This window comes from Lissotriton vulgaris, chromosome 6, assembly GCF_964263255.1.
Source record: "Lissotriton vulgaris chromosome 6, aLisVul1.2, whole genome shotgun sequence".
NCBI lineage: Eukaryota > Metazoa > Chordata > Amphibia > Caudata > Salamandridae > Lissotriton > Lissotriton vulgaris.
The window spans coordinates 1,531,813,935-1,531,886,023 of record NC_141694.1 but is presented as its reverse complement, the minus strand read 5'-3'; positions in this window follow the sequence as shown (position 1 = coordinate 1,531,886,023).

Here is a 72,089-nt window from a genome sequence, read left to right as displayed (position 1 = left end):
CGGGGATGGGGTCGCATTGGGTGGGGGGTTAATTTAAAATTTTAAAAAAGTTAACTTACCTTCGCCAGCCCGGTCCCGCATCGTCTCTGCTCCTCTCCTGCCTCCAGCAGGAACAGGAAGCAGGCATCCTCCAGCCCCTCTCCTAAGCCAATCACAACGCTGGTTGGGAAGCCGACCAGCCAGGCACATATGGGGAGGCGATTTTCTCCGTGTAGGCTGCATGCTGCCTACATGAAGAAAAGGCAGTGTGGGCATAACTGGTTTGGCCGGCCCAGGGGGTCGACCAAACAATGAGCGCCCTCATAAGTGGGCAAGCCACTCCTCTTCTGCCCTAGAGCAGCCCCGTACCACTCAAACACTTCTGCTTTCATGCAGTGCGAAAAGCAAAAACATAAAATGGTAGTTTTACCCTTTTATGTTTCTGCTTATCACACTGCGAGAAAGCAGTGGGGCGACGGACCTTCACCTTAGTGGAGGAGCCACCCCTGGTGGTAACCCCTTGTGGGAATGATCATCTTTTGCATGGTGTCCTCGCAGATTTTTGCCTTCTTTTGCTGAACACGTTTTTGCTTACCATAAGACTCTGCACACTTTACTCCTTCTAACCAGTGGTAAAGTGCTTGTGAGCTCCTCTCAAAACATGCTGGAATTTGCATAACCCTTATAGGCATATTTAGTTTACTAGTAAGTCCCTAGTAAAAGGTCCCATATCTTCCCAGGACCTGTACACTAAATGCTACTAAGTGTGCAGCAGCACTCTTTGTGCTACCACTAAAGTAGCGCTGTAAAACATGTCTCCAGGCCTGCCACTGCAAACTGGGTATTCAATTTCAAAATGCGATTTCAACCTGGCATAATACACTTTTTACAGGCCTAAGCTTTCTTGTTTAATGCTTATAGGTCACCCCTAAGCAATGCTTAAAAAGCCTACAGGACAGTAGTAATGGTATGTTAAATGTAGGATATATATAATTTATGTTTTACATGTCCTGGTAGTGAAAATCCCACCAAGTAATTTTCACTGTGGCAATGCTGGCTCTCCCATAGGTTAACATTAGTCTAAGCTATTACCTTTAACAAGTGCTAAATTCAGTTTAGGAAAATCTAGGGAAACGGTTCACCGTCTCATTTGAATAGAAATTTAACATCCTTGTAGTGAGATGTGTATTGCTTCCAGACAGTGTACAAATCGCTCTAGGTGAGGGAAGTGGGAATCCACCCTTGGCATGATGGTCTGGTGCTGTTTTCTACCCCTTTGGAGCCTCACAGGATGCCCACCTTGTCACTGGTAGATAACGCTCACACCATAACTGGCACTTTCTGGTAGGCAGAGGCGATGCCCTGGCTAGACAGAGCCTACCACTCCTGTCAGGGGTGGGTGATTACACTCACTGTATAACCTGTGCTCACCTTTGGGTAGCTTAGCACTGAGCAGTCAGGCTTATCATAGAGGCAATGTGCAAAGCATTGGCACAGTGCTCTCACACAATAAACACACAGAACATCACAAAAGAGACTTTGCACGTGGTGTATATAAATAAAGTTTGTATTCAACACACACATTAATTAACACAACATGAACATCATATATTTATGGGCATAAAATACATTTGGAAATATCACTAGCAGTAAAAGGAACAATTGTGTTAAAATGAAATCAGCATTATGCTCACTTGGGTAAGATCCTACTTTACCCCTTCCACCCTTCATCAGTATGAAACAAAGCCAGACTAGGCCTAACCTGGCAATTATTACAGTTTAATATCACACAGTTATAGGGTGCACCCCAGATCACAACTAAATCAAAAATGTGTACACTTAGATAATTAAGAGACTTTTAAACAGCACCGTGGGCCAAGGCCACAGAGGTAAAAAACAATGCAGAGCGTAGTAGTCTTTTGGCACGAATACAACGTGTAAATGCAACTCCACCGTGCGGTGTAATAATTAACAAGCAGTCCTCATGCAGTCACTCCAACATGCTCGCTAAGAACTGATACGTGGTGCTAGGGGTATCAGGCAGGTCAGTATGAAGCACACTCGTACGCACATGCACACAGCACCCTAATGCAGTGGCACTGATATCCAGCACATCAAGTTGATAAATCACATAAGGATCCTGTTGCCCAAGCCCTCCTCCACCTTTCAGCTAACACCGACCACCTTACACCCACGGTTTGGAGATAAATACCGATACTAGGCCACTTGCAGCTGGAGTCACACTCTGTTGGGTCCCACAGAAGAAGGTGGGGGTAGGGAGCATGACGAATTAAGAGACAGTCGACACATGGGGGTTTGGCCACCACTCATGAAGTTCACCCACGGGATGCGGGCTAAGGGTGATACTCTTTCTAAGGATTCCAGAATGTGCCTTCTGGCACCAGCACAGTTCTGTGAAGCACAGCTTTTGAATGCTCTTAGAAGTGTTCCTCAGCCCAGTCTATTTCTCTCACCAGCCACACCTGATCCGGGCAATACTACCTGGCAACAGGAAGTCATCAGGCTGGGTGAGGAGAGGGTAGCTGATCCACTGCACTTAAGGCACAAATGGATTAATCAATGAATGGGGTAGCCTCTTGGAAGAAGGAGACACGTCAGGCTCACGTTAATCAAAGTAGCGCCCAGGCACATGAATCCACTCCTCTGCGCCCGGAAATGAGGCACAATGTCTGGTGCGTGTTGATACGAGTGGCACCACACAGTTCCGGTCACACACAATGAAAAATTGTACATTTCGTAACTACCTGGAAATGAGGCACAACGTCTGGTGCATATCAATACGTGTCACACAAGACAATTCGGGTCATACATACATGCACAAGTTCAGCAGTGCCACACGAGGTAGAATGAGGCACTACTTGGGGTACTTCTTCCCTCCAAGAGTCACAATCTGTGACTCGAACACCGCATGCAATGAGTATGTGTTCGGCGTATCGCACAAGAGAGATGCAGCACGATCAATGAAGGAGGACCCGCTGGATCACGCAACCGGTGTAACCGCTCACCACCAAGAAGACGCTTATCCGTGTTGAGGCCCCGTGATGCAGGGGCCACTTGTCTTATATGCGGGCAATGCTTTTGGGGCTCTGCACCAGGCAATCCGGTCTCCAGACATAATACTTAGTTCCACACACACGCCCTGCTACCAGTTAGAATCCAGCAAATGATATGGGGACTTAAGAGGGCACCGATCTCCAGGTGTCACAAGTAGAGGGGGTGGGTCCCTCGGAGAGGTCTTTGATGTCCCTAAGACCTCACAAGATAATTTGAGGCAAACCAACAAGCCCTTGGAGAGCACACTTCAGAGTGCCACACAGCAGCAGGTAGTCAGCCCAGGCCAGACACTATTTAGGAAGGGTGAACTGTCCCTTCCAATGGCAATTATCCTCCTTGTGCACAACAGATTCCTCTGGCAGAGTTCACCACGCAGTTACAAGGTATCCAGCCCTATGTCCCCCCCAAGTGTATCTCTACCCTGCTAAAGAATAGCACCAGTAGTTATACTGCAGTGTGCCTTTGAAGTTGGAGGTTGTTCAGGGGGTTTCCCTTTGTACCACATATGTCTCCGGTACATTTCAGTCATGTCTGCCTAGGGGGGGCATGGAACACAAATATTACTCTTTAGTGTCTCCCCAGAGGCCAAGTGCAAAACCTCTCTCTCTCCAATCTACCCAGCCAGGTCCTTAAATGGCAGAGATCTGTCGTTCCAGTTGCATGCCCAATGATTTATGGCTGTCACAGGGGAATGCACATATGTGCTCCCCCAGTCTCCAGTGTTGACTGGAGTCAAGCTAAAAGGCACACAAAGAGTTTCAGAGCAGAGAAATGCAGAAAGTGGCATTTCTAAGATATTTATGGCAAATCCACCTTTACCACAGGAGAGGGTTTGTCAGTGTGAATCCAATTATAGGAAACATTATGAGGCTGCTTCACTGAAATTCACTAATGCAGACTGAAGTAATTTCAACCATTCCCTCATGTTAACCTATGGGTAGAGCAAACCTTAAAGGTAGTGAAAACACACATGTGTACTCTTCACTATCTGAGCAGAGAACACAGATGTGTACCTGCCCTGCCTTTCACCTACCAATTGTTTTACCCCTCAGGACATATCCTAGGGGTGCCCTAGGGGTAGTGAAAGGTCTCCTCGGGATTTGCTGGTGGTTTAGAAAGGCCAACCTAAGCATAAGTGCAATTGTGCACACACAGGCCTGCAAATGGCAGGCTTGAGACATGTTTTATAACCATCATAAGTGCAAGTGCGCACACACAGGCGTGCAATGACAGGCTTGTGACATGTCGAAAAACATCTAGTAAGCAACACTTCCTAACATGTGTAGGAAGGGCGTGCACACTTTCATACTACATCTACAGTGGGAAAGTGCCCAGCCCTAAGACCACAAACAGAGAATCAGCAAAAACCCATGAGGAAAAAGCTAAACGTTTAGGAAAAAACGACCTCAAGTGTATCAGGTCTAACAATACCTGCCTCTCTTTTGCTTCTCATGTCAGGCTGGCAACAAACCCAGTGGGAGGGGAAGAATTGACCAGAACTGGTTTATGGGGTGGCCAATGACTTGCTCTCCACCCACAGCCTGGCACCAGGCATAAAAGTGGATCCTATAGACCTCTCCTCACAACACTCATTGACCTCTGAGGAATCAGAAGTAGGATTGCTCTGCTGTCTGAAGAACCTGAAGGATGACTGGACCTGGCCTACCTTGAATCCCAGAAGTGTCTCCAATGGTCATTTGGCTAACCTCCTGTTTGACCTACTAGGACAAAACAAGCTTCCAGGTGCCTCTCTCACTGAAACTGCCCACATGACCCGTTCCAACTGGATCTGCCCTGAATCCTTCTGCTAGCACTGTTGGAGTGAGTCCTAATCTTCAAGTAGTGCTCCCCAAATCCTGGACCATTGGCTGTTGTTAGAGTGTACTTCGCTGGTCCCCAAACTGCAAGAAGTAGGACTTAGAAACATTTTGCAGAATTTCTGCCTGGAAAACCGACAGATACCAGGTTCACTGTTGAACCACAACTGCTAATGTCAAAACACCATTAGGCCTCAACGTGCTGAGTAGCTTTAAGGAGATCCGACTTCCAGAAAAGTTTCTAAGTCCGAATGAAGAGGGCTTCAGCAGGACTGATGAGTAGCAGCATTCAATTGACTTTGAGGCCTTCCCAAGCATGGACTTTAGACATTTTACACATTGTCTCTCAGTTAAGCCTGATTGATTTATGCCGAGGATTAAGCGCAGGTTCATTTAGTGACTTTAGGGCCTTGATCTGACAAGGATTGCCTTTAGTAGTTGTGGTTGCTTCTCACCCTCTGAACCAATACTCCAATTTATTACACCCCCATCTCAACACACCTAATTTACCTTCCAGCCACAGTATCCATGCACTTAACAAAGCTAACACTCCTTTGACTAAGAATTCCCCTGATTCTCCTTTGATACACCTTAAACTTCCCTGTCATTTCCTCATTTTTACCTAAAAATTCTGTTTCCTTTTGTCTGTTAACTAGCCACAACAGAACATACCCAATCGCAGTCTTACATCCTCTCAGCAATTCAAATGGGGTTTTCCTAGTGACTGCGTTAGGAGCAGTTCTGTAGTACAACACAGTAGCCTGTTGAGGCTTTTCAAACAAACACTCAATTTGAGTACTAGTTGAAGGGACTCCTTTACTACGCTGTTAAAACTTTCACACTGGCCATTAGCTTCAGGATGTGTTGGGTGCCACTCAAGAATACGTGATCTAATTGGTGATATAATCTTGTTGTCCATCATAATGACCTGTCATCAACTCTTACATAATCTTCCAGCGGAATGCACAATAACCTTTACCATCCCTGTCCTTAGTCCATCCATTTACAAAGTATTCCTTGCTCTTCCCCCAATTTTATGTCCTTCTCAATTACATTCCTCTGTTTTCTCTTAGTAAACACGCTTTCAGCTTCCAGAAATTAAGGGCCCCTGACAAAGTTATAGGGAGCAGGACAGAGGAATAAACTCTCCATAATTCAATTCACCTACTTCTTCAACAATCACGTAAGTAAAGGCAGCATCACGCTCCCCATCTTCTTCATACCTCCCTTGGGGTGGGTGAGCCTCTGAAAGCTTGAGTCTTGTGTCTGGCTTAGCTCGAGGCACTCTGGGAATCTTGAGCCCAAATGAGCAGATCTTTCTTGCACCTTCAGGCAACTTACATCTCACCCAACACCAACCCTTTCCCTACTGTCCACCCCATACAGACAGGCATGTGCTTACACAGTGTGTCCCTCTCCCAAGCAGAGGCTATCTGCTATGCACCACTTCATACCTTCATTCAGGGGCGGCTGGCACGGCTCGTGGGTGGGAAGGGGGTCATGCATGTGGTTGAATGGGACGCAGGCTGCATTGAAAAAATTACAAATAAAACTTGCCATGCCGCCGCTGGGTCCCGCGTCTTCTCTCCTGCTCGCCTGTGTCTGACTCTAGGTTGGAACAGGAAGCAGGCAGTCTGGCTCCAACCCGTAAGCCAATCAAAATGCTGCAATCAGCTTTGTGATTGGTCTGAGCACTGTGACACAGCGCTCAGCCAGGAGTTGTAAGGGTGGGCAAGTGGATAAGGGGGAAAATGTGCATGACTGTTTTTGGCGACCCGAGAGTGCCGACCAAACCGTCATTGAGCACAGGAGTGTTCTACCACCACTCCCCTGCAGCTCCACCCACCCCCTCATGCTCTGCTACAGCAGGAGGACAAAATAAAATGATAATAACTTCCCGTTATTATCATTTTATTTGTTCCGATCTTTTGCTGCTATCTGGAGTGGGGCGACGCTCCTCTGCCTTAGCGGAGGAGCCGCCACTGCTCCCATTCCTCCAGCCTACTCTGCCCCTGATCCACCATCAGCTCCAGGATGTCGCTGAGCGACTGTGAGTGCTGCATGTGCAGTTTCTCCCTGTCCCATCTCCGATCTCTTGTAGGTAAGATGCTCAATTAAATAAACGGTGGGGAGTGCACTTACAATGCTGCCTGACGATTGTGTTAAAATAAATTGGCCTAAGCCCCTGACTGCTAAAGCATATAGACACACCTGGAGTTAAGTTTCACGTTTGCAGTTAATTTTCTTGTATATGCAACGCTGGCATCAAAGATCAGTGTGGCAGTTACAAACCTAGCACTGCACCCGGGTTAGAAGTAGAACAGATCAACAAGTGTTGTGCTGTCTGTTTTTTGCACACTGTTCATAAGGGTCTAGAAAGTCAGTCTATTTTATCATTTGCTTGAATGATGCTCGCTGTGCCCTGCTCTGTGTGCCCAGCATGTGACTGCCATAGGAGCATGAGGCAGGGTGATACCCTCTGTCTCACAATGTGGAGAAGTGTGGCTCAATGGTTAGAGCGGCAGACCCTGATGCAGAGGTCTATCCCGGGACCAGGGTTCAATTCCTCATCTCAGCGGGTCTTGGGCTCAAAAATTCCACGGACCTGATAATTCTCGCCTCGGTGCCTATTCCAATCATGGAGTCCCACTCTGCAACTCTGGGCAATAGCTTGCTTAATCTCTACAACGGCCCCCACAACGCTAAAGGATGCCTGGCTCCACCTTGGGGGTGCCCAGGAGTGGATGCCTCACAGGGAAAGCCAGGATGGGTTCCACAGCGGTATTCGTACAAGTGCCTTGAGACCCTTGCGGGTGAGTAGTGCGCTATACAAGTATCAATTTACATTTACAATGCCCAGAACACTTACAATATTGATTTGCTTCTCTTATGTGGTAGTACTTTAAAGCATCTGGATTGAGGGAGACATTTTGACTTTTGATTTGCTCATTTTACAAAATGTTAAGTCAACTTCTCTTATACCTCACAAAATTCATTCCAGTCTGGTCACTTGCACAGAGTCAGAGGAGATACACTATAAGGAGAAGGTGCACCAAATATGTACAGGAGTCAGGGGGAGAGAAAAAAGAAACAGAAAAGTATTGCAAGGCGGAAGATGCACTAGTATGGATGAGAAGGGAGGGAGAGAAACAAGAATGAGGGAGAATGGTGAGAATGAAAACAGAAAGGCGCAAAGCAAGGAGGGAGACGGAATGAAAGAAAGAGAAATAAGGAGAGAATAGTCAGATGAGAGTGAGAGACAAACGGAAGACTGTGAGAAGCAAATAGAGAGAGAGAGAAAGTGAGAGAGAGGTTGATCTGACCATCAGCCCATCTGAACCGCCACTCTCTTCCCCAGAGAGGGATCAAAAATGTAAAAAAGTAAAGCCTGCAGACTGCAGTCGCATGTGAGCTCTGTGTGGAGGTCTGTCTGCAGCCCAGCTCTGCACCTCTCTTTTGTCTCTGTGCAGAACTGTAACTCTGTGGGATCCCCAAGACCCCCTGGTCTGGTTAATGCTTCTGAATGCCTTTTTCTGAGGTGTTAAAGGGCTTGAGCCTCTCTAGCCGGGGCCGTCTTTGTTAAGTCCGGCGGCTCTGCTGACAGATACAAACAGATTATCCTTTTATCCCTTCGCTTTGTACATAACCTACTTCTTACGTTGTTTCCTAGAAACACTTCTTGGGTGAGTTGATGTAATGTGTGATACTACGTAAGTTTACTAATGTAGATCGACAAAGAATTCAAGACAAAGCACTGTCCTTTGGAGTAAAACAGAAGAGGTAAGGAGACACCCATACTGCGGCTTCAAGACCCATGGTGGAGCCAGGAACCCTGGGATGCATGAAGGATTCCCTGTTTAACCAAATTGTGTCATCCTAGGCAATTATTTCACTTTACTCTGCCTCCTTTTTCTTCACGACCACATGTAAGAGCCGCTAAAAAATACATCTATTCAGGATGTGCGCTTAACAACCAATATTATTCAGCCTGTGCTAGGGCTTTTACAGTCAAGACAGAGCCAGGCTTGTCTCACCCCAGTAATTTAGCGGCTCAACCACCTCTATTCCTTCCTTCAATACCAATAGCCATCGGATAGGGATAGTCCATCAAGGAGGCCGTTCGGGTCTCTGGCACATATTCAGCTTCACACTGATAGACAGCCACGGCCCGTGGAGAGAGTTTCGGTGGGGCGGAGAGGCGGGGTGGGGTTGCTAAAAACCGGAGTATGGAAAATTGAAGGTAAGTAAACAATTTATTTAATAAAACGGATTTCGTAGCGTGCCCTGCATTGCAAAATGTGATGCCCAAGTACATACTAAGAGTTGATGTTCGGTTGCAGAATAGCTTCTCTCTGCCAGATGTAACGTTCACAATCAGGGCCGGAGTGGGAACCAAAACCGGCCCTGGCAAAGTGCTTGGCGCCCCCCCCCTCCCCACCCCCCTTCCCCTCGGGTGTTGGGGTGCCGCCGAGCTCTCTGCCAGGGCCGGTTTTCGGCCGATTTGGTTACAGGGCCGATTTTGCAGTTATGCTGCAAAAACGGCCCTGTAACAAAATCGCCCCCCAGGAGCCCGAAACCGGCCCCCACCCATGCGGCACACCAGGGGATTGCCCGGTGCCCGATACGGCCAGTCCAGGCCTGCTGCATACAACACTACCCATTCCTTCTCTTCTTTCCTCTGCAATATTACTGCACACAATCCATACCTACGCATATCAACAGCTATCTCTAATTTTGCACCTATTATAAATGTCTTTAAACATGGCACTTTTACAGTTTCATCCTTGACCAAGTCAAATTACTCCTTTTGCTATCGAGTCCATGCGAACTTCACATTTTTCTTTCATATGTTTCTCAAAGATTTAGCCTTGCATCCAAAGTTCTCTATAACTCATGAACAGAACTTCATGAGTATCAAAAATGAAACAAGTTTTGATTCTGGTCCAGGCATAAGAATTGCCTTGTGATCACTTTTCAGCAGCATTCCATCTTTGAAAAGTTTGTGTTCTAAATATTCCACCTCATGGTGCCCGAACTTGTACTTTGCGCATTTTACTGTTGGGCTCACTGTCTCTAAGACCCCAAAATATTTCTCAAATTCAAATCATACTCCATTATGTCCTTGAATACAAGGATATTGTTCCGGACGACCTTTGGCTCTTGTAATACCCTCAACACTTCAGTAATTACTCTGCAGATGCACTGGCAAATTTATATGTCATTCTCTTAAATCGCAAAGCCCATTTATTAATTCCATGTGCTGTACAGTGCTTAGAACTGTTTCCGAGCTGAATCTGATGCTATGTGCTCGTAAGATCAATAGCTGAAAATATGCTTGGTCCTGACAACGACACAAGCTTTCCCACAAATTTGGGAGAGGACGGTGCCCATATACATGGGATTGCTTAAGCAGCCTATTCATAATCTTAATTTACCTGCACTTCTCAATGAAACTACTACTGTTGACAACCAATCTGAGCTTTCTCTTGATTTCTATCATGGTTTCTTTTCACGCTGATCTCAGAATTTCTTTCAGCTTACTCCTGTGATTCAACGGGGTGGTTTGCCTGGCACAACATTCTCTTTAAGGTAAAATCCATGCTTGAGCCCTTGAAATGTTCCAAACTTATCACTAAGCATTCTCAGGAACTCATTGTAACATCGCTTGCCCCACTTCTCTCTTCTATTTTAGAATTTTAGTTAACAGTGCACACAGGTGGATTAGCTCTAGGATCCAGTTTTATTCCAAATTCCTTCTGGTGTAGTCCTTTTAAAATTATCTCATCTTTCAACCACATGCACCCTTCCCTGGTGTCTTTCTTAAACTCAAAGCAGCCTCAGCAAAAACAGCCAACTCAATATTATGGCCTGTGTATGCCCCAGGCATATCTGCAATGATTTTCTATTTGGCTACAACGTTTCAGATTAATCCCTACCCATGAAGGTGTTTAAGAACACAAGTTTACTATGAGTCTACACATTTACCAATAATCACCAACTAACACCTTGGCAGACCCTTATGCATCTTATATTTGCAAGATCCTCTTCTCAGTCTAATATTTAATCTCCAAAGACAACACTCTCCTCTCCTTCAGTGATGCAGGTCAATGTTTAATAACACTGTTGCACATGCAACTAAAATGCTTCTTCCGCTTACAAGTATTACAAACTTGTCAACAGTCGGACAATTCTTAACATTCGCTCAATGGCTTGTACTACCACGTCTATAGCAACTGTACTACTTCTTCCTTTCCTAGTTTATTCCACCACTATTGATCTCATCTTTTTCTAATTCTGCCATTCCTTAGGATGACATTCACAAAATTCACCACACCAGCAAATACAAATCTCTTCTTGCTTCCTGTAATGTAATGTATGTGTCTTGTAAAGCGCACTGCTGCCTTGAGGCGTCGTAGACCGCTGGGGAACCCGTCCGGGTTATCCCTGTGAGATGGCCCTACTGGGTATCTCCAAGGTGAAGCCAGGCATCCCCGGCGAATGTGGGGGGCCGTTGTAGAGATGAGGCAAGCTAATGCCCAGAGTTGCCGAGCATGATCCTCATCAGAGCTAAATATTGGTCTACAGCCTCCCCCTCTTGTTCACTCTGAATAAAACATGCATCTTCCCAATCTAACGTTCATCTTTTTTTACCATATATTGTATGCATTTATTGCAATGCAGTTTAATGTACATTTATAAATCACCCGACTTTACAAAGATAGTATATTTGGAATTATTTTAACCCCACAGCTGCTAAACAATGTTTTAACAGTGATAGTTGTCTCTGTGGAGTACATCCCTTCTTCTAAAACTTCTATATATTTCTTGAAACAAGTCTAGCCACATTTCCATTCGATAGGAGGTTTGCCTTGTTCAGCAAGAAATGGTGGATGCGTATGAATGCTTTACACGCTGGACATCAAACAACACAACTAAAATAAGTAAAGTAGCCATTGGAGTCCACGGTATTGGGGGTAAATAAAAAAGCAAAATGAACACATCTGGCACTGTTGTCGGCCACTATACTTCAGTGCTCCCTAATGATGGCTTGAGCAGTCTACATCACCGGCAACACCCAACACATTTAAACTCAACCCGTTCAACATGGTTCACTGTCCACATTTCCAGCAATGATTCTCTTCCTTTATATGATTGAAGTCAGTGTGCCAGTGAGGTCACAGCCGCAGCCTTGCTCCTTTCCTGTATTCACTCACGGTCATCGCCATCTTCTATGTTGATCCACAAAAACAAAAATTCATGACAGACACATTACTCTGTCTCAGATAAAGGTATTCTGTATTTAATCACAACAACGTATATTAAATTGGAACATCTTCCACAACATCCACGCAGGACGCCAACCACCAGCTGCCTATTTACATCGAAACCCATACTGAAGAACATCACATGCATACACCAACACCATATTTAGTTTAATTAAGATATCTAAATATAGTATGGAGTAAAAGAACACGAGAATGAAAAAATTCCCAACAAAGTATAATAAATATAGATTTAAATATATATTTTTGGGTAATGCAGTAACAAACAACACATGGTATACTCAGTGAAATAGATATACCACATAATCATAAAATTTTCAAAGCCTTAGAACACCTAAAAACATGTTACTCCACCATGGTACTGACACTGTGTTAGTTCCCTCCTGTATGAGAGTTAGACACAGCAGTAGAGCTTTATCTTTCTGGATCACCACCATCTGAAATCCACTCCCCATTTCCTTTTGCACTAGCAAGGATCATTTTAGATATGTTTCAATTTTAGAAATGCTGTAATATGAACTTCTCATGACCTGCCATGTTATTACCTAGGAGACACAATTCCTTGCTGTGGTCGAGGGGACCACATCGTGGATCCAGGAATTTGGGGACAAGCGTTGAATCAGTGAATTGAATAAGGAGGATGAATAATTTAAAGCCTTGGTGCAAACCCATGGACATTTAGATCGAGTTTTCTGCATTTTTGGCCAGCCTGGGTTCAAACTGAGGTGGGGTGTTTTGCCAAATATCCACATAGCCCCTATTTCTTAAAGTAAATTATATGTTCTCTTTTGATGAGCTTTGAAGGCGTGACCCATTATTGGACTGTCTTGACTTATCTTCAATTTTTTAAGTCTTTCTTACTGTATTGATCATATTTTAGAACCTGGATTATTTAAATAAGAATTTCGTCTTAGCCAAGTTCTAGTATAGACAATGGGTTTAAAGCCGGAGACACCAACAAGTAGTCTTGCAAGACTAGCTCGCCTATATAGAGACCAGCCCAGTACATCATTCAGAGGGCCTGGGGTTGAGCCCGGCTTCTCCCCAGATACAACATGCAGAAGGCAGCATGACCTCAGAATGAAAGCTCAAGAAAGCATTACAGGGACTCATGCTCACAAACATTGTGACTGACTTCATGGGGCCTGCAACTCAACTCAGCAAACTGCGTAGTGATTGGTCGTGTTGCAGAACCTCATGTAGTCAGCAACAATATGTGTTGAGAACGGGGCTAGGATAAAAGATAGCTGTAGATGGAGCAACTGGAGTGAGAGACTTAAAAAACTCTGATGTGAGTGAGTTAGGCAAGATTTATAGCCACCTACGAGACAAGAAGAACAGGAAACAGAACAGCTGGAGAGATATAAAAGGCCCTCACTGGCAATGGAGATATGGGTGTGGGCTATGTGCATGTTAGAACCCGTGCCCCCAAGATATACTGGTTCATCGCCAGAACAGTCATGGCTATTCCGATCATAATGGTGGTTTCCACTTCCACAACAGATGTCTGGGCTTAATGATGATCCTCCTAGGCGTATTTTGGCCATCCCTGGCATAATAAAGTCTATTTCTAACATACTGTGTGCATTGTTGCCATTATAGTGCCCAGCCCTGGTGTAATTATGACCCTGGCACAAAGGAGGCCATTCCTTTTGTTACCATTTTAGTTTGGCATGTTTCATGAAAATCAAATACAATGTACAACATTAGTGCAGATAGTTGATAAATGCTTCAATACAATAAATGTTGGGTCTTAACAACAGTGTACAAAAGTGCTTAAGCTATATGAATGGGGTAAGCTGTGGCAACATGAGGCCACAACAGTATACCAAAGTTTAGAATCAATTTCTTTAAATAAGTTATCAAACCATGACAACAGAGGGCAGGACGGAAGCTCAACCTGAGCAAGGTCAGTGTCTTATTTGTCCTCCACAGAAGAGCACATTTGATGTATGCTGGCACTCCTACCCAATTCTGAGACATGATGCACCCATGCTTTAACCCTCTGTTGAAGCCTTATATGAGTCTTAAACTGACAACGGGACTTTTGAAAACTAGACATTCAATCATTAATCAATGCACTTAGTTTCTGCTTTGCAACAACATTGCCAAATTTTGGTCCACCGGATACCAACTGGAGACGCAGTCTCCTGTTTCCACCACTGTGGTACCATCAGCCGACCAGCTAATAAGAAATTAGACATATGTTTCGCCATAAAAATGTGTAGAGCAAATAATACCTTATTGGGATAATTCAACTTCACTTTTAGTTTTTCTAGAGACAAGATGACTTCTGTTGCATCCTTGATAAGGCTCAGCAACAGGGACTAAAAGGCTTGAACATGTGGAGCATGTCCACCATATCTGGGGTAACATGCCTTTAGATCGACAGTGCCTCCAGCAGAGGTCAGATCTCTCAAATACGGCCCTCAATTTCACTGGTATCAGCTACCAATGGGTCAAAGTCTAGTACACATTATCTTTAGAATGGTAAGTGTCAATATTTCAAATGCCCCAACCCAGATAATATTACTTACTTCCCCAGAAACCACTAATTCTACATCCGCCTTCTCAGAGGGAGCTATGACTATGTCTGGCATTGGGTTTTGGGAAATCTAGTGTGGTGTACAGTTGGGAGGTTCCTTCCATAGAGGAAGCTTGGGAGATTAAAAGCTCGACCCTTGTAAAGTCTCCATGCCTTCTCTCCCATCACCCAATGAAGTGCCAGCATCAGTCTGTACCCACTGAAGTTAAATGATACAGCCCCACACAGTTCTTTTCACCTCAACAAAATCTATTAAAATACGAAAACCAAGATCGCCGCAACTGTCATAAAATTGATCTTTTAAGCCCCGAGGAAACCCAGGTTTTTGGGTGAGGAGGTCATTGGGGACGGAAACAAGCACATCCCTGTTTCTAGAGAGTCTTTCCAAATATGAAAGCACACGAACGATCAGGAACAATAAGCCAGAGGCATTAGGTCTAGGGCAGGGGGAAGTCCCAGTATGTAAATGGAAGCCACTCTTGGCATATGCTGTTCATTGATTGCCTTAGAGCTTCAGCCCTTGCACAGGTTGCCACCTCGGGTACTCAAATAGCCATTCATGACATATCGCATGCATCTTTGGCCTTGTGATATCCAGCCCTGGCACACAGGTGGCGCTGGCAAAATGTGGCCCTGTTGGATTATCGTGAGCATCTTTAGCTTCCTACACATAGTAGTGGTCAGACTTTGTATATTGTGGACAACCTTGACATTGTGGTGACCATTTCTGCCATGCAATATCAATGCTTGGCAATATAAGGCAAATCAGTCCATATGAGATATGTCAACATCTGGATACTTAATGAAAATGACAGGTTTGCGTTTTCTGAAAATTAACACTGGTATTTGGCATCAAAATATACTTTGTCTTGAAATTGAGAAGATGTTTCCAGGGCTTGATATAAAGTTTGGCAGACAGGGAACTCCACCACAAACATGGTGAGACCCTTTATGCCATTGCCAAACTGAGGGTCCACACACTTTCTTTAGAGTCGGCAAACTGTCATGTTTCCACTAGTGGTGCCCACTCTGCCTCTGCTGGTGGAAACCTTACACCGATGTCCCAATGAACTTGGGGCCCTCAGTATAAGTAGATCAAACAATCTGCACAATTTCGAGCAGATAGTCTGGTGCGTTTTTTTCTTTTTAGGCCCACTATAAAAGAAAAAAGACCCCTGTAATCTGGAAGGAAAATCCCCAGTGTGTGAGCCTCACATGTTTGGGTTCATGAAATCTAACTTCTTCTTTGAGAGTTTCCTTTTGTAAAGCAAAAAGAAATTCTGAGCCACCGCATGAAACATGGAGACCACTCAACCCTTTGAATGACTTCAGAGATGCTTCTGTGGCAGCACTCAGGGTGACTTTAATTGATCGGAGGAAGTTCTTTTTTATAGAAAATGTAGAGATCCCTAGTTTAAAGCTTCCCCAATGTTATGGCTGGAAAAACACACAAAATGTGCTCTATGGATTCCTTGAAATAGGCTGTACATCTGGCCCTTTGTGTATTGTGCAAGTTAATTTAATTCTTATCGCAACAGGGAGCTAATGTAATTTTAATGCATGTCTTATATGGTTTCACCTTTTAAGACGCAGTCTTCAACCCAGTCATAGACAGGCTGAAGTGTAGTACCTATTCTTTTGGAAATCCTTTGCAGACCAATTTGCAATACACTGCAGACCAATTTGCAATACACTAGGCTGCCTTCAACAATAATGTAGTCAGTTCTGTCCAGTGAGCTGTCCGAAGGAATGGTAAAATCGTTGTGAACATGGAATGTTTATAGTTAGTGTTTTTGACTACTTCATTTATTTGGGAATCTATGGAAGTGCTAAAGGAAAATATGATGCCAAGATTGTTCACTTTATAGGTGAGTGTTAGTGCTGGGTCCAGTCATTTTGCGATACACTAGTACGTATTCACCGATGATCTATTCACTTCTGTCCAGTGAGCTATCTAAAGTAATGAAAAGTATAAGTGGGACTCTGGGAAAGCACCTTCCCCGTTGTTTGGCCTGCTTTGTGTATGTGTGAAGGTGCTGGGATGCGTTATGCAAGGCTGGTATGATAAGTATGATTGGCGTATGTATGAGTGGGTGCAAGATGGGGGATAAAGTATTCTTTGTGTATTACATTTATAAATGTGCCTTTGTTAAATATGTGTCTTTGTTAAATAAGTGTTATATCAGATGTTCATGGTATGATATGGAAAATATTGTAAAATCATTAGGTATATGAGATTAATGCATCTATAGATGCTACTACGTAGGCCAAAACATTTTAAATAAATTATTTTTTTTACAAAGTATGCATATTGTGTAGTGCTTTCTGGGCCAGAACACACAGTACTATTTAGTACTATTTAGACATAAAAGAAAATTCTGGTCAAGTGGGATTCTGTTTCTTGTTTCATTGGTCTTTTTCCCCTTTATCCCAGACCTAGATTCAGATTTAGAGGGGGTATCTTTTTAGTTCTGGTGAGCACCTGCCTTTACTTACCGCACTCCCTGATCGACTCTCAGCACACCAGGACTCAGGCCGGCGCTTTCGACAGTGGTTTCCTTCCACTACTACGCTCCTGTTTCGCTCTGTGCTTCGGCCCGCTGGTAATCACCCCCAGGTGATCGAGTGACTCTTCTGTTTGGCGCGTGTACCAATCATTCACTTTTGGAAGTGCTTTTGTGTAAACCTGCAGCAGTAGTGTGCAAACAATGCACTGCAACTCTTGTTACAGTTTACTAATAACTCCTGCTGATCGTACTACATGCCTTGCTCCTTATTTTGGAAGGGGCAAATAAGTTGTAGTGACATTTTCCAACGGTTTGCATGTCTGAATTTTCGACACTCCAAAACGTCCCTGCTTGTATGAAACACTGAAGTATATTGTTTTTTTTCTCACTAATAAACATTCAAAGCTTGCAGACACCCTTAGTTTCACATTTTTCTTCAAGTCAATCTTGTAATTTTTTAATACTTTTTATGACTCTTGAAGGAGTGTCCACAACATGTCCTCCATTTTATTTTATGTTTGATCCACCACCAATACCGTACAACAGGAACTGTCCAACCCAATATGACAGCCCTTAACGTCCTCTCACGCAGAAACAATGGGGTATATATACAAGAACTGCCCCTAACTGACACTAACACTAGTTAGTAGCAGTTTTCTTAACATGACCTATCACCAGTTTCAGGTAACAATAGAGGGGTCTCTTGATCCATAAGGACGAATTAGATTGAGCGCGAATCCAAGGCTAAGGATAATAAAAAGTAGAAATTAGACAGGCATTAGGGTGAAGAAATTAAAAGAGACCCAGGCTGAAATCCTAAACCAAGGAAAAGACTGCAGCAAGATATAGCTTATCGAGTAATGGAATAAGCCTGATATTATCCTGAATTGAAGGATTATCAGTGGGAAAGGAAAGGAAACCCCGATTGAGTTCTGAATTAAACCTTAACAAAGTGAACTACTCTACAAGATGACTTTCTCCACAATCACTAAGATAATATGATAAGCAAACAATGTTGTTTTTAATCAAAAATTTGTCCTGAAGAAGGTGGTGTCATCCAGTTTAAGTACACCAAACCGCTCTGTCAACAACTGTTTTGTATTGTTATATTTTATATATATATATATTTTTTTTAAAACAAATACAAATGTATGTTTTTACTTTGGAGACTTATTGTTAGCTATACTACCTGTACATGATTGTCTACTATTACATATGTAGCAGTGAAAAAAATTCAAATGTGGTTATTTTGCCCATAAAGAAATGTTAGATATTAGTTAAATCGTAATTGATGTGTATTTAAAGGATCACTATACATATTGGAGATAATTCATCATAACACTGCTTGAGGTCTCAATTGTAAAAAAGATTTTATGAATTACTTATTAACTGTTTTGTTTTTTAATACACTTCTAATGCTGTATGCAAAACCATTTTTTCAATAAAGGTGGATATATATTTGCGAAAAATAAGGCTCATAGTCTGGATGCATCGCATGTGAGTGTGTGAATAATATGAGAGAGAGGCAGTAAATACAAAACCAACAACCTAGGGAACAATACCCTCTTATTGGATAGTTTCAGGTAGCCACGGTGAAAACTGTAGCTAACACTAGTGTGAAGGTGATGCAATCTCAGACGTTAGCGGGCGAAAACTGACGAAAGGCCCATATGCGGCAAAAAAACTCACTTTAGTCAGCCCAATGTAACTTTTTTTTGCCTTTAGAGGGAAAAATAGCCTATAGGTCCACCTCCAATGAAAAATAGGAAACAAAATCAATGGAATGCAGAATGGAGCAGCAAGGGCCAAGTGCAGCACAGATCAACAGCACCCCCCCCCCCCCCCTCCCCGAGCCCTCCTACAGCAAGAATGACCAGCCGCATTGCTGGGCAAAACCAGTAATGCATCACTTTTCATGTATGGAGATATCCATGTGAAAACAGTTGTGACGCGATTAATTAAGGACAGAAAGGTGCGCAACAAGGAATATAAAGCATACTTAATATGGCAGATGTAGAAGGACTAATCAGCTAGAGTACAATGAGCGCGCGAGAAATAGCAGACAGTGGCGCATCAGAAAGTTAAGTTAGGAGAAAGGGTTACAGGACTTATTTAGAGCTGGAGAGAGCCGGTTAAGTACACGAGAATGAAACAAATCCACTGCAGGGGGCAAGAAGAATTTGAACGTGAGCACAGAGAGCATGTGGATCTTTCTAAATTCCGTCGTCCACCTTGCAAGTCCTGTAACCCTTTCTCTTAACTTAACTTTCTAATGCACCCCTATCTGCTATTTCTTGTGCGCTCATTGTACTTTATCTGGTTAGTCCTTCTACATCTGCCATATGCCAACTATGCCTTATATTCTCCACCAGCAGTAACTTAAACTACAGTCACACCACAGGACTTTCCTGTACCGACCACATTGTTTACATCATGCCTTCACCACACCCACCGTACACCATCACTATCATTGCCCCCCGTTGCAGCTGGATCAGGCCCACCGAACAACTTCCTGTCAATTCCCTCAGCACCACCACTCCGCCAATGCTTACAAATGCCAAAACAGCACTGCGCAACCTCCACGGATGGATCTCCAACTGCATCAATACCCTGGCACCCCTCAAGAAAAGTCCAGGCAAATATTAGTCCAAGAATTCCAACTGGTTCACTCCCGCCCTCCACTAGTCCAACTCCACTTAGAGACGTCTCGAGAAGAGATGGAGCCACAACATCAATCAACTCTGAACACATACCTATGCAACTACCCCACTTCACCAGAATCACTGACACATTAGCTCCACACCCTGGTGCCAAGTTGTATGCGTGAGGGGGTTCATCGTATGTGCCAGCAGTGGGTGAGAGGGAGATGGTAGAGCAAGAAAGCACAGTGTTAACAACAGCAACTGTGGCAGGTTCAAAAAATGAGTGAGAGCACTTTGATGTGAATCACTCGAGCCAGGTGACAGGGACCACACACACATTTATCCAAGCAATCAGTTTTACTACATACAATATTTCTATTTCTAACCAGTATATGTGGTTCTGCTGTCTGCATGACCATAATGCAGGCAGCTCCATACTCCTTTCTGAAGAGTGGTGCCCCGCGCCTGGGCCAGCTCACCCATGCCAAAAGCCGGCCCTGTACATGGCGGGAAAGGTCTGGGGTTGTATTTTGGGGTGCAGGCTAGCAGCTGTAGGAATAGGAAATACGACTGCACAAGAGTAGCCCTTGTACTATTTTCCACTTAAGGCTTTCATTACGAGTGGTCCGTTTTAGATGCAATAATTGTCACAGATGACAGAAATTGACACAGTGTATACAACCATAATCATCTATTTTCAGAAGTGTCTCCTGCATGACTTTTGAGATTTCTTTAGTTAGCATTTTTTGTTTTCATAAAGCTCAACTCTACCATTGAAGTGTCAGTAAGCTGTATAGAGAAACGGTATTTAAATACCTTGTATCCCTTACAGAGAACCATTACTTAAAAGTAAAACAACAAAGAACAGATTGTGGACATAATCGTCTTCAAACAAGGGAATTAGTGCCCTGTGTTGGTAAACAAATCACAGGTACTAAAACACCTACAGCAACACAGAAGAGGGGTACTAATAGCATTAAAGCTTCTCATCCTCAGAGTGGCTGGGAGAGAATTCCACAACTTAGGACCTAGGTAGGAAAAAGAGCACCCTTTAATGTGGGTTAGTCGAAACATGGGCGTAGCGAACAGTGAGAGGCTAGAGGATCTCAGCAGACGCGTAGGCACATAAGGACTCACCAGTCCTTCGATGTATAAGGGGACTATGCCATGTTTTACCTTGAACATATAGCCCAATGCCTTAAATTCGATGCTTTTTGAGATTTTAAGCCAGTGCAATTCCTGAAGCAGAGGAGAGACAAGGGCATGCCTTGATAGCAGAAAAGTAACAGGGCAGCCGCATTCTGAATAGTCTGTAATTGTGGTCTTATCCGCACCCAGGTACAGCACATTGCCATAATCCAGTAAGGATATGACCGGAGCCTGAATGACATTTCCCCGAGCTGCTAAGGGAATTAACACAAGGATCTTTTTCAGGCACTTGAGGACTGAAAAACAGGCAGCAGTGACCTTAGACACATGTGCTTTCAAGGAAAGCTTATCATCAATAATAAAACCAAGATTCTTGCCCAAGGGAGCCCGACAACGTCCCCAGAAATCAGGGTTGTTGCCCAAGACCAGGACCTCGGTTTTATGATTGTTGAGCTTAAGCAACATTTTTGTTCATCCATAAGCAGATATTCCTCAGGCCCAAGTGAAGCAACAAGAGGTCATGATGCTGGGTGGCTGATAACAAAAAGATGATCTGAGTGTCACCTGCGTATGAAAAGAGGGGAATCCCAGACTGCTCAATTACATCTGCTAAAGGACGAGCATAGATGTTAAAGAGCAAGGGGCTCAAAATAGATCCTTGAGGGATGCCAGAGGCCAGGGCTAATGTCTTCGATCTGGCATTGTCCGAAGAGACCTGGAAATTGCAGCCCTTTAAAAAGGAGATCATCCCCTTCAAGGCCAAGCCTTCGATACCCAAAGAATAGTTATGTGGTAACTTAATACGGTCACCGCTGGGGGAATCGGGGACAAATTCAGTCATCATTGACCACTTCAGGATGGACATCCAGAGAATTAGTTTTTAGGCTGAATAATTGTAATTTCTAGCTGAGATAGCGAGGAATTGCTTAAAAGGGGTTCAAATGAAAATGTGGAAAATGGGGCCACTTTTGTACTGCTATCAGGGAAACCAGAGTATTATAGATAGATGTAGATGCAATTTGACAAAACTGTTTCTGTTGGCCAAGCTATGCCAATGGGGCGTTTAATTTCATAATGAACATTGCTGCTCTTTCTTCCAGTGGAGTTTTCTAATGTATGCGGTTTCAAAGGGAAAGATGCGCTTACTGACTTATTTTCTGTTTGTTGGTAGGAAGAAGGTGATAGGAGAATATAGGAGGTCAATGCATATTTTTCAGTAGGTGGCACAGGTGTTCAGGTTGTGCTAGTTCCTAGGTGTTGGTGCTGATTACTTCCCTGTGGATTCATATACACTCCCTGAAGAGGGAACTAGGTTTCATTTTGTTACAAACATAATTGACTGGGGGTAACTTCTGAAGATGACAGTGAAGTGTTTTAACTTGCTGTATGAGGGACAAAGTGTAGACAGAGACAAAATAATAAAAGTCAGCAACTGCAGGCACTTTTACACTTTGCCTCAAAAGGGTGGTATGGATTTTAGCAGGTGCCTATGACTGCTGTCTGAAGCCCTTGATGCCACATCACAGTGAGCATTTGAAAGGAGTTGTGAAAGCAGACTTGCAAGTTTGGCAAATACTCTTGGAAGATCACAATGCCATTGAGATATAGTAATTGGGGCAGGAGACAGAATGGGCTGCACAGATCTTGTAAGATCAGCTGGTTTCAACTTGGCAGGGAAGACAGGTGCTGAGGAATAACCAATGGGATGGAGGAAAATGATCTACAGCATTTCCTATTTAGAACTGGTACCACTGGTGGTAGATGGAACACTGTGGATGTGAAGGTCCTGAAACACTTGTGAATTTTGTGAAGGGCTGCATATCTCACAAATATACATTTAGGGTAAGAAGTTTGAAGAGAGGACAATAATGTCTAGGTGAGTGTTTCAAACAAATTGACAAATATTCATAGTAGTGGATCAGACATAGAGTCAATTTTAATGCCCAAGGAACTTTAGCTACAATGGTCCTGATGGATGTTGAAGGATTACTGGCAGTATCTACTGTAATATCTTTGCAGCTGACTGAAGAGAAAGACATGACAAGAGATGACTGGGGAATGGAAAGGAGGATGCAGTTAGGAACTACTAAGTTTAAGTATTTTTTTATCAATGGAACGTTTCAAAATAAGACAATGTCCAGTGGTCATCAATAACAGACTAATGGGCATATTATCAAGGGGGTTTATCTCCGCTTTTTTGGCTTCAAAAGCCAAGAAAGTGGAGATAAAATTATCTCCCTATTACCAAGCTGTTGCTAACACCAGTTAGTGACAGCTAAAAGGAGATAGCGACCATCTTGGGCCCCGCTTTGCATGTCAGTGATATTTATCACTAATGACATGCAAAGTGGGCGTGCCAAGATGTTAGCGACTGGAAACAGTCCCTAACATCGCTATCTCCTATTACCAACTTTTGGAGATATTCGCGCTAAGCGCGAATATCTCCAAAAGCTAACACCTGCCCTGAGCAGTTCTTAGCCATGTTATCCAATGGGAGGTGGATAACATGGCTAAGAGCATTTGCTCGATAATGCATGAATATCGCTGACTTTTCAGCGATATTCATGCATTGCGGCCGTTTTTTATCGCATTTGCGATAAACCTTGCTAATAGCAAGGTTTATCTGCGATAAAAATCGCCGATATGCGGCGATAATTTTTGTCTCTAAACAAGTTAGAGACAAAAATTATCGCTAGTTGTTGGTAATATGCCCCTAGGTACTCTCATTAGAAATTACATATAAGCCCACATGTAGAAAATGAATCAATGAGCCATTCCTCGCCATCCAACTCCAAGATGCATCACAATAGGTCTTTTGGCTTAAGGGAAGGAAAGGCAGAGAATACTCAAAATACGTAGAAGAAAAGAGAACAAGAAACTTCTCTCACCCAAGAACTCCACCCTGGATAAGCAAGTCTACTCCAGCAGCAATAGCTTGAAGTAATAACAGAGCATCTCGTCCACTTCAAGTAGAGAGCTCTGCAAAAGATCCTCCATGAATTCTTGGCTGAGACCACCTGTGAAATCACAAATAGCTTCTTCTCATAATCCACTTTTAGCCTGACAGTGAAACCCATTGATGCCAAACTACCCCTCGCTGTCAGTCTCTGTTTACATCCATACAAGAGTATTCCTAGATATTGTTTCTGAAGTTTAGTTAGGGACAAGCAAAAGTCTCACTTCTCCAAAAATCACTTTCCCCCTTCTAACAGACACCTAGATTATCTTTCCCCTCCAGTCAGCATTCTGCAGGGTGACCGGAACAGCACCTCCTGTGGTTGCATTATTTCTTTTACATTTTTGGGTAGTCTAGCCATATCCACTAACAACTGTGGGATCACCTACATCTCCAGGTTAAGTAGCTTGGCAAGGACTTTATACATTGCATCTCACAAGGATTCTTCGGTGATCTACTCAGGGGCACCTAACAGCCTCATAAGGGTGCCGGAGAATTCCAATTTAAAGACCAACAACAAAAACGTCTATCACATTAGACTTGAAGACCACCAGGCATGCACAACAGAAAAGGCCTCTTCCCACTTGGTCTCCAATGCCATCACTCTACCCTTTAATACCTTCCGTTCTTTCTCTACTCCTGCAATTCTCTTTTGAGTTGCTTGAGCTTTAACTCCGCCATTCTCACAGCTTTTTCTATTTTAACCAACATTTCAACCATTCCAGCTCTCATTGCAATAATAGAGCGTAGGAGCATACTTTCTCCCCGGGTAATATATTGCTCTCCACTTGCTTTCTCTAGCACCTCTCCTTTGTCCTTTCCCTTCATTTCACCACAAATGCCCAAAAAGTATTTTTTTTTTGTATCTTTTATTTGGCAGGATGTGCGGGTAACGAGGTCTCCGATGAAAAAATAAAACTGTCAACAAATACACATTTCAGATGTTGACCAAACGATCTACACTATCCCCCTCATCAGCAAGTTCATCCGGGATGGTCCAGTAGTCAGGAAACAGTCTCTGCCTCTGCTCTAAACATGTTAATGTCGTTCTCAGGCCCCCAGTAGTCACTCCACATTCCTCTTCCCAGTAACGCCCATGAGCGGCCATCTTAAAGGGCCTGCAGTACCATTTAAAGGGCAGTGCACAAAGGGTCGAGCCTCTCGCTTTCCCCTGCAACATCCCCAGGCTTTGAGCTGGTGGTCCCTGCACTGCCTATGCTCTCTTCCTGTCAGCAGCCTTAACCCCTTAGGCGCGGCCGCGATTCTGCGCCTGTGCGGCGTTTTCCGTAGTGGGCGGGTTCATGACGGCCCCCAGCCGTCATCAGCACACGCCCACCGTGATGCATGACGGCTGGGGGCCGTCATCAGCATCGAAGGGGTTATGGCCCACCACATTCTCCGTACATCTCCAACACCGTGGCATTCACAGCACTTTGGCCACAAAGAACCAAAGGAGCTCACCCTCCAAACCTTCCATGGAGGTCCTTCTCAGGTGAGCCCTCTTGGGAGCCCTCAACCACTGCAGCACAGGCAGGGCAACTCAGGTGCTCTCCAGGAAGCACATAGGGCTTTCAAAATAGGCTGTGATCAGGAGCCCAAAAAAGGTGTCAGCTGTTCACATCTTGGGTCCAGTGGTATCGCTGCTCCCTTAGAAATGTTATATCCATTTATTACTGCAAGCTAGGATGGCTGGAGCACACTGCGCCTGAACTGGTTCTAGGCTTATCATCGAAAGCAGGTGAAATAGGATACAAAATGCTGCGTGACTTATCTTGGGAAAACGTAATTCTGGTACGATGAGAAAACAAGTTGCCATGGTACTAATGAAGGCCATGTTTGGAGTGATGAGGTAGGTTTGTACTTTAAACATGAATGAGAAATTATCATGGCAAGTTTACTCTGAGTAGTTTCTTGAACTTTTAAAGTGTTTGAGTTGGTGAATAGAGCATCCTTGTTCTCTAAGGAGTTATTAACGTAGAGGACAGTTTGCTGATCACTCTAAGTGAAAGTATGGAAAGGTTATTAAGATGCCGGGTCTAAGGATTCATGTACCGATTTCAGGCATTGCTGTATCTTGTGGAGTTTCAGGTAAAGGTATGGGCTGGTAGTCAGACACCATGGGATATATATTGTTTACAGTTATGGGAAAATGTCTTGGGAAGCTAATGCTCATAAATTAGTTTGGAGGTCAAACTTTTAGGCTATGTCTTGCAACCTAAGAATCAATGATCAGTGTTAGTAGGAATTAATGTCAGGGTTATGTGTGTAACCTCCCACCCTCACTACCTGCATGCCTTAAAGTGAATAGAAGAGTTTTCTGTTCAGAAAGAAAGACAAAGATCCAGATTTACTTGGAAGCAAACCACTGATTAGGAGGCAACTCTTCACATATTTTACTGATGGCCAAGTGCACTGGTTTGGAAGTGAGAGTTCTCACTGGTGTCAGTTGATGCCAATCCTGTTCTAAATGTTCAAAGGCAAGACAAATCCCAATCTCTCAATAGTTAATTTGAAGGATAACAACATTATAGAGGCATTACAGATTTAATGGTGACAAGGTTCATGTTTCTGGAGACTTGTACTGGCATGACCGAGCTAGTGAAGAGAATACGATGGAGGAATGTAAGCCACTAGCAATTCACAAACACTTGGCAAATTAATAGGGACATAAGGCGATTTTGCTGGAAGGATAGCATACTTAGGTTAAAATCTGAATAAATCTGCTGTGTGCATTGTTTGTGTACATAGATTATCCTTGGGTAAATATTGTTACCTTACGTAGTAGAAAGAGTTATTGATCAGGTTTATGAACAGAAGGTGAGGCATTAGAGATGTGGAAAACCGGTTCAAGAAAGGGCTTCTCAGGTGTTAGATATAATTGTTGTCTTTGTGTTTTTTTTGTTAGTGGAAGTACATAAGTGAAGGACTTGCTCCAAAGTGAAAAGAGAAACTAGCTCATGGAGTGGAGGCTAAGAAGACTAAGAGTTCCTGATGGGAGTAAAAAGGCTATTAGGTAGGGGATACCGAAGAGAGACTGGCATATCCCAGACATGGAAGATAAGTGGTAAGCTCAGGAAATTGAAATTTGGAGTGATAGGGCTAGGATGGGAATGTGGACCATCAGGTCCAGGATGTGGCAATATGGACCAGTAGTTCCAGGATTATGTGACAGTACTACTAGCAGGAACAGAAGGTCCAAGATGTTGGACAGATAAGTCATATGGGGAATATTTGAAGACTGAAATGAAATGTGAGTTTTATAGGCCTAGCAGGATGGTGAATTCAAAGGGAGTTGGGCCATTGGATGTTTCACATTTTGCTGTGCATTTGAATGTTTTATAAGGTGCTGTATCCAGGTTTGGCACTGTTTGTAAGCATAGACCTTTCCACTAAAGCTTTCTTTTAGACAGTAGAGGTCAGTCATCAATTAAGCCATCCTGGTCAAAAACCATTGGTTTGCTGTGCCCTACATAATTTTCATAGAAAGTTGACTGATGCCTTGATCTCTAGTCATGGGAACCCAAAGCAGTGCTCTAGAAGAGGCACACATACTACCATCAGCCCCAGCAAACAGTAAAGTCCTACTGGCTGATACTACTGTGTATAATTAAAGCGCAGGTGACATACTAAATGGCAACCTCCTCCATAAATTATAAGCAAAGAACAATCATTGAATGGTTAAAAAAGAATTGGCATGGCTTACAGGGTGTGCATAGGAATGATAAACATCCTAATTATATAGGCTTAGGGTCCCTTCTGCCAAACAACTCATCCTCTACAACACAGAACAGCTGGAAGGATACACAAACTGAAGACAAGGTAATGTACATAGAGGGCTTCTCACCCTGCTGGGAGCAGGTTTACTGTTAGAACACCGCGTCAAGGGTCACACCAGCAAAATATCAAACTTCTCACTCATGTAACTCAGAGTAGGTAAAATTAAATGCGTACAACTTGAGCCGATACTCTCAGAAGAATTACTCTCGGCTCTCACACTCAAAAACATAATTACCAGGACACTTCTCTAAGCTGCAAGGCTTCAAACCCACTGTGATGCCTTCAGGGAATTCCACGAGCTAATATACAAAGTAGGAAATTCATTATTTCCTTTAATCACCTATTGCTTGGCTTACAGTGGCTAGGAGGTGCTGCATTCTAAAATGCATTCAGTACGTTACTACCCAAAACTAAGAAAATTGCCTTGCTGTATTTACTTTATTACACTTCAAGTAAATTATTTTCCTTTAACTGTTTTACTGCTATTGAAAGAGCATTCCCTTCTGTACAAGAATTAATTAAAATAACACATTTCGGTCGTCATTTATTCCCTCGTGCAAACTCCAGTGGCTGGAAATCTAATTTATTCCAACTCTATCATTTGTGAATGTTTACTTATAAATTATTTTATAGGTTACAGATAATATACAATTTCCTATACTGTTATACTTGTATTTTGATCCACACACTGTATTATAAAACACTCATGGATTAAAAAAATAACAATAAAAATAATTACATATGTTGCCATGATAATAATAATGTCAATTTATATTCATCTGAATAGTTGACCATATACACCAAGTATTGATTCAAATACTTAAATTGAAGAGAGGTAAACACTGCACAGAAAATGTCCCTAATGCTTTTATATCACTAAAGTTTGCCTTGTTTGGGTATTCTTCAAAAGATCAACAGAAAAAGTAATAAAGAAATATTGGTGGAGACAATCCCATACTTCCGCTGTTATGCAGTGGAACATCACTGGTGATCTGCTTACTATTTTATCAACTTTCCCGTGTTTCTTTATGAGATTTTCCAAACACTTACTGAACAAGGCTAGTGAAATATTGGAAAATAACACAACTTCAAAAACTTGTACTCTGTGAACAGCCTCAGGGAATCTCTCCTCATGGCACAGAAGTATCCATCCGTTTCCTCAAATCTCATAAACATCAATAGCAGTTAAAGCAGAAGAATACTTGAAGAATAGGTACTTTGTAAAGGATGATAAAAGTTGTGTGCTCCAGTAAGGTCAAGCAAAGTAGACCCAGGTCTTGCATAGTGCAGCAACAAGAGCTCACTGAGAATGGGGCAGAACCCAACTCCACGCTTTCTCTCAACAAGGTTTCAAAGATCACCTATAAGTCGAGGGGTTGCCCGAAGAAATTCTGCAGAGTCTGGGGCAAATGGAGGGCATGTTATGGTCTGGATGGGGGGCTGGGAAATGGATAGCGGGCCTTTGAGGGGCCCTCCCTTCAACTCTACACGTACATTTTGGCCCCCAAGCATTTACTTATCCAGGAAGAGGAGGAACCCTGTGCTACTAAAATGGGGACATGTGAACGGAATGAAACTGATTGTTCAGGACGCCCTAAAGGGCTGCGACGCAAGACTGTATGGCACACGACCAGCATATGTATGTCACTGCATGACTGTAACTGATTTTGGTGTGATTTCTCTCGCTTTTGTATCTGTCAAAATACAAATAAATAAAATTATGCCAGAACGACAAAAATAAGATCAGCAGAACCATAGATATGCAATTTTAAAGCCTTAATGGAAAATAGTGTCCAGAAGCACAAAACGCTAACTGTGGTTATCTGGTTGGGCTGGGCCAGGGCAAAGTCACAAGTTCAGGTTGACTGTGATGGATTTGGGCCAGGTACACGACCGAGGTAATGAGAGGTCCTGGTCAGGTTGCATTGCTCTGCTTCGATTCCGAGGAATCTGCCAGTCAGGAGCTATGAGGAGTTGGGATGCAAAGTCCTGTGTCAGATTTCTGTGCGCTGCCACGGGTCCAATGAACTTGCCAATCAGGAGCTGTGAGGGTTTGAGATGCGCGGTCCTGCATCGGGTAATGCAATGCTGCGTTGGTTACGATGAAGCTTCAGTTGCATCAGAAAGTGTAAATTATGATGCCAGCCAAGGGTGCAGGACCTAAGGAGGCCTGCTAGGATAACTTTATTTGGGTTACTGGTTAACCCCACCCCTGCTGATGACGGAACCACTCCGTCATCAGCTACGGTTGAGCTGTGCTGATGACGGAGCGGTTCCGTCATGGCCCGGCCGCCGCGGCGCTGATTTCGCACCTGCGCGGCTGTTCTATTGAGCGGGGCGGGTCATGACGGAACCGCTCCGTCACCAGCACAGCTCAACCGCGGCTGGTGACGGAGCGGTTCTATCACCAGCATGCGGCCGCCGCACGGCCGCCCCGCCTCGTCTGCTGCGGCGGGATAGCCGCCGCAGCGAAAGGATTAAGGGGGAGGAAGCCCCGTTCAGGCAACAGTTGGAATCCTTGTCAGAGTGAGCCACAAAAGTCTCTAAATTAACCTGTGCTCAATCCACTGGTAGCTTAGCACACAAACATTAAGGCTTAACCTTGAGGCAATAGGTAAAATATTTATACAGCACAAAAACAGTAATAAAGTGAAAACACAATACAAGAGACACCCCAATATTTTTTAGAAAATAGAAATTATTTAAATAAATAACATTTTACCAGAATGACAAACATACAATCAGCAGAACCATCGATATGCAATTCTAAAGCCTTGTTGGAAAATAGTGCCTAGAAGCACAAAACCCTAACTGTGGTTATCTGGTCGGGCTGGACCGGGACAAAGTCACAAATTCAGGTCAACCGCAATGGAGTGTGGGCCGTGGGCAGGACCTAGTCTTGCATGCTGGGAGTTGCATCTTTATGTCTTTCGCGGTAGAGATGCAAGGTTCTGTGCTAGTCTGGATCAAGCTGTGCCAGTTCCAATGAAGCTGCCAGTCAGGAGCTGCGAGGTGCTGTGATGGGAGGTCTTGCATCAGAGTGCACAGTTCTTCATCGGTTCTGCTGAAGCAGCCCATCGGGAGCTGCGAGGTGCTGCAATTTGAGGCCCTGTGCTAGGTTGCATCGCGCTGCGTCAGTTCCGATGAAACCCCTGATCAGGAGCTGAGAGGGGTTGCGATGCGAAGTCCTGCATCGGGTTGCATCGGGTTGCATCCTGCTATGTCAATTCTGATGGAGCTTCAGTTGTGCCAGGAAGGAGTACACACTGATGCCAGCCAAGAGTCCAGGTCCTGCATGGCTCAAGCAGGTCCAGTGCACAGGTCAGCTGGGTGGTTGGGGGAAGCTTCTGGAACTTGTTGTGTCCCTGTAGCTCACAAATGAGGCCAGTCAACTGACCCTTGGAGTCACTCAGGTTAGCCTAGGATGAATGTAAGCAGGTCCAGTCTTCCTTCTCAGACAGTAAGGCAGTCCTTCAGCCACCAGACAGTCCTGTGGTAGGAGGCCAGCCTTTCTGAAATTTCCACAGTTGTGGGAATGTTCTGATGAGTGGCATTGAATGTCCAATATTTATCCATGGTGCCAGCCTTTGTGTGTGGAGGGACTCCCTTCTCTCCTCCAAGTAACTGGTTCTGGAAAATTCTTCTCTTCCCCTGCCAAGGCTTCAAACAGTCAGGGGTGACAAAGGACTAGTGTCAGGTTCCTTTGTATGTGTGTGAGGCAAGTTCTTTAAAGTGTAAGTGGGGCAGGGTAGAGCTCCGCCCTGAACCATCCTGAAAGCATGGTTACAACAACAAAATGTCAACTTTCTACAGGTGGCATTTTTAGAACTGTGACTTAAAATCCGACTTTTCCATTAAAGGGGATTATTAATTACAAATCATTTGAGTATAAACATGACATCTCCACCTGTTCCCAATGCAAAATTGTAACGTATTAAACATAATAAGGTAACCAAGTGTTAGCTAGTGGGAGAGAAAGGCTTAACAGCAGTGAAAACCAGCTTTAGGGTGTTTTCGCTGCCAGGAATGTAAAACTTAAGTACAAAGGTCCTACGTTTTAGATACCATGCACTCTGCTTAGAACCTGTTAGTGACTATTAAAAAGGAAGTTTAGACCTGTTAAATGTTTATTTTGCTCAGTAAAAATGACAGTTTTGAAACTACACTACAGGTTGCAGTGGCAGGCCTGAAATATGATTGAAAGCACTACTCTAATGGGTGGCACAATGAGTGCTGCAGTCTCACTAGTTGCATGTGAAACTAGCCCTTGGTGCATGTAGTACCACTTACCAGGGACGTACAGGTAAATTAAATGTACCAGTTAGGAGTAGGACAATTTTATCATGTTTTAGAAAGAGAGCACAAGCACTTCAGCACTGGTTAACAGTGGTAAAGTACACAGAGTCCTAAAAGCCAAGAAAAACAGTCACAGCAAACGAAGGAAGTGAAGGCAAACCATTTGGGCTGACCCTGCTGAGAGTGACAGGTCCAATCAACAGTTCACTTGGAAAGAGCTACTGGACTGTTCAATTAAAGTCGACTAATATTACTATAAAACCACTCTATCATGTCAATCACTTTTTATATTCAACCAAATAACCACGTAGTCAATATTTATGACTACACACCTCAAGAGGAAGATAATACACTAATGCCCTTAGAAAAGAAAGTGGTCCTGGCCACTGACAACAAAACATCAATTAGTGGATGCCAGGAGGCAGCTTGAAGATACATGGTCCAAATACTCCCACACCCAATACAGACAGATGCAGAGATATCGGGCAAGATGTTAGCCTGGCTAATTAAGAGAGAAACCTCACACACATATATTATGTCTGCTCCAAGGAGAAATAATTATAAGAGAGTGCATACATAGGAAATGCAGGGACTATCTGGTGGAGAGTTATATTCAAATAGTGTAAATCTCAGTTATGGCAATCCTAGAATGCCTCCCCAGATTGTCAGTGAAGCAGAGAGATAGGTTGAAATCCCTAATCACTACAGATGGATTCCTGCATACATTACTAGGGATGCAAACAGGTAAAATTTCAAGAAGGGATGACATTCCTGCTGAACTGTTAAAATGAATGCCCGAAATAATTACAGCAACATCAACAAGGTGATGGATGGAATGCTTTAATTACCATCAGCTACTGGCAATCGCCAGGCCACCTTCCAGTACATCCTTTTTTGCCTAACCAACTGGTGAGCCATAATCACAGTGAAACCAGTCTTTGGCTGCTTGTGTTCTGGTTCAGGAACGACTAGCCCAGGCAGTTCAGACTGGACTGTTACTACTGAAGTAGGGTCAAGACTGGGTCCAAATTGAGGTGCCTTATGTGCAAATTATCGAAAGACTGGAATGCAGCCTGAGTATTTGCCAGTGTCTGGTATTTATTCAAGCATTTCATCTATCACTTTTTTTAACACTTCAGTATGACACCCTAAGCGTGATGAGTAAGCTCAGATGTTTGACCATGCTCACTGCGCCAATGCAACCAAGCTGAACCCCACTGATAAACCCCAACTTGGGAAAAGTCGGACTTGGGTTGCTTGTGCTCTCGTTCAAAGGAGACCTGGCCTGGCAGTTCGGGCTGGACTATTCCTATTGGAGCAGGGTCAAGATTGATTTGCATATGGATGTGTCCATACTAAGGTAATATGGTATGCAAAATAAAGATGGACTGGGATGCAGCCTGAGGAATTAACAGTGGCTGAGATTAATTTAAGCATTTTTATTTATTTATTTATTTGAGTTTTATTTTTATTTATTTGAGTTTCATATAGCGCTGGCTAGACCCGGAGGTATCAGAGTTCTTTACTTGAGGTTCCACAGTGTTACAAAGTTACATCAGTTACAAGTTACATCTGTTACTAGAAACATTTAAAGAGCATAGAAGACGAGCGAATTGAAGAGCAGAAGGGTAAGGAGTGAGGAAGAAGGGTAGGAGGGAAATAGGGCGGAGAGACGAAGGAAAGGGGAGGAAGGAGCCATAGCAGGGAGACAAAGAGAAAACTGTGCCCAATGTCCGGCTGGGTAGGTGACGGTCAAGGGGGAAACCCGAGCCAATCTCCTCTATAGCGGTCTAGCAGCTCCACCGGGCATCAGCCATGTTGCTCAGGTCTCAGTGTTCAGAAAAGCAGATTAGAATCAAAAACATGGGCTACAGTTGCATAGTCAGGTATTGGAGGAACATGTCCCCACTAGGGAGCAGAGGAAAAAAGGAACGGGGGAGGTGGAGTAATCCAGAGAAGGAGCTGGGGCTGTCTTTAGGTTGCCGAGTGAGCTGAGACCTTAATGACTTTCGTGCCTCAAAGGTGAGGAGCGACTGCTGCTTGTCCGGTTTCCCCATTGTGAACACAAGGTATGTCTCTCGCCGCTTTCCATACAATACTTTTTTGCATAATTGAGGATTCAGCACAGACTTTTACAAATATTTCAAGTAGCACATAAAGTGGATACGTTGCCTTCTTTCTTAAGAGATGCATTGATTACTTTGGTTCCTAAGGGAGACAAAGTCTCAACCCAGATATCATTCTATTTTCCCCTCAATGCTGAATAATGATGTGAAAATACTTAGTTATGCCTTCGCTAATAGGATTGTGTCAATGAAAGGTAATTTCATGCATGAAGACCAATCTTGCTTCATGCCTGGCAGGAGCACAATGCATAACATCAAAAGACTTGCGCATTCCGTGTACACACTGCACAACTCCAATCATAATTACATACTAGTGGAATTAGATATAGAATGTGGCTTTGATATGGTATGCTGACAATACATCTGGTTTTTCATTAGAAAATGATTGGGCCTGCTTTTATGCATTCAGTCAAACTACTAAACGCTGAACACATGGTTAGGGTACTTACCAAACTTTAAGAATCGAACTCCTGCATGCTGGGGCAGGGCATGCAACAGGGTTGCCCATTGTTCTCCGAGTTACTTGCATTGGCCATGAACCTCTAGCATGTAAGCTGTGGATTGCTATAACATACAGGGGTATCCAGGTAGGACTGGTTAGACATATTGTCTTGCTTCCTGCAGACAATGCATTTGTGTATTTAAAGTAACTGGTGTGCTCCATCCTGTGCCTCCTTGCTGAGCTGGAAAGTTCCAGGGTAGTGGTTTTATGCTTAAAAATATAATTGGGCATGTTAGACCTGGCACTATTGGCGTGGGTCTCCCTTCCATTTTTTGCTGTTGTCTCATGTGTTTTTGCTGGTTATAGATGCTTTGGGCACTGTGCCACTGCTGTCCAGTGCCACAGTGCAAGTGCTCTCAAGGGAAAATTGATGTATGTGTTTATGTTTATGTGCTTATATAGCGATCGATTGCTGAGGCGTCTTGGCGCTGTAACGTGTAGGTAAGGAAGGACATTATGACTAAAACCGTAAACAGCCAGGTTTTGAGACTCCTCCTGAAAAGCGTAAGGTTAGATTGAAGCTTAATGGGCAGAGGCAGTTTGTTCCAGAGCTTCGCCGCACAGTGTGTTATTGCTCTGCCCCCCCATCTCGCCCGCTTAATCTTTGTAGATTTGATAAGGCCTAGACTAGCCGATCTAAGATTGCGGGGAGGAGCATATGGTGAGAAAAGATCTTGTAGGTTTTCAGCCCCACCACCATGAATTGCCTTATGTACAAGACTTAAGGCTTTGAATTCAATACATTGTTTGATGGGTAACCAGTGAAGTGATTGATTAGTGATTCAATGATTGGTTGGTTTGGTTTACTTGTCAGACTCTAGTACATTGCACTTAATGTGTCCAGGGCTTGTTAACCAAATGCTGCTGGTGGGCTTGCAGCACTGGTTGTATCATCCACAGAAGCAGCCTGTACAAGTGTGTCTCAGGTATGCCATTGCAGAGCGTGTGTGCAGTCTGGAACTGCCATGTTGACTGGGCAAATGCACCCACTTGCCAGTCCCTAAACCTTCCCTTTCCTGCATATTAGTCACCCCTATACTGCCCAATGGAAGGGGGCATTGTAGGTAAAAGGTAGGACATGCCCTGGTGTGTGTGACATGTCCTAATAGTGAATTACAGCAATTTCCGTTTTTCACTATTGGAAGGCTACCTGTTCTCCATGGGCCAGAATGGGCAGTTTGATTATTACATTTTATAATCCTAACTGACTCAGGGAACTAGGTAGAAATTCGAGTTTAGTATGCCTGAACACAGAATGATAAAATACGTCTTTTAGTGAAGTTGGTTTTAACATTCTGTGTTTGAAGATGCCACTTTTAGAAAGTAGGTATTTCCTTGCCTAACTATCCAATCATGCCTCTGCTAGGTGGTGTATTCCTTGTCTGGAGTTTGAGTGACAGGGGGTGGGGGGTTCCAGGAGACAGGGTGATTCAGCACAGGGCTGATTAGAGAGATCTGCATGTAGATGGGAGGGAGGAGTTGCACCTGGGACCTGAATAGGGCTGTGTCTTCCCTCCACAATGCTGGCTCCACCTTCTGTGGTGTGTTTGATGTCCCTGGCCTACACTGTGAAAGGAAAGAAGAAGTCTTGTCAACAAAGTGCTCCAGGACTGGACCAGAACTGGTTTGGACTATGCAAAGGCCTCTCTGCCTTCAGAGAACAAAGGGAAAATGAGTATAAAAGAGGGGACCCAAACCCCAGAACTTTAGATCACGTTGGGAAACAAGAAGAAACCTTTGCTGAGGAGAGGAACCAGGGGAACTGATGAAGAGACTATCCCTAAGATGAGTGCTGTCAGGGGGATTGGCCTGCAGTGGTTGCCTGACTACCAAAGAAAGGAGAAAGGACTTTATACTTCTTTTATTCAAATTGTGAAGGATCTCCAAGGACTTGAGATAGAGCTTGCCTCCTGCTGAGGTCTCAGGGACAACCGACTTCACCCACCAGCACCCCAAGAGTTCTTTGGAAGTACCTGCAGTTGTGTTGGGCTTTCTGAGGGACTGCGTGTCGTAAGGATCTGGAAGCGTGACTCACGAAGAAGAAGCATGTTGCCACCGCAGCCGCTGTTGTCGCATCACTGAAGAAGAGTGTCGCCGCTGTCGCTTCGTCTCGCAGAAGCACCTCGCATCGCCGGAGAAGAGTGTCGCTGTCGCATCAGACGTCGTTGCATCATCGGGAAGTGTGTCACTGCCACAGCCTCTGTTGTCGCATCACTGAAGAAGGGTGTCGCCGCTGCCGCTGTCGCATTGCATCGCCGAAGCGTCTCGCATCACTGGAGAAGAGTGTCGCCATCGCATCAGACGCCATCGCATCACCGGAGAAGCGTGTCGCAGGACCTGTCACGGCTCAGAAGAATCCTTGAGTCACCGCATGGCTGTCGGTGTGCACGCTACATGTTGCATCAAGGAGAAGATGCCATTTTTGTTTCATTCTTCATCGCATCACAGTGCTGCTGGTCGCATCTCCACGGAAGCACAGTAAGAAACCAATGCATCACCTCCCCGCGCCGAGAAGAACCGACGCATCCATAAACGCATCAGTAGGGACCCAATGCATCACCGTTCTTGCGTGTAAGGAACCAACGCATCACCTTCCCTGCAACACTTTTGTTGTATAGCGTTACGCATCCAAAGGCACATTGAACTTAGAGTGCCTCATTTACCATCTAAAGAGAACTAAGCTAATTCTAACATTTTTAAAGTACAGTATTGTGGATTTTTATTGTTTGTGGTCTTGTGTTAAGTCTATATAAAAATACCTATTTTTATACTTCAACTTGTGTGGTGTCCATCTGTAGTGTTGTCACTAGGTTACTGTATGTGTTCATAAATGCTTTACACACTGCCTCTGAGATAAGCCTTTCTGCTCGTGCCGAGCTACCAAGGACGTGAGCAGGGGTTATTTTAGGAGTGTACCCCCTTACCCTGACTAAATGCAAGGGTCCCTATTTGGTCAAAGGTACCTACCTCTGCCAACTAGAGACCCCCAAATGTAACATGGCTTGTTCCAGGCTATTTCCATTGGGTGGATTTTTGAATGCAGAAAAACAGGCTGTCCCGAACCTGGAGGTGGTATGGGAGATAAACCCCTTTTGATATCTGAGGATAGAGGCCACACACAATGGAAAAATATCAACACACACTCAATATTGGGAGGGTATAACCAGGATTGAACACTTCATCGCAGTTTGGAAGAAGCTATTGCTGTGTATTATGGGGACAATATCATGGAGTAGGATGATTTTCCTCCAGATGTGTCTCTGATGCTTGCAAAATTCAATGTGCTCCATGTCATTTAGCCTGTTCGGATAACTGGATAGATTGATTTGTTGTCTACTTTAGGCAGGCAAACGTAGTCGGGTGAAACCGGAATCTCCGAAGTTGGGGGCTGGGTTTCCCAGGCTTATTATCATATTATACATTGGCTCAGCTGATAAATGCCATGTATTGTTTTGATAAAGGCGACAAGTGAGAGAAGAGACAACTAATGGGGACCTATCCCTCATAAGCACTACGTAAGGTCTTCATGTTAGGGAATAATGTACCAAAAGGTCACCCAGCTGGGAAGGGTCTGGGAAACAGTGCTCAAATAGATCCTGTACAATTCCCATTTGCCTCTGTCTTCTTATGTTCCATTAAGTCTTTCAGAGATATTGTCTGGATCATGTCCATGGTAAGATGAAGGGAAGGGGGCTAATAGAATGTGGAGGACTTGTTCCTTAATTAATTAGCAGTAGATTATTGGCCTTTGATTAGACATGTAAAGCTTTTGGTGTTGTCCAGGGGTGGGCCTTGCAGGTAAGAGTGGTGGGGCAGTGGGGCCGTGTGAGGGGAGAGTCGACAGACGGCAATGAGGGACAATTAATTATTTAATTTCCCCTCCTCGTTGTCTGTCGATTCCCCCGTAACCCTCAGGCCCACCCAACCCCACCTCCATTACCTGCACGGGCCGCTCCTGGTGTTGTCCCATGCCAATTGATTCAGTATGCCAGACTCGTGTGCACCACTTGAGACATTTGGCCCAAATTCCCTGACATGACCCAGAAATAAAAGTAATGTGGAGAAAACCGAATGTGGCCCGAGGTGGAAGGTGCTGGGGGGTAGGAGATTAATTTCGAGCCTCTACCTACAACTACCACGAGATAGGAAAGAGGATACTGAACATGCACGAAAAAAGGGGGGCACAGGTGTTCCCAGAGATGCTCTGACTAGAGTAAAGCCTGTGAGAATGTCAAACAAATCTCTCCCAATGCACATTTACGCTGATTCACTCTCACTATGTAAATGCAATATACATTACCCAAGAAGAACTAGCACTAATTTATACAGATAGGACATGAACGGGTGCTGACTTTATCCACATGATATGGGACTGCTCCAAAGTGGTTAAGCATTGGAGTAAAGAGGGGGAGATGCTCTGTACACCCACAGGGTTACAGCGAACAAGATCTATTAAGCAACGTTTGTTAGGAATATTTCCCACAAAGACAAATTACGAAATGATAATAAGGTTTGCATCATTGGGCACAGTCTGAGCACAAAGGCAAATAGCTACACATTGGTCGACCTGAGTAATCCAAAACTCATTCAGGACTTGTTGGAATAGGCTACAGAAGATTAACAACATATTTAATGAGAAAAGTATTTAATAAGCTGAAAACTTATATTCATGTTGTTTGACTCTGTTACCCACTATCTGTTGTTATTTATTTTTCTTTTGGGAGATGGTTTGAATGTAGAATAAATATTCCATGGTAGATAGGCCGTCCCTGTTGTGCACCTCTATTGAGTGTGAATTTTCTGAAGGTTTGACTTTTTATTAGGATAAAGGCTTTGGGATTAATATTAATCAAATAGCAGCATTTATGTAATTAAACAGATTTACTGTCATTTGTACTAGTATTATTCAAATATGCATACTGGATAAAACCACAAAAAAAGCACGTGATCAACTCTAAACCTTTCACATTGTTGGATGCTCAGTGCCATTAACATGATGTTCTCTCCCCAATACGCTATTCTATCTCTATGCTCCTTATTCCCTTTCACCTCTCAGGGACATCAGTTAGGGGCTGCCAGGGGTTGCAGCTGCAATCACTGGCTTGCTCCTCCTGATGCCTGGCACTAGGTTTGCGAAAACATTCCTCATATGTTGCAAACAAGAACAAGGAAAGAAGTTAAACAGTGTCTTGAGGAGCATAATTTTCTTTTTACATTTTCCACTGGAACATTAGATTCTGTAAAAATATTTTAGCAGTACAATGGGCACTTTTGTGATTTAATAAATAGATTAAAGACAACACACACAGGTTTGTGAACAAGTTGTTTCCATGTTGCATTACTATAACGACATGAAATGATATGTTTTTTAACAAAACCTTCAGCTCTTGCTCTTACAGATGATAGTGCTTTCCAAATGAATATCAATAAAAATGAATCAACAAAAAGGAATATTTTAAGCCAATAGCATGGTTTCCATTCAATGTATGGGGGGTAAATCACAAAGATTGTAGTGATGCTGCTCTTGAATGTGTAATCTGAGTATAGTTTTGCTACTTTTTGGATTTCATGAATTTCAATTGGGATATGCATGCAAACTGCTCCTGGTACAGGTTTTCACTTCGATTTCTTGGGCAATTGCATGACTTCTAAGTTTAAAATCCAGTCCTGATGTAAACAGACTTCTCTAATGTACAGAAAACTCCTCACAATGTAAATAGTTTCTCCTGTGAAAATTCACATTTTTGTTTCTTTTTTTTTCTCTGCTATAAAAATGTTTTCCCCTTGGAGAAACGTCTTCTCCTAACCCCTGCCAAATTTGGAGGTGATCCATTCCTCTTCCCACATGCCAGCACTTGGCTGGAGTAAAAATACAGGGGTTTATTTACAAGGCCCTTGCGCCACTTTTGCGTCACTTTTCCCATGTTAAAGATGACGCAAAAGTAGATGATGCAAAAGTGGCGCAAGGGTCTTGTAAATCTGCCCCACAATACTATCCAAGCTGGAAAGTGAAATATGGAAGTTTGTAGATGAACACAAATGTACCAGTTTAAGGGTATTTACAAACTTCCAAGGCAACCCGCACCTTACAGTGCACAGGAACGCCCATGTGTCCATGCCTCAAGTGTGATTTACTCTTGGAGCATACACCACATTTCTGGCTGAGATCTCAGCATCATTAACCAGCATTAGCAAAGCAGGTAGGTTTCGCCTACGCAAGATCCATTGACTTTGGGTATGTTTTTTACATGTTGCACAGCAGCACGCACTGTTGTGCAACATGGCTTGAAGTTAAGAAAACCAAGCGCTATGACGCCGCCAGCATTAACTGCGCCACATTGCTTTTTTCTATAAGCCATGTTGCACAGCAGCCCGTGCTGTTGTGCAATATGTCTAAGAATAGTTTGGGGGTCAGGGCTTGGGGGATCAATGAAGGCGAGCAGGAGTGACCCCAAGGAAAAGCACTTGGATCAACCTCTATTTATTGCTATGGCGTGACTCCAAATTACTAGTGCCCCATGATACTAGTCATAGTTAGATTACATTGTATGGGTAAGATATACCCCCAAAAAAATTAGACAGTAGGTGAAAACTGTCAAGCATTGTGTGCAATGATAGCAGAACCAGCAGCTAAATGTGGAATAATTATTTGGTACCCCACCTCTTTGTAATGACTGTTAACAGTAAAACGCGCTTGTGCTGACACAACTATTTTAAGCCCTCCTCGCAAACACTGTGCTCTCTCCTTTTTAAATATGAGGGCCCCACCCAGTGCGGGCGGCCAACGTGCCAGACAATTTTTTCCCCTGGGGCAAAAAGCTTACCTGCTGTGGAAATGGTCTCTGACAACTTGCTTGTGTAATCCCTGGAGAGCAGCCCTAGGACCAAGTAAATATTCTGATATTGATTGTAAAAGCAACAAACTGGCCCACCAAAACACTACAGCGTGCCTATGAAATGGCAAAGAGTGGTCTATCTTGGTTCTGTTACTTGCATATGTGCAGACCGGGCAGGTCAGAATTGGATCGCCCGTCTCCTGCATCAACAAGCACATTATAGGGGTGCAGTTATTATTTATTAACGCAAGGAAAATAGCACCGGCTTACCATGTATAATACAAGGGTAGCATAGCTTTAAGTGTGGTGACAACAAGGGTGGTGTGGCAGGGGTGTCTGGAGGGAGGTACAGTAAAATGTTGGGGATATATTAAAGCAAGCAATAAATGGAGTGTGCTGGGGAAGGCAAGCAATGATGGGAAAGCAGTGACAGTGGTTGGGGGAGTGGGGATCTGTGGATGGGGTAAGCAACAGAAGGACAGAGAGGGCAAGCAGTGACAGGAGAAGTAAAGGGGGAGGGGGCAAGGAGAGCTGTGGATGGGGCAAGCAAGGAGAGATCAGAGGGGTAAGCAGCAATGGGAGGGAACTGGTTGGCGGGACTGGGCAAGCAACAACAAATGTGGGCAGGGTGGGAGGGACAGGCTAGAGACAGCTTGCAAAACGATGCACTCTGATGGAGTATTGCACTACAAAATTAAAATTAAGTACCTCTACAGGCACACAGAGGAAGCTGTACTTGGTTCATGCTCCATGGCAGGGACACACAGAAGAAAGCACTGTGCTGGCAAAATCTACAAAGGGCTAATGCCTGCCAGGAATCACTTTGTTAATCCATAGCACACATAAGTAAGGAGTTTGGTCAGAATATTAGGTTTACAACTGAATTTACATTTATGAAGAGGCTCCATAGTCCATATCAGTTAATAAATGTGGACAACACTGCTATTGTCATGTCTTTTTTTGCCTTTCCATGTCATTGATCAGTACTTGTCTTGTTGAGTTATGCAGTTATGCAGAAGTGTATCCATAAAACCATGACAGTTGTGATATGTATAATTTAGGTTCCCAGTGCTGTTCTGTGTTATGCGGCATTATAGCCTCCTCTTCCAATGAACGCATAATGTATCATGTAAGATAAAGAGAAAAGAACAATATTTCTCAGCATTCTATCAGCATCCTTTTTAAATTATAGGTGAAATCTAAAACAAACACTGATTGTTCAATATTATGGAACTTCAGTGGCAACAATTATTGTGATGTACTCAGTGCTAAGGTTATGCAGCATCACTTCCTGGGAAGATTTAGGGTCAAAGGTCATATGACATCAGTTTCTGTGATGTAATTTAGGTCAAAGGTTGTGTGATGTCACTTCCACTACCCCTGGCAGTTCGTTGAATCAACGTCCAGGTGAGCACTTCAGTTTTTTCTGGCCCTCAACAAACTCCTTGCCTCATTCCCATAAAAAGGGAAGCACTTAAGGATATCTCTCAAGTGGCTACAGAACCAAAAAGCAGAGGAGACAACAATATACCTTATTTCAAACTATTTCAACATGTGTGAAGGGATAAATTTGAGTAGCACTTTCCCCCTAATTATCCTCTAACTCTCCTTCAGGTCACCTTTGAACTCTTATCCCTGGTTATTTATTGAACAATTGGCAACTTGAAGCTCCTTCCTCGTATTTACCAGATAAACTGTGAACAAATATGGCAAGAAGTTTAGGCAAACAAGTACTGAATTGTAGAATAAGTTCCTACGGTACAACAGAAGACATTGAAATGGCTACCACCGGGGCAATTCCTAAGACACTGCTCACTGATGATTAAAACACTAGCCTCTAGATGGGGGGACATGAAAGAAGAACCGAGTCAGCACCTTACCATACAGTACCTTCAAGTTATGGGCCGTGACAGGCACTTGATCCGATGGTTTGGCATCCCTTCGTATACACACAGTGATAAGTGTAGACTCACTTTGCTGCAAGTAGGAGGCAGACTTGGAGATAGCTGGAGGACAGGGAGTGAGAAAAGATACTGGAGAGCCCAACACGCATTCCCAGAAACATGCGGTTCCGAGAAATAGAATTGTTCTTAGCCCATAGAGCGTACTTCACACCCGAGAAGATCAACAGGTATTTTCATCGTGCGGACACGATATGTCCCGGCTGTGCAGAGTTAGGGGTTGGGCTGGTACACATGCTGTAGAGCCGTTACAAGCTGCACACCTATTGGCATGCTGTTGGTGAGGCGCTACATACATGCACGGGCTGCAACAAACCCTTTGAATGGCCTCCTTACATGCTACATCCCTTAAGCAGGACCCCAGCCACAAAAGTCTCCTCTTGTTTCTTTGACTTGGGATTGGTGGCTACTATGCAGCTCCTAACGAAGAGGTGGAACGTGCAAGACCCACCACACATACGGGCATGGAGGTACTCGCTCCTAGCATGGGCCAAAGGAGAGGTACTCGACATCCTGCGGGAGGAAACGTTGGGCCTACGGAAGACACCTATAGCAGCACATTGGGAGGGTCTGCTTCAGGCCTTGATGTGCATTGAGGGGGACAGCCCCGAGTGGCGACCTGAAAGCGGAAAGGTCATCCCTACAGGAGGTGACGGGTAGCTTGTCAGTGAACCCCTGCCACACCATGTGGGTGCACATACGCCAACTGACACTCAGGATGGGCATCGATGTGTGCGGTGGGAGGAGTTGTCGACCTGTGGAGAGCAACGAGACGGGGTGAAAGGGATGGGAGGGATAGGGAGGGGGAGGTAGGGGGGACTGGGTGAGGAGCGTACAACCAGAAGTCGGGCTCAGCTACTGTTGCTGGTTTTTGAGTTTTTGTTTGTTTTAACTATAACGTCTGTGCACATGCCCGAGATGAATCACCTGTAAACCTCTGTACAATGCACCAATAGAACCGCATTACTAGTGTGCAGTGGCTTATATCTTTGCTGGAATGACCCTCTTGTTGAGGTTTGATATGCAACTGAGACAATAATGTCACTAAGATACACATTTGAACGCTTCTTGCTCATCCATAATGTCTATTCGATATTGATAGAAGGGTCTAAACATGGTCGGCTTTATATGATGTATGTTGTCTTTCATGAAGATGTAACCCTTTAAAAATGAATAAGAACAGATTTAAACAAAAGACATTGAAATGGCTAAACCACTTTAGGGTCTCCGGGTAAACATGGCATAGCACTAATCAAACACCCATCCAAGCCGGCCATGTTCACACTGAGATCAGAGAAAACTCTTCGACCAATCCAAATGAGAGAAACAAATTACCTACATTTCACCGACCGACTAAATTCAACAAATAAACCCCTACCTATTGTAAGTTAACAATTGCTGAACCGGACGCAGATTTACCAGGGATCGCCTGAAAGCATCATGGAAACAATCACTGGCAAAGCAAAGAGGTCTGGCTAATATTTTTTGGGGTTTGTTAAATTGTTTTAGTTTTACACATACACTTTAGAATATTTTTTGAATTTGTATTATGTTTACATTAGATTTACAAAAATGCAACAAATGGAACACTGTTGTAATAAACATGGCCCTATTACGAGAAGCCTGGAGGTAAAGAGTGGAAATAGGGATGCCAGAAATGCTGATTCTGGTCTGTGCCGCAACCCCTAATTCAGGAATGGGGAAGAATATGCGATCCCCAGACCTGCAGTGCCATTTACTGCACGTGTATTCTCTTTTCAGGGACTTTTCTGCAGACACTTTCCACCTGCCTCAGGTATGTGGATATTGTCCTCGGACCCACACGTGGTTTTACTTAGTGCTGAACTGTATTTCGTCAGTATCTCTGCATTAGAATTGTCCTGAGAGGTTTCCCCCAGGAGTAGGTCTATGGCCAACGCAGAGCATGGGCCATAATACTAAAAACAAGCTATTTCCTTTTTGAGGATAATAAAGGCTGTGCAGGAGTCTCTGGTGTATTTTGAAGTGGGTGTTTTAACAGATTCTTATGGTGAAGCGTACCCTGAATTCATCTCCATTCAGACAAGAACAAAAATCAAATGAGACGACTTGTTTAAGTTTAAAAAATTTCAACTACACCTTGTCTCGAGCTATTAAAACATCTTCAAAATGGCACAGAGCACATGAATACCACAAGCAATGGTACGCTATAAAGTAAACATTTAAAACACATAGATGCATTTATTGGCTTTTTGGATTTGTGTCGCCTCATTATAGATCTTAACAACTCGCTGTAAGTTTAGAGTGTGGCTTGTAGTATACAAAAACATTATACCACTGCCATATTTCCATAAATACAGTTTCCATAACTGCCCTTGATCAGTTTTAAGAAAGGTCACAAAAATAAATAATAAAATAACAAGCACTTCTAAAGCCAATATGTCTGGGCTTCATGTCCAAATGCATGCAAACACACAGGAGGCCGTCATCTCATCTGCGATATTCCACAAGAAACCTTACTCATCCCCACTCTGTTCAATGCATACATAAACCCATCTGCACCCACAAATTCAATATCATATCCTAAGCTGACTATACCCAACTCATACTCTCTCTCTCTAACAAGACATCAAACCTAAAACAATTTCTCCAACTGCAAAACCAAAGTCACCAGATGGATAACAACCAACTGCCTCAAGCTCAACTCAGACATGACGGAAGTAGTAATCTTTGGTAAAACACCTTGCTCTGGGACTCCACCTTCTGGCCTGCCGAACTCAGAAACCCACGCAAAGAAACTCAGAGCAGTAATCAACAACCAACTTACCATGACTGGGCAAGTGAACAAGGTCTCCGACTCCTGCTTGCTCACACTAAAGATTTGCAAGAAGACCTTCAAATGGCTCCCCACAACACTAGCAGAACAGTCACCCAAGCCCTCATCACCAGCAAGCTGGACTATAGAAACATACTCTATGTTGGCATCAACACTGAACTGAGCAGAAGACTCCAGACCATACACAAATCAGCAGCCATGCTCACCCTCAACCTCCCACCACACACTCACATCACCCACACCTTAAAGAGCTCCACTGGCTCCCAATCCACAAACACTCCCTCTTCAGATTCCTCACGCACACATACAAAGCCCGGCACAACATTGGCCACACGTACCTCAACAAATCCATAACATTCCACACACCTACCAGACACCTCTGCTCATCTGGGTTCCTACTCACACATACACCCGCATACAAAGAACCAGATCTGGCGGGCATACCTTTTCCTCCTTCACTTCTAAACCCTGGGATGACTTGCCACTGCACATCAGAGCCACCTCCTCGGTTTTTGAATCCCACAGGAAACTGAAGACCTGGCTCTTCACCTAACCCTCGCCCTAGCTCTGCCCATACAACTCCTACTGCAACACCAGGGTACCCTCTCGGGTGAGTTGTGCGCTATACAAGTACACATAACATAACAAAGAAGCTTAAGGGATTGGAAGGAGTGGTGTGAAAATAATGCACATAAAATAACAGACACCAATAAAACTTGAATAAATAAGGTTGTATAGTGAAACAGGGTCTGCAGACAGTACAGGGGAAGTTGCTTTGCAACCAAAAAAGATCCGCGGATATCAGAATTATACATGCATGTATGGTTCTGGGCTACTACCGTTCAGCTAATTTGCCATGCCTTTGTGTTTTAATAACAAAACAGGACTTTGCAGAGCATTCAGCAAACTAACAGTCTTATCCCACCCAATACAGTTTTTTCTGCAAGAAGTAAGGCAGCTTATCTAACTGAAGGAGACAGGGATGCAAGGGAAACATCATTGCAACTTAAGCTGGCAGTCCCAATACCCACAAGGTGCTGGTAGGAAACCAGCCCACAGCTGTAATGAAGGGGCAGGTGCAAGGGAATTAATGGAGAGACTGGCTAAACGGGGGCAAAGGGCTGTAGCATGGGGGCATCCAGTGCAATAGGGAGAGGTGGTGGGAGCACTGAGGAGCCCACCAGCTCTTGAATAACTAAGTGCAAATACTGGTGAAAGAGGATCAGGCTGTAAAGAGGAGCCAGGAGAGGGCGAGCCCAGGACCTGCAAAAGAATCCCTTAAGCAGTTCAAGGCAAACACTTGGGTACAGGCAGAAAAATACACACAAACTGCCAATAGCATAAGATGAGAGATATATTCCCCACTGGAGAAGCCATTGACAAAGTCTGAAGCCAATGGAAGCGGCTGATACAAAATGCCACTTGTTCGGAGGGCTGAACTCAAGGCACACAATGTGATTATGGTTAGCAATGGGCCTTTTTGATTGCTGTGCTGTCAAAAACCCAGACCTAAAATGTAACAGGATTAATAACACTCATTTCCTGCATGATTACAACAAATTAGCTTGCCGAACACACCAGCAATATCTAAAGACTGCATTACTTTAATTCGTTTTCAGCAATAATGAAATACAACAGCAAAAACAAATCAGTCCTCTGGTATAATGTTTCAAATTGGAAATGCGGTCTCATTAATTGAAAAGACAATATTGCACAAATGTAGAATAAAATCCATTAAAAATGAAGACCATGACAAAAAACAACCACTTATATACCGTGTAAAATTGAGAACGCAGAGTGCATTAATGTAACTGGGTATTTTAATTATTATTCGAAACGACGGACAAGTCGAGAATAACACATGGACTCCTGCACTATAAGGTGCATAATTAAAACACACGTGCACCTATTTGTATTTCCTGATGTCTTTCATTCATAGCAATTGAACTATATAGCTTGAATAACATGTTCTGTAGTACTGGTCAATGTTGGAAAACGAGGCAGCATCTGTGAGGCCTGCACAAATAACATGATTACATTTGTCCTTCACAGGGAACCAAACACCCCATTGTAGCGCCTGACTCTCAGAGGGTAGCGTTGCAGAGCAGTCTGAGGCTTACTCGAGGGAAGTGGTGTGGGCTAGTAATCACCATTTGTAGGTACGCAAAAATAACACTCAATAATTGATTGTCCAGTCTGTACTTTGCTTTATAAAAGTAAGAGTACATCTATTAAACACACACACCACTCAATAGTATACACCAATTTACAAATATACATAAACTGATGGAATTACTTTGTGACATTGCAAAACATCTGCACCCCTCCCACAGGGGGGGTGGGGTCTAGTACCACCACTCCCATGTATGCACATCATCTTGCCCCCAATGCAGTGAATTGGTCCTAACCTGGAGCGAGGGCCCTGCGCACTGGCACCATCCCAGTGGCGACCCCGATCCCCCCCCCCCCCCCCATTACCTCAACAAGCATTAAACAGGCTACACCTGCCTTGGTGACACATGACCCTGACTGAGCATCTCCTACTGACCATACAGTATGCACCTCTACATCTTAAGGGCTAATAGTCTGGGGTCTTCACCTAAATGCAGCAGCAAGAATACATGTTTACGCACACTTTAGAATGACAGTACTCAGCACATTTGGATATCATTAAAAATGCATTGCAATTACAGCCCCTAAAGGCATCACAAATGCTCACAGGATTAAGTTGTAAATACTGCCATACACCCTAGCAAGAGTGTCTAGCCACATAGCTTATGACATCACCTTACACAATACTTCACATTGAACATCAGTCCCTCTAAAAAAAAATAAACCATTAATAACTGCATTTCAGTACAATTACACCTCTTCACCTCCAGGGGATGCCCTTCTGCAGACATCCCCAACTCAGCCCTTCACTCCTTGATGCAATTATCAAACCACCCTCAATTGAAAAACAAAGGTTCCAGCCCAGAAGGTGTTAACTGCAAGTTGAGCCCTGGAGGGGTTGATTCATTTGAATCCAAAAGACACTTGGGCTGGGACTTTGCTCTTCGTGCTGTGGGGAGACTGCGCTTCTCCAGCAGCTCCCTGGCACCTTTATACATGTAGGGTGGTGACCCCGTTCTCCTGGGGCCACCACAAGCCAAGAAAACGCCAGGTTGCTCTTGCAGGCCGGTCCTGGCCTGCAAGGCATTATGGCCTGTCTGCATAAATGATGAGCGGCTCTTCCGCCGCTTCGGGGAGAGCTGTGGTGTGGCCCCTGGATGCGGCTTGGGCCTTGGTGGGGGCCCCGTCTCACCCGGACCCCCAGGTGAGAGGATGCGTCTCGGGGAGCCCACCCCCTGCCGCTCTGCCCATTGTTGGGCGGCCTGGTCCCGCCCAGGCCCCGACGCCGACTTTGTTGTTCTGAGGGTCCCGGTCCCACCCAGGACCCTCGCGTGTCACCAGGGTTGGAGGGCAGCCAGGGAACACACCCCTGGGTGCCCCCTCCGGCTCCTCGCGCAGCTAGCACTCTTCTGTGCTGCCGCGGGAGCCGGCCGAGCACTTCTGGTCTGCCCGCTTCAGCAGGCATACGGGACCTCAGCGGTCTCGTCGGGACCTCGGGGGAGTGCGGTGACACTCCCCCAGCCTTCTCCTCATCGTCGGGCCCGGGGATGGGGCCCTGGGCCCCCGGACATCTTAGGGGGGCGCGACGGCCCTCACCCGCATCCCGCTTCAGTGGGGTCCAGGGTGGGCTCCTGCCGCCCCCTGGGGGCAATTTTCACAGGGGGGGGGACGGCGCTCCCCCGCCCCCCTCCTTCTCATCTACGGGACCAGGGTGGGCTCCAGGCCCCCTGCTGGCATCTTCACGGGGAGTGCGCCGGCGCTCCCCGGCTTTGCTTCCTCCTGGGGTAGCCCCCAGGACCTGACCCACCCCGGGGGCATCTCTGAGACCGGCGGCGGAGCCCCACGCACTTCGTTGTCAGCCTTCTTAGGGGTCAAAAGTCGCCTATATTCCAGGGGCATATCTCATTCCCTGGGGGTCCGATCTGACCCATTTTCACATCTTCTTGCTCCTGGTGGTGACCCCCAGCCACTGGGAGCACTCTCCTTTGTCCTCCTTGTCTTCGAGAGGGTGCATTCTGCAGGGAGCTGTCTTCCCTGACTCCCTGTACCTCTCTTCTCCCTGCTCAGAGGCCTCTTCTTCTGTGCACCGGTCCTGGGCTTTTCCTCCGGCGCTTTTAGGGGCCTGGGGGCAGTCAGGGGTGTCCTCCTTCCAACGGCCCATTGCGCCAGGCTCCAGCACCTTTTGTCTCAGCAGACCACACCCCAGAGAGAGCTTCTCTTCCTGTGCAAGTACTTTTTAAAAGTTAAGTAGCAGGCTGGCAGGAAGTCTCTGTGTGTCCTATCAAACAGCGACACATCACTTCCCTGCCCCTGCTCCCCCCTTCTTGTCCAGCCCCTGGAGCGAAAAATCTGGGCGCCCCTTAGTGTCAGAACCACATTCTAACAGTCAAGCAACCAGAATGGCTGCATATCTGCGAGGGAGCTCTTTCCTTGATGTGCTTCGGAAACTATTTCGGCAATAAACATTGATAATAATAAAAACATTTGACGTTATAATATGATTTCTCTGGACAATGAAAACAGTTTATAAAACAAAATACTAATATTTAGGTCGAACTCTACAGTCATGCAATTTCCTAACAAAAAATATCTAAAGACAACACCAAAAACTAACAGAGAAAAGCTGTGTGATGTTTCAACTTGAAGATGTAACATGACAAAGTGCAAAGATTTACTTTCGGGCACTTTCTATTCCAATTCATGCCTCAAATACAGCTGCCAGAAAAAAATTGCATCAATCGACCCTAATAATGTAAGTAAGGTTAATATAGCATGCTGTAAATAACAACTTTACAGCCATCATACTGCTTCTGTGTTAAAACACAAGAACAATATATATATATATTTTTTTACAAAATTGCAACTCTAATGCCTAATGGTAGCCTTCCACGAAATAACTTGAAATTGACGTTCAACTCCTTAACGGAATGGGATATCATAACCAACTTTTAAAAGAAGCAAGTTCCTTATAATAATAGTAATATTCCTACAGTATTTTAATAGGGTTTGTAACATGAGATTGCTCAACCACTAAAGCTGCTTGTAGCCAGACCTAACAAGGCTCATATACAATTACATCCAGATCTAGACATCAAAACAGCATGTTTCCAAAACACAAGATGCATGGTTAAGGTCACTCAGGGAGTACTTTCAAGGTGATGCCTAAAGAATGATCTGACAGATTCAAAGTTCTCTAAGTCAGCCTCTTTTACAAAATCAATGTACCAAGAAGACGCCTAGAGTCCCCTACTAGACTTGGCAAAATGAGGCGACTTAAGTTGAGCACTTGTTGGCGCTGCCAAAGCTGTAATGATACAATAAAATCAGGGTTGCTTACTTGTGAGTTACTCCAGCAACACTAGACAAATGTTTAATTCTAATTAACATCATCACTCTTGACTCAAAACCTTTCGTAAAATAATTGTTTCTATTAACCCTCAAACTGATAACCCTAAACCACTATTCCCTAAGCCTAGACCTAAAGCCAAACTTACTAACAGCAAACACCCTGCAGAAAATCCCTACCTGCTGAACAAATCCTGAATCTTCATCCTTCGCTCAATGGTGGAACTTGGATTGTCACATTCACAGAACTGAACTGAAAACACTTTGGGACCCATTGTAAGGTCCTATGTTGCACCATCGGGGTCTGTAATGGGACTTACAAGCCCAGGATACTCCAACAGGTTGATCACGAGCTGCCAGTAGCTCTCAGACTGTCTCTGGGCAGCTTGCTGCCTGTCAGTAGGAGTCCAAGCTTAGCAAATTCCCTGCCTTCTAAGGTTGTGCTATTGAATATGTGCCTCATTCTTTAAGAGCTGTAATCTGACCTTCCAGGATGTGGCCTTCAACAACCATGGCCCTCAGTGGGACAGATATGACCATGCATTTAAACACAAAGTGCACTGTGTAATATTACATAAATATTTTTTATCAAATTTATTGTCGCTTGAAAAATATTTTGCTGGCACACATCTGAGTGGAAAGGGTGACCCGGGGCCCCATGGGTGGTGAATGGTCAGACAACAGATGGTTTCCAGACAGAATACAGGTTTCTTTCAAGTACAGCAAAGGCAAAGCGCTAGCGAAAAGCATGATGGTGATCCAAATGTAATCACAATGATGAAACATTTGCAAGTAGTACTTGCGCTCGCCCCATATCGCTTCATAAAGGCCACTTCAATGGGTAATGTATATGACATGGTGCCAAGAGTCTGCTTATGGACCAACCGGTCCTCAGAATACTTCACCAGTCACCACAAAACGCAATTTAAAAAAACATGATGGCAAGCCCACTAACCTGGTCCCAGGAGTGTGTATGGCTAGGCTTGGAGGGAATGTTAGCTATACTGGTTACTTCCCTTGCCTCTCACTGCTGTCTCTTCCATTTCCTCTGACTGCTGTCACTTCCTTCCCCTCTCACCGCTGTTGCTTCCCCTCTCACCGCTGTAGCTTTCCTTTCCTCCCATGAAAGAAGGAGATTTAAGGAAAGAACGTGGGGATTTATTTCACCTCAGCCAGGGCTTTAAGTGGGTCAGGTCTCATCGGTGCTGAACACCTGCAGTTTTTAAAGGAGGACTCGAAACGTGTCTCTATCTGGCTCCGTTTTGTGCCCTGGCACAGGCGGTCCGTTTTTTTCCAGATTACAGTGACAGCAGGCACATCGATGTGCGCGTGCTCATACTGCTCACTTCTCACTAGTGGCAAAGTTACGGCATGACGTCACGCCAGGGGAGCGTTGTAGGGGAAGGAAAATCCTTTAAAGAGGGTAATTTTCTCTCTGGATTTCCCTTCTCTTTTTGAAACTCAGGAGCAGCAGCATCGTCGTGGTGTCACCAGGGCTTTAATTGGAAGCTTTTTCAATATTATATACAAGACAAGGTTGCTGCTTATTTATCTTATGCAACTAACAAAGCCAATATTCCTGACTTGGTGTAGGTATGATGTTACTTGTTGTATCGTATATCTGAATCCAATAACATAAACAGCAAAATACTAAGCACAGATTTTTAGCTTAAGTGCTTTTAAGCCATGCCCTTGATTACAATGGCCACGCCTCTTTGAGAGTGCCCCCCCCCCCCTCTAGTTTGTCTTCCCTCTTAAAGCCCTGAACTCAGCCATGGCCCACCCACAGACACAGAGCTCAAACCCTGTCTGAGCAGGTACACCCTTCTTCAGTCAACACTGGAGGCCACATTCTGTACCCGAGACCTTACTTTAACAATCATACCAGTGAACGCTGGAACATTTTTCACTGCCAGCTCATGATTGAGCAAAGTACGGGGAGCTAATGGCCACTTTCATTTGATTATCTAGTTCACTGTATGGTGTGTAGATAGTAGCACTGAGCGCCACCGTAATTATCATATGGGTGCTAAAATTATTGAGATGCATAATATGTACTGAATAATAAACGTATAATCAAAATATGTATTTCTGTCTATTTTACACAGTCAACTAACCTGTATGGAACTTGGAAGCTCTTCAATACATGCCGTAGGCCCATAAGTTCGTATAACCACGAATGCTGCTGCGGCCTGTCACTGCTGGTGCCGCATGAAAGGAGAGTGAGATAGTCTCCTCTCACCACCCACGCTGCATCACATGCACCACACACACGGTCAGAGGCCCGCCTCTAAGCCAATCCAGACGCTGCTCCTCCTGTTACAGCGATTCAGAAAAGGGGGTGGTGATGGACAGAGTATCTGAATTAAACATAACACTCGTACCCAGTCAAAAGATCAGGGCTTGATCCATCACCGTTTTTTAGCTCACTGCACTATCTCAGCTCAGAACCTGACTACATGCAAATTAGTCTGTCCCTGGCCCAGTGCATCATGGGAACAGGGCAGACCAAACTACCAAGCCAATTCTTTTACTGGAAAGGAAACAAGCTTCCGGGGACCGGTTTCTGGCATTACAGCCGTCTTCGGCCCGGCTTGCTTGAATCCTAATGGTGCAGTGAGCAAGGGACTCACATCTGAGCATACCCTTCCACGCTTGTGGTGGACAAAATGATTCAGAAAAGGGGGTGGTGATGGACAGAGTATCTGAATTAAACAGAAAACTCGTACCCAGTCAAAAGATCAGGGCTTGATCCATCACCCTTTTTTAGCTCACTGCACCATCCCAGCTCAGAACCTGGCTACACGCAAATTAGTCTGTCCCTGGCCCAGTGCATCATGGGAACAGGGCAGACCAAACTACCAAGCCAATTCTTTTACTGGAAAGGAAACAAGCTTCCGGGGACCGGTTTCTGGCATTACAGCCGTCTTCGGCCCGGCTTGCTTGAATCCTGATGGTGCAGTGAGCAAGGGACTCACATCTGAGCATACCCTTCCACGCTTGTGGTGGACAAAACGATTCAGAAAATGGGGTGATGATGGACAGAGTATCTGAATTAAACAGAACACTCGTACCCAGTCAAAAGATCAGGGCTTGATCCATCACCGTTTTTTAGCTCACTGCACCATCCCAGCTCAGAACCTGGCTACACGCAAATTAGTCTGTCCCTGGCCCAGTGCATCATGTGAACAGGGCAGACCAAACTACCAAGCCAATTCTTTTACTGGAAAGGAAACAAGCTTCCGGGGACCGGTTTCTGGCATTACAGCCGTCTTCGGCCCGGCTGGCTTGAATCCTGATGGTGCAGTGAGCAAGGGACTCACATCTGAGCATACCCTTCCACGCTTGTGGTGGACAAAACGATTCAGAAAAGGGGGTGGTGATGGACAGAGTATCTGAATTAAACAGAACACTCATGTTACAGCAGCACCTCCATTGGCTGGGGCAGGCAACCTCCGAGCTCATACTGAGACCCGGGGCTGCAGCTCTGAGTTACCCCCGGCTCCAGTATTGTGCATTCGAGGCGGCCTCTAGTGCATGTATCAAGCTGGCCGGTGAGAAGCAGCCGTCCAACCCGACATGCACATTTGGGCCCCTACTAATTCTGACGTGACGTCTACTCTGTAAATCATATTGTGAAGCCCCACCCTCTCAGGCCCGCACAGGCTTCTCCTGGACCTGCCTCATTCTTGCTGCCTCAAGCCTCTATTACTGCAACCACACCGACCGAGGCACAAGGCACAATACAAATCACTTAATGTGTTTAGCACTTTACTACTCATTTTCATTGTAGGGGTAGGGTGGCCAAAATATGCATTGGGCAACGCCCCAACACCCTGAGGGAGGCACGGCCGCTGAATATATCTGTATATTTGCACATAGGGAAATAAAAAGTCTAGGGCTGTTCTTTCCAACAATTCCCAATCCATGTATGTACTGTGATGTAATCGCTATATTAGTCAGTAGCCCCGAAAGGTTTTCAATGATCAGAAAGAGCTCTCACTATAGAAAAGGTTAGAGACCCCTGTAGCAGCCACATTGACACCATGAGCCCTGCAGCATCAGTGTGGGTCCCATGTTTTTCACCTGGACATTTCCGCTTTAAAAGTAACCAGAATATTTAGATGACATATTGGAGAAAGAAGGAATAGGCAAGAGAGTTTGGTACCACAAAAAACTGACCCTGGAGTATACATAGCCCCCTTGGTGAAGGTCGTAAATGACCATAATCACGTTGAAACAACAACAAAGTTAATATCCATCTAGATAACAAAGAACTACTTAACTAATCCTGAAAAGACTTCTATGCACCAACCTCTACAGTCTACAGCATAGTGTGCACCCTGCCATCGTCCAGAAGACAGCAACGACCAACAAGAATCAGAATGCAACTAAATCGTATATATTGTGTGTTATCTTTTCTCTATGGTATAATGCATGTTAACCATATATTTCCACATAACTCGTATGTTTCTCTTTCAGCGCTCCTAATGTCTCACCCAATCCTTTGTCTGTCGTCCACCCATCCCGCCCGCTGCCCCGTCCCGCTCTTCCTTCGTTTACATTTAGAATAACGCGGAATTGGGAGGAATTGAAACACAAATGCACATTACAGGTGTGTTTTTTTTAGATCAAACAGTGATTTGATTTATGAACAGCGTATAACAATGCAATGTAATGCTGGTGCTTACGTAGTATGTAAAATGTAAAAACAGTTAAACAATAACGGAGGTTAAAATAGTTTCATAAATTCTGAATGTGATATCATACAGTCAGATACCCCCAAGCCCTCCACACACGCGCAGTCAACGCACACGGACTCCCAATCCTTCGCGACCTTTAACAGAATTTATCGAATATAAAACCCCCCCAAATCCCGATGCTGTTTCGTACTTACTGCGTCAAGGTGGTCTCGCTTGCAATTTGCCTTTCTTAACACTGCTACTGTTGTATAGTTGTTTCACTTTGTTTAAAAGGAGATAAAAATAACCGAAGGCGCGTCAAGGACGCCTGAGTCCACTTGAACTAGAACTACACCTAACGCTCTCCAAGGTCCTGAACACTCACGTCATCGCTTGGGCGCTGCCCGAGGTGCATCAACTAAAGCCAACACAACAACAGGTGGCGCACTCCCGCCCGCCGCGCTGTCCAGCGTGCTGAGCCTCCCACGCCCTGCAAGTCAAACTCTTCTGAAACAGACTGGGGATTTCCGAACCTGGGTCTTACCTATCGTCCGGGCAGGAGACGTCAAACATCCGATCGCTAATATTCTGCTTCCAATCCCACACAACTTCAGTATCCGAAGACAAGGCAAGGTGATCGGATAGCCGATTTAATCTGATTGACAGGACGAGGGCGGTACTAGGCGTGGCTTTCACAGCAAGCCCTGCGATTGGCTGGTAAAAAATGATCGTCTAAAAGAAGGTCACACCCATCCCCAGAGAAACCGGAGTACACCAAGCGCGTGCCCCGGAAGGCTTAGCTGAGTCTTGTGTGAGCTGTTAGTTCAGGCACTCCAGGCTGTGTGTGCACTGTGCAGTCGCCTCAAACAAAAAGATGTGCAGACAAATTGGTACTCGGTCCGCCACGCGAGGTGCTCCACCTGTGAGCGGGTCAGTGTCTGTCAGTGAGGCTTTGTTTGTCAGGTGGATACAGGAGAACCCAGTTTTACCTGCAGCAATTAATGATCTTCCAGAGGTATCGCCGCGAGTCTGAGATTTCCTAACAATTGATATTTACCCTAATAAACAATGGCGAGGACTCACGTTTCCTGCTGCTGTGCGCGAATAATTAAGCTAGTAATCCAGGTTTTTCTGTTGCATGCTGGGATTTGGAGTCCATTTGAGCCCAATTTAGAAGTGTGACTACAAGTCACAGAACGTGAAGCCTGGACTGGAGCAGTTAGTCACGCACGGGCGTGGAAAACTTAGTAGGGTAGGGTTGCAAAGTTCAATGGGAGCTGGTGGGAGTGGAAGGTTGAAGGGTAGTTGGAGAGTTAGGGAATTGTTAGGGGTGCCTGTCGAAGGAGGACAATAGCTTAAATATAAGCAACTTTCTCGAAGTCCTTCGAATCCATGTAATTATGGTTCACAATGGTGTGAAAAACTTGCTCTCAATTGATCGGTACACTGAGCACATGCTACGGAAACGATAACACCTGCCGGGGATGCAGGCGCGTATGTTACTCAGACAGGTAATAATTCAGTGTAGGCGCGTAACGCCCATTGGGCTAGAAGAGTTGTAGCCCCCCCCACCCCCCACAAACACACACACACGTCGTGCTCTCTAGCCCGGCTGCTGCAGCCTCCTGGACACATAGGATTCTTTCAGCAGACCTGCACGCTGGGCTATTGTGCTTTGCTGACCATCCAACCCACCTTCGAAAAGCGGAGAGGCTCTGTTTTCATTTTAAAATTTCTTCTTGTGCCACCTGCAGTCGAGCTCTTTTCAACCCATTTGCAAGGTGTCAAGGACTTGTGGGGGACAGATGAAAGGCCCAATTTGCATCTCGCCCAGGCCCGACTCCAGGAAACTTTATTTGGGTGGGCCATGGGTACATTTGGGTGGGCCACTGCGGGCTCGATTTGTCGCATATATGTCTATGCAGGCCTGCTTCAGGGCCCTCCTTTATCTATTCTTAGTCTTACAAGGCCCAGTAAAACGCACCCTTTTCCAAATTTCTTTCTAAATATTATGATACTCAAAAAGTGTTTTTTCCATGTAGTGGTACTTTGATGGAAAGAGAAGGTTTCTGAGGTGGGAGTATCAGGCAAGTGACACTTCTCGGAATCCCTCTTCATTACTACCTTTACCTGACCACGGACTCTGCAACGCACTCCCTTACAGACTTGATTATCCACTACTACTCTCCAGTGCACCTTATCTCACAGCTGACCTTGGGCCCCAGCCACATGTCCGGCACCATCAGGCTTCACTTTAATTTTTACCTGTATAAACATTAGTAAAATCACCTTCAAACTTAAAACATTGAATATAGCAATCAATATAATTAGTACGCACTTTAAAGTATGTTCCACAGTACCCCTAAAGACCGACTGCTAATCAAATAAACAAAAACAGAAAGGCCATGATCGGGTCGGCTTCAGCGCTGATGCGAAAGTCTTTTTTGGCACGGCACCAATAACCTCTTTCTCTGCAAAATATCTTTACTACTACCTTCCAACAGTGCCCCTCATCCCTCCATGGCCCCCCCTATTGACCTCCTACTCGGATTCCCTCACTGTCACACGCCACAAGTGCCCCATATCACCCCATAGCCCCTCCCCCTTAAGACCTCCTCCTCGGATTCCCTCACTGCCACCCTCCACCAGTGCCCCTCATCTCTCCCTAGCCCCTCCCACTACCTCCTCCTCAGATTCCCTCACTGCCACCCTCCAACAGTGCCCCTCATCTTTACGTAGCCCCTATCTCATATGCATTTCATTTGTTGCATAGCGCTACTCATATCAGTGGAGTGTGTGTCAGTACTTTACACCAATCACACATTATACAGAGACAATGAATCATACAAGTATGTAAATCAGTCTAGAGGGAATGTCACATAAGCCAATGAGGATTACAAGGTGTATGAATCACATGTCATCCATACTGGTGGGTAGTATATTTTAAGAGGGTTTGGTCTGGGGAAACACTACCTTAGTATTTAAAGAGTATTCCATGGGCTCAGCTTTACTGATAACAATGAATATCTGCCCAAACATACTCATTTTAGCAACAATAGAAAAATGAAAGACTAGGGAAGTTCTAACTATATCACAAACAAAAAGCGAAGTTCTAACTATACCATTCATGTTTGTATGCAGCTCTTTGATGACAGTTCATTGGTCACTGTCCTATGTTTGGATTGTAACTTCTGAACTGCAAGTAACACAAGGATCTATGTGACAAAGGCAGTAACCCGCTGAGCTATCCACGTAAAATACAGTTCATCTACATTTAAAAACTTCTAACAGACAAATGATTGCTCTCCAGTAGGATCATTAATCACCAGCGATATCTGGGCATTTTGTATTGTCTTATGGTTGTCCTGCATCGGCCATGATAATGATAAAAACTGTTTAAAAAGAAAAAGAAAACAGTAACACATTCTCTTACCTACTCCATTAGGCAAACTTTGTGTCACAGCCTGATGTGATAAGCCGCTGCAGGGATCAGGAAAGGTGAATAGGAATAAACAAACTTCTTTATTCCTGCGCTGCATAGAAAAAGAAATATCCACACAGCATAACAGTAGGCAAAGGTTAGCCATTGTCAAAGAAGGGATTTGTCGCCTTTCGCAATGTGGAGACGAAGGGGTGAAAAAATAAACAAAGCCTCGTTAACATGTAAATGGTCTTTTAAAGACCTGTGAAGTACTCTGGTGCCGCTGCGATAATCTCTAAAACTGTCTGTGTGCTCCCGGGAAGCTGTCTTGCCCAGGCTGACATACATGACGGGGAGGGTTGAAGCACTTTGAGTCCAATGGCGTTGTGTGCCTGCCTTCAAGCCCTCACTGCGAGGGCCAAGGCTCCTGTTTGGGTGGGCCAGGCCCACCCGGCACACTCGCTAGAACCGGGCCTGATCTCGCCCCTCTCCCCACAGATAAACACACTGCAGCCAGACCTTGTCAGAGCTTAACTTCTAAAAAGGAGAAATAATATACATACCTTTAGTTTAAAATGTAATTGAACAAGACAGTTAATGATATTGTGTTATGTTGTGATTTTTATAGCTCTTTCCCAATGCTTGTGAGGCCCCAGGCGCTATTACACTGAAAACATTTAAGATAGGGTTTTACGTTCAATTAAAAGTAAAATATTTATGAGGCTAGAAAATAAATGTTAATGAATTTTTTTCTTAGAGCCTTCAAAACAATTTCTAACATAAAGCGCTAATTGAACAAGAACTTAAATGAAGAGTTGCATTCTGTAATGAGGTTCTATCAATGATTCTAAATAATAGCCAGAACTTCATGTTCATCCGCTCGTTCCAGGTAATTGTTTCTTTTAGAACAGTTTATTGTTTTTTTTTTAAAAAAATGTAAAAAACTTTTTTAGCCAGAAACATAGATACATCACAAAAGAATTACGGAAATAGACCATTTGAAAATCTTGAGCATTAACATTGGCAGGGCACATAAAAACATAAGAGAAAAGACAACCATATTATCAATATATCCAATTACTAAAACGGACAAAAAGTAAAAAAAAAGAGAAAGAGGAAATAATACATTAAATCCCTAATCCCATTGGAGAAAGGCCCATGTCCTTTTAAATTTTAGCCAAGACCGGAGGCCTCGAGCTTTAACTAATGTAATCTCCATTTCATAGAATTCCCTTAACAGAAACCAAAATTCATTAATGCTTGGACTCATACTTTGAATCTAAGAGCGGCAATACACAGTCGAGCACAGGCCGAAATAATAGAAGCAAAAGATTTTGTAAGACAACCCAACTCAGAAAATATTCCCAATATCAACTCTTTGCCGGAAGCAGGGTTATCGTATCCAACCCAAGTCTCCAGAGCGAGAGCTTTATTGAAACAACATTCCCTCAACATTGTACATTTAATCAACATATGATTTAGATCTGCAGCATATTCTTGACATTACGGGAAATATGATTTATCAGCAATTACATTGTTACCACATGTGGAAATTTGCTCTGGAGTATTGTAAACCATAAATATAGTTCTATATTACTGAAGTTTCAGATTAACGGGTGTTACCGCTGAATCAATAGTTTCTAGGGATTCCTGTATCTCTTCTATAGTTATGTTGCAATTAAAAGGCTGGCTAAGTTTAGCAGCAATTTGTAAACCATCATCGCTTGCTACTGCTGTAAGTTTCTGATAGGATTTGCCTATAATTCCCTGTCAGATAGTACCAAAAATATAGACAGAATCTCAGATGGACTATTCAACTCTAATAATCCCTGGCCGCAAATAAAATAATCCCTAACTTGTAAATACTTAAAGAAATGAGTTTGTGACAAACTGAATTCTTCTTTCAGAGATGTAAAAAATCGGAATCCCTGCCCATCATATAAATGACCCAACTGCATCATGCCCTTACCTTGCCATTCCTTCCCAACACAATCATGAAATATACTAGGAAACATGGGGCTCCCCACAATACGACATATGCATGTAGATTGGGTAATGCATATGTTTTACATGTTTCACGCCAGATATTAGTAACATCCCTAATCACCTTAAATCTTACCCGCTTGTACTAATTGGGGTTGGATTTTTTTGTACAATAAAAACCCAGTATTTCGCCCATCAGCCAGTTGATATGAGAGCCAGCTATCGTCATTTGCAGGTCCTCTAAGAAGACTCTGTATTCGCCCAGTAAAAGCAGCCCAAAAATTCAATTTAAAATCTGGGAGTTTGAAACCACCTTGCTTATACAGTAGTTTTATATAACAAATAGCTCACTTGGCACGCCGGTATCCCCAGATAAAACTATAGACGACGCTATCCAACGTTTAAAAGAAGTTAATGGTATTTTCAATGGATTTGTGCAGAAAAAATACAAAAACTTCGGAAGGACATTCATTTTGATAATGTTGTATCTCCCATATATACTAAGGGGTAGCCAATGCCAACTGCGCAATTTTTTCACTGCTTTCGTCAGTAGTGGTTCATAGTTTAATGCAATAATATCTTTGATTTGACTACTAAGACAGACTCTCAAATAAATTGCCTTATTTGTGACCCCCAAGGCTGTTGGAGGCCGCTCAAGTTGAAAATTCAATATCCTCTGTGTCTTATTAAGATTTAGTTTATAGACGGAGAAGTAACTGAATCGCTGTGCTTGGTAAGCTATCGCAACTAAAGCATTAACTGGCGTAGTAAAAAAACAGCGATGTCATCCGCATACGCAGTTAACTTAAGATCCATCCCGTTTAAAATAACTGAAGAAATATCAGCATTAAATAATAAATGTTTAATAAAAGGCTCAATGTAAATAGCAAGCAATAACAGGGAGAGCTGGCACCCCTGCCGCGTACCCCTTTGGACCAAAAAAATGAGGAATGACCATTAAGTTTAATTGCAGCTATTGGGTTCATATACAGTTTCTGTACTGCCGAGATGAACCTTTGACCGAGGCCTATAGAAGACATTTTAGCCCATAAAGTACCCCAGGTCACTCGGTCAAAGGCCTTCTTGGCGTCCAGCATCAACACCCCCAGCTGTTGGCCCAGTTCGCCCAAAACATCAAATGCAGCAATCACCGAATTGATGTGTGTAGCAGAATCTCTTCCGGGAACAAAGCCATGTTGCTGCTCTTGCCACTAATAAATGTATCACTGGGGCCAGTCATGAAGCAAGAATTTTAGAAAAAAGTTTAGCATCAGCATTGATCAATGCTATCGGTCGATAAGAGCTCATATCATCTATAGGTTTCCCCTTTTTCGGAAAACAGCAATATCAGTTGCATTCCAAGAAGGGGAAACTTCTTCTCCTTGCATAATTGCGTTGTATAGCTCTAGGTTGATCGGAGTCAGTATACTTTTAAAAATCTTGAAAAATTCAAGCGGAATCTTATCCTCGCCGACTGCCTTGCCAGTAGGCAGAGCATTAATTGCTTCCTCAACTTCCCTCAAGCTGACGTCTTTTTGCACAGGCTCCGAAAGCGACAAGTCCACAACAGGCATTGCAGACTCTTGTTTATAATCAGCAGCGATTTGTCAATCAAAGCCGACCGGGGCGCTATACAAATCAGCGTAGAATAACTTAAATTGTTCTACTATATCCCTGCTCCTAGTGTAGACCAAGCCATCTATGCCTTTAATTAGTTTAATCTGTGATTTGGCCCTTCGATCTGCAATTTGATTAGCCAATAATCTGCCCACCCTTTCACCATATTCGTATTGTTTGGCTCTATACTTTTGATAGTGATTTGCAATTTTATCCCTCAACCTTCTTTTTAGTTTAGCTCTTGCCTCAACAACCTGCTGATAAATCAACTGCTCGTCCTTGTTTTGAATGGCAATGGCTGTGGCATGTTGCCGCTCCAGATCAAGACAAAGCTTTTGTTCCTGCTCCATCTGGAAGTGGCCTTGCCGATTTTGTTTAATGATATATTGTAGTGTTGCCCCTCTAACACAAGCTTTTAAACAGTCCCATACTATTACTATAGCCGCTGTACCCAAGTTGTTATGTATATAGTCCTCAAGTACCGTACGCACAAACTCCACATATTCTGAATTACTGAGGAGATGTCTAGGGAAAGTAAAATCCCTGATTGATTTCTGGACTTTTAACTGCAACTGCTCCGCTAGCATAACCGGGTTGTGATCAGATGTAATTTTAGGGCATACTACCACAAGTGCATTCTCTACAACAGTATTATTGACAAATATCATATAGATCCTTGAATAATGTTTATGCAGAAATGAATAAAAAGTATAACCTGGTATACTTGGAAATAGCCTCCTCCAAGAAACTTCTAACTGATGCAAGTGAAGCAGTTACAGAATTGCAGCCCTGGCCCTACACATTCTAACGTGGGCAGTAGTATTAGTAGTGTCAATCTTTCAGTTCAAAATACAATTAAAATCTCCCATCACAATCATCTCACCAGACCATTCCAATAACTCAAAACGTAATTGATATATGGCATCCGGACAGTCAATATTCGGGCCATATACCATAAATATTGTATACTTCTGCCCGTAAATCATCATTTGAGAGATTGCCCATCTACCTTTGGAATCAGCAAGTGACCTAAAGACAACAACCGATATCTCCTATAGTGTAATAAAGGCACCCCCCGAATAGAAATCCCTGGCGATGTAGATACAATAACATCATATCCCAATTGTTTTAACAAGGCTCTATCCTTATATGCAATATGCCTTTCCACAAGCCCAAGATATGAGGTTTAAATACACGTTACTCTTCTGTTACTAACCGTCGCTTACCAACTTGATTGAGTCCGGCTACATTCCAACACATACATTTAAATTCCAAAATTAAACAAAACTTGTAAACCCGATCCAATCTTCAGTCATCAGTATCATAATTACGTGCCCCCGCCTCGGTGCTTTGCCCGAATAAATTTGACTAAGTTCTGGTTTTTTATACCCCCCCACCCAAACCCCCTCCCCTTCCCTCCCCTCTCCCACCCCAGTACCAGTGAGAAGTAATCACCCCCCTCCTCGCTGTCCCAGAGTGAAAGGTTTATTGTGGGTGCAGTAGGGTTGGTTGTACAAGTGCTTAATTTGTAAACAAATAAGTGCCAGGGTCTTCGTGATGAGTCCACCGCAGTTTGCACCACACATTGCCAGTGCCAGCGCTGCCAATAACAGAACTTACACAACTACTAACCATCACACTGCTATGATTGTGAGAACTCAGACTGTATAAGCACTGGGATGCTCCAGGGTAACTGCGCGCTATATAAAATTTTAATACTTATACTTATACTTACTTATACTTAAGGCCCGCAAGCTTTAAAAATGATTTGGGTGGCTGGTAGTAGTTGTTTTTAACATGTATTGAATTATTAAATAACAGTATTCCTGCTCATCTTTAAATGAGCATCTGTTCCAAGTGCACTGGTATGTACTGCAAAGTTGATCTGGAATTTTCCTTCCATAGAGGCTGCTTTGGGAGTAATTTCGTAAACTTGTCTGCCCTTAAACTGCTGAAAACACTATCTTTGCACTTTCAGGACAGAACCCATCATTGCATACCAAAACATTCCAAACATAGGCCACAATGCACTCACACACGTTTAACCATTAGAATCGGCCGAGAGCACCTATCTCTCACTTCTATTCACTTCAAATTCATGCTTAACAACAGTGACAACTAGAGGTGGGCGAGCCACTGAAAGCTCGAGCCTGAAGCCTGGATCTGGCTCAGCTTGATATCCTGTTGGAACCTCCAGCCCATATCCAGCCAAGCTTTAATGCGGATTCTGCCTTTCTCCCTCTTCTAGCCAGGGTGTGGTGTTACAGTCAGTGCTGCTGATTTTGGAACTGGGGCAGAAGTTTCAAGCCTCTGCATCCTCTCAAAATCCTGTGATTCTAGGCAAATCCCTTAATCTACCCATGCATGCCTATAAGCAATGAACACGGTCTTGTGTAATGTAACTAGTCATTTAAACTGATCCAATTTGATCTTTGGGTGGAGGTCACGAATACTTGCAAACCCTAACTCTGTTGTCAATCTAAAGCAGGGCCTGGCAAATATAGCATGAGTCTGTGCATAACTTGATTAGTAATATAAATGCATTACACAAGGAAAACACACGTGTTTGTATATAACACGTTTTAATGTGTACATCACACTTTTTTCTGTATTAATTACACACATTTATGAACCACATTTACAGAGTGACAAATTATGTACAGGAAACTGGACTACTGTGGTGTGAGGACACTAAAAGTAGAGCTAAATTATAGGTGAGTGAACCAGAGTTGATTGTACATGAAGGGAGGTCAATATGGGAGTCAAATCTAATACAGGGCTTCTGATTCAGTTTTTAATAGATAAGCAGGCTGCAGACAGCAAACGGAGGAGTGCTACATTACAAGAACTGCAACAGCGAAACCGCGGCAGTGATTAAACTCAGAAGTAATTGGATTAAAGGTGAGATATTTTATCTAGCAAGAAACATTAGTTAGAAATATAAAGGGGCTAGACATCTATGACGTATGGATGTGGGTAGGAACAGGAGTATAAGATTCGGGCTGAGGAGTCTGGGAAGAAACAGAGAGGGGACTGGTTGGCCCTCATCACTACTTTGAAGGATGTATACAATTATCAGCTTGATTTTTTTGAATGACGGTAACAGTTTTGTAGAATGTAGAACGTTTGTGAGATGTACCCACCCTTTGTTGTTTTTTTAGATGATTACTATCACAAGTAATAAAGATTGTTAAATAGGCAGGAGAACGAGTACCACATGAACTAGAATGTTATATAGGCAGGCTTTTAGTAGGGGCTTTTATGAAAATGGGTGTAGTGATTTGATTTGGTTGTAATCATGGCGCAATATGATATGTAGTGATTAGTTATCAGTATTGTGGAAACCTTTAGTTTTGTATTTTTCTCTCCTTTACAGCCCTGATGATGTCCCGGTTGAGACGAAACGCGTAGGCTGTGGAGTGTACCTTGCGTTGTATGAATATTTCTTTGAAGAATTGGATGTTTTGAATGATTTGGAAAACAGGAAAATAACAATTATCAAACAACAATAAAAGACTGGACTTGCTACAAAGGAAGCTTGCATTGGATCTCAATTTTTCATGGACTCAATAATTGATTGTTATTAATGTGATGACCCTTACGCTCCTTCCACTACGTAGAGTAATAAACTAATTTTTTTATCAAGCACATCGCCCATCCAAGATTTAGTACTAATATATTTGAGGGGTTTTGACACTGCATGTGCTGTGGGTCTTAGAAAAGAATCGATATCTGTTCTTATAATGTATGTTATTACAAGACACTATTTCTGTTTCTCTTGGAGTGACGTTATCGCAGGACAAAGCACCAGCCTGGTGGCTTACTGCATGGATGTGGCTCACTGTGGGGCACTAGCAACAACTATGTTATGTTTCTGATAGTACAGATGCACGGCAGGGCAAATAACATGTTAGATTATTGGCAATTGAGTGGTGTTGAGTTATTTTCATTAGGAATGAACAAAGATTCAGGAATCAAACCTGTCACTTGCCAGTCATACACCCAAAACAGGTTTGTTAACCCACTGACCTGAGTTGCATGAGTGCAGCCCCTAAAAAGCATATGTTGCAACATCCTGTTAAGCAGAAGGAAAATCAGACAATCAGACAAGAGCACCTTTCTAGAAATAATAAATACTTAAAGGAGCATGTTATCCTGCCAGGAAGGAGAATTGGTGATAAGGGGCAACATTTTGAAATAACTTTATGAAAACATGTTTAATGTACATTTATCTGAAACCTTTTCATATTGCTTGTTTCTTCACTTCTCTCACACTCCTCCTTTAAAGTTCTTTGTAAGCAGTCTATAAACATTGTACACTCTTCCTTCCTTCTGCAGGCCTCTTCACATACATCATTTCCCCTACATGACCTTTAGCTTTTTTGGCACCAGTCTTAGCATCACAATACAATTTGTACCTATCCTGTGCCACCATAACATTTTGATTCACCACCTCTGGCAACCACTTTTCCATCCACCCCTGGGTACCCTCGGTAAAGGGCACTCTACTTTGCATAATAGTGAAAGTGCCATACCCAGTAACCCCACGAGTGGTGAGCTACATGGAAATCATCTTCCTTACCATAACCATACAACTCTTTCTTCTGGTGCTTGCCTTCTGAAGTGCCTCCTTAATTACTTAGTTAAATCTCTCAACCTCGCTATTACCATCTGGGTGATAAACTTAGGTACGTTTGTGTTTCACCCCATTGCATTGTAAAAGAGATTTCACCTCCTCAGAGTGGAATTGTGGACCATTATCTGTAATAACTTTTCTATATATCCCTTCCCTCCTGAAACAATTCATCAATAAATGTGACAGCTGTCTCTGCTCTGACCGCATCCCCAAAAAACTATCTCAGGCCATTTGGAAAAAGAATCCATGGCCACTATAACAAACTTAAGCCACCAGACCCATGATATCCACTCTGATATTCTCCCACATCATCCTTGTGACCTCCACTGGAACCACAGGTGGTCTCAAAGTCACCTTTGACTTACTTGCACATTCACACTTCACACATTTTCTCACCACATGTTCCACATCACCATCTGTCCCAGGCCACCAATATTTTTCCTTCACTATCTTCTTGCTTTTAACAATGCCCAAATGGCCTTCTTGACACAATTCCACAATTTTCTATCACAGTGACTGGGGTGGGTCAATCTTATCTCCTCTCAATACATTTTCCTTCCACACCAACAATTCCTCACATACTTCCCAAAACTTTCTACAATCCTCTTCCAAAAATTTCCTTAACTTCTACCCGTTGATCACATACCCTTTCATCTCTGAAACGTGACATCCTCATCTCTCGCTTCTTCCCACTCTTTAGTGGATTAAGCATTTCTTTCCTCTTTATCCATCCTAGCCACTTTCCACTCCTCTCCCCATTGTTCACTCTGTTCGCACAATCGCAAGGGAAGTCTACTTAGACAGTCTGCCACCTTGTTTTTTACTCCCTGTACATATTGTACTTTGCAGTTGTAGTCCATTAACCTTATAGATAACCTCGCAATCTGAGGAGTGGCAGTAAGTAATCCATCCGTGGTAAGCAACTTGGTCAAAGGGTTATGGTCACACCTCACCAGCATATTTAATACCCACACAAAACTCCTAATATTTTCTAATTCCCATACCACAGCCAGCGCTTCTCTTTCTACTACTGATAGCATCCCTCACCAGTTGAAAGCTGCCGAGATGCAAACGCTACAGTGGTATCCTTGTTCTCGTTATCTTTTTGAGTCAAAACTGCTCCAATGCCTTTTGAACTCACATCAGTAGTAATGATACAGTTCCTATTAGGATCAAACCCATGAAAAGAGGCTGCTTCACATAACTCATCCTTTAAGGAGGTAAGCTCTCCCTTTGGCTTCTCCGAAAACTCAAATGTAACTTTATTTTTTAACAGTTGTTAAGGGCCAAGTGAATGCAAACATATCTTCTTCTTTTTCTCCACAAACAAATCCTCATCCTCAATGGGGTCAATATAATTTAAGAAATACTCTTTCCATTCCTTCCACTTCAACGGTGGTTCTACTGGTACAGCTAAGAACAGCTGTGGGGCAGTAAGTGTGAACGTTTGTGAGACACACATGTTCCCTATAACCACCACTAAACTAGCTGAAATACCAAGGGGTCCATTAGGATGGCGGGCGGATTGCCCCGCCAGGCTGGCGGTAGCTACCGCCAGCCTGGCGGGGGGATTCCGCCCGCCATCCTTCCCTGTATTCCCGCCCGCCATATCAGAATGCCGGGGGGGACCACGGTGGAGCAAAACACTGCCCGCCACTTTTGATAAATATGGTGGCGGTGTGAAGCAGACACCGCCAGCCATATTATGATGAGCTGAGGGTGATGCCTTTCCATGGCGGCGATGCCGACACAGAAAGGCATGCGGTCTTCACCCTGGGGGCCTTCTGCGGGCCCCCAGAGTGAAGGAGGGGGGTATTGTACATGGCAGGCACCGTGCGGTGCCTGCCGCTTCGCCAATGCAAATGCAGAAATGTATTTCTAGCATTGTGGCGGGCGGTGCTGAGAGCAGCGGCCGCCACAATGCTAGAAATGCAGGATGTGCACACCACTTTGGCGGGCACATCCTAATGCTGGTGTCGGGACCCCCGCCCTTAAGGCGGGCGGTCCCGTTTACCGCTAGGGTGGCGGGCGAAGAAAGCCCGTCCGCCATCCTAATGGACCCCCAATGTTTATTTCTTTTCCTGAAGGAAGAAGATAATTAATAAACTGCTCCCACCCTAATTAGACTCCACACTACATAATATATCTCCACAGAAATATTCATTTTAGCTGCCAATTGACAATTCACTTAAAGGACGTTAGTCTATATTTGCTGTGCCTATCTGGCATGTGTACTACCAGCACATGAAAAGCACTTAGACTAGCTGTGCCTGTCACCGTATGATAATAAAACTTGGATGAACCTTATATATACCCGTTAGGCTTTCTTCACTGTGCCTATCAGCCTGATGTCTCCTGTCTATGTGACCTGTATTCATTTTGAAGTGGCTCCAATAGGCTGCCTATCAGCACAATGCCTCCTGATAAATTCGACCCTAAAGCTGATCTGATAGGCTCCTCTTGCTGTGCCTATCAGCGCAATGCCTCCTGATGAACCTGGCCCTACAGCAAAGTCTACCAAAATGGCTGCCTGAGGTCTTGTAATATGACCTTTATGTCAGAGTCAGCCGGATGGACCGGCAGGAAGGCAGTTGACATGCGCTCGAGAGCTTGCTCGCACAGGGCTCACGAGTACACTCAGCCCAACTGCACGCGCACTCAGTCCCATGCTCAGGGCCACAGTATAGCACATGCACTCACCGCAAAAATGTAATGAAGTGTAGGCTTTGTTATTTTTGAAGTTCTTTCTCATGGGTTGTCGAACAGCTGGACACCTCCTGCAGTCCACAGACCATCTTCACTTCCATTCCACCACAACCTGGTTTCGCCCGAAACCTGGGTGACCGCTCCACTTCTGTGCTGCATAGGTTCTCTGCCAGGGTTGAGATCGTCGCAACATGTTGTGAAGGAAGTACTCAGAATACGGTAAGTAAATCAGTACTTCTTAATTCAGCCCTGAATGGGAGTATACAGGAGTCACTAGGCATGTCAGTCCTTAACAGCACTTCCCCATCAACTGTCAACAACCATCCTTCCCACATTCCACCTTAGATTCTTGACTGTAGCTCGAGTCAAGAATCTGATGACATAACACACTCCACCCAGAGCCAAGAATATTTTTGATCCATTTTGTTTTGTTTAGATTTGTTTTTATTATTAGTGTTATCTTTAGTATTATATGCATGACATTGCAACAGTTTGCATTACATCTGAAACATCAGCAATACAATACAAGTTACATATCAACTTTGTAGAATGCATGCCGATACAGTTGTACACATTATAGTCAATTTCTGTTGGCATAGAGCCAGTATGTTGTTAGCTGAAGTAATCGTTTATATGTTGAACATCTATCATAACCAAGTAAACTCACAAACTCCGAAACATAACATTTGTACCCTCCTCTTCAAGCTATTGAATAATATATCTGCACATGTCTAGAATCAGCACAGTTATTGCTACCACACCATGTTAAGTGTGCCCAGCCACCCACCCTACTTTGACAAGATATAAATTCAGGCCTATGTGCCTGTCAGTGTTCGTAATTTATATTTCACTGGCCCATTTCTTTAGATTTTGGGGATTATGCGCGACATGAGTGTGAATATTGCTCCCACAGGTTAAAATATTATGTTATTTAGAGGTGAGACATCTTTCCTAGTCCTTGCACCCAATGCACCCTCCACACCTACCCCTCCCTGCTCTCAGGTGCGTCTTCTGATGTCTCTGAGCGCTCCTGCCAGGCCGTGCAAAAATATTTTATATCCATTTTGTCTTATTTAGATACTAATATTCATTTTTGCAGATCCAATATTATGCTTTCCCTTTATGATCTTCAGGAAAGGGCAAATATGTTATGTTATGTTATGTTATGTTATGTTATGTTATGTTATGTTATGTTATGTTATGCTAGAAGGTATTTGTAAAGCGCGGACTATCACTCCGGGGAGCATCATGGCGCTATAGTGGACGGAACGGTGGGCGGGGGGATTTAGAACTGGAAAGAGGGGTTTAGATGAGTGCTCTA